At 47.9% G+C, this 71,808-nt stretch overlaps 1 long non-coding RNA gene across 1 annotated transcript; it reads left to right on the plus strand.

Annotated features, from left to right (window-relative positions):
* The first annotated feature begins 8,790 nt into the window (after positions 1 to 8,790).
* On the plus strand, positions 8,791 to 13,492 carry LOC114592651 (uncharacterized). Its single transcript, XR_013391473.1, has 2 exons — positions 8,791 to 9,118; positions 11,451 to 13,492. It is a non-coding gene; the product is annotated as an uncharacterized LOC114592651 (long non-coding RNA).
* The last annotated feature ends 58,316 nt before the right edge of the window (positions 13,493 to 71,808 follow it).

Consider the following 71,808-nt stretch of genomic DNA (forward strand, 5'->3'; position numbering starts at 1 on the left):
GTGCAGTTCACAGGCACAAAACACAATGTTGATATTGTCCAGGAAATGGGTTTTCAGTTGGAGGGCATGGGTTGCGTGAGAGCATGTTGTGCGGAATAACCAGTCTCATATAACCAACATGCTTCCGTCTAATTAGTGCATGAAGGGGTTAACACCATAGAGTAAGCTGTCCTGCCATCTTAGCCATGTCTCTTCCCCTTACCTTGGGAGTGAGTTCTGATCTATTCTGGTATTCACTTCTTCAGCGTTTAATGTACTGTAGGTTTTTCCTGATTTTATGGTTTTATCTTTCTGTAAACGGCTTTGATGTTTCTTACCATCTGGTAGTGTATAATTTTTATGAAATAAATCAATAATTTTGAATAAATAAATAAATAAATAAATAAATAAATAGGAAGATGTAAAACCACAACCTCCGGAATGAAAGCTACTGTGCCTCCAGGCGGATGTTGTTGCCTGGAGGGGGGCCGTATTCTGCAATGTGCTATCGATGCAAGAATAGTGCAGCTTTCTAATGGACTGTCCACGCAAACATCATTCTGCTTTCTCAGTTGCTCTGCAATGCTTCGCCAGGGTTACCACATCATGGCCCCCTGGGGGTGCGCTCCTGTGTTGTAGCTCAGCAAAAGCAGGACAAAATTCCTCTAGTATGGCTCACAGTGAGGGCTGCTGAGACTTGGGAGAGATCTTGGAGGCCAAAGAGTTTGCTTTTCTGCTCAGTACAGGGGATCTTGCCAGCTCTTCACCCCTGACTGGCCAAAGATGCCCATCTCTCATCCATGCAGCTCCACAGCGTGCCTGGATGATGACTCAGATGGAGCTGGACACACCATTCCTGAAGGATGCAATAATCTTGCAATTGTGGTGGACCAACTACATGTCATTTTGTTCTGTGATGCGTCCCCTGTGCTACTATATTATTATCAGCCAGAGGGGCCCTCTTGAGCTATAAAGTGCAACTTAAGTGGGACAAATCCCCCCCCCCATAACATTTAGATGGATTTAGGGGAGTGCAACTGGTTTGGTCACCCTGGCGTGAAGCCTTGTGGGCCCCACAGGGGACACCGCAACTATGATGTTGAATAGACGTTGAGAGGCGTGGGGCACTGAATTTTGGCATGGTACAGGGCTCCCCTGGAATTTGAGATGCCATGGTTCACCACTGAAGAACATTTGTGGTATGAAAAAGGTACCTGGTTTCAGCTGGAAGTTAGGGGGCACTGGTTGAAAGGGTCGGAGTATGTCTGTCCCGAAAGCTTTGCAGGCACGAACAGTACTGAATACAGTCTTGCATATAACTGCCCTCCTACTGTCATGAATAGAAAAATCTGTTTTACAGAGGCTGTTTAGCTTGCTCTTTTTACCCCTTTACTAGACAGGCTGTATTTCTGTGCTGTTTTCAGAGTGGGGAATGCCCATTCCTTCATGGCCAGCATGATTGGAGTCCTATTCCTGCAGTTCCACATCCTTCTCTTTGGCACTTTGGCATTCGGTTCCAGGAGCTGGACCTGAGCGCAGAGGCTTTCTTCTACTTGGACTCGACAAAGGAGCAAGAGTGGCTGACAGCTGTGGAAAAGGCTTTGCGTTCCAAATCCAAGTACAAGAAAGTAAGTCCAACCCCACCCATTTCTTCAGCAGCCAGACAGCTGTCAGGAGCTGGAGTGAGGAGGAGGAGGTCAGCAAGAAAAAACACCTGGTGTCAGTGGTGTTTTATTCAAAAGAAGCCAACATTCTTTATTCAAAGAAACCCAAACCGTGCAGGCCTTGTGATCACAGAAACCTTTCCCAACAGGTCTTGCCCCAGTGAGGTAGTTGTGAAGGCTGAAGGTTGCTACCCTCCCACCACTCTCTGAAGTCTCCTCCTCCCCCTGGTCCTTCCCAAGCAACCTGAGACTCTGACACCTTGCCTGTCTTTGCTCCCTCCTCTTAATTTCTCTGTGTTCTGGGAGACCAGCAGGGAGGGGAGCTGATCGCAGCAGGATGGGGAGACCCCCTGGCTTCTTCAGCAGCCTGCCTGAGCTCTGCCTCTTGACCCCCGCCTCCAGCCTCCACTTCTGCCTGGGATTCTGGGCTGCTGTTTGCCACAGAATCTTCCTGCCCTCCTGCCTCTTCAGTTTCCAACACCTCCTCTTGCTCACAGTCTGCTCCCTCTTCTCCCTCGGACGACCCCCCACCAGTTCCCTGGCTCTGAGCCTTCTTCCCTTGGGGGATCCCCAGTTGGTTCCCCCTGCCACTCCTATCTGCATCCAGCCGGCCCAGGACAGCAAGCAATGAACAGAGCTGGTAGACATCCCAGTACCTTGCATCTTCTAGGTGCAGCTGGTGCGTCTAGTCGGAATGATGTTGCTCATCTTTGTCAGGAAGGACCAGCTCAGCCGCATCAAGGAAGTGATGAGGGAGACAGTGGGCAGAGGCATCATGGGGAAGATGGGGAGTAGACCCTGACAGCGGAATTCCCTACGTCTATCTTTCTGTCTTTCTATCTGTTTTTATAATCTCTGCCAACCAGTTTCCCCCTCTTTCCTGCTTGCTCACTAAGAGCCATCTTTGCTCCCCCCTTGCAGGGTAACAAGGGGTGTGTGGCCGTGAGGTTTGTCTTCAACAATACCAGCTTCTGCATGGTCAATTCCCACCTTGCTGCCCACGTGGAAGACTTTGAGCGCCGAAACCAGGATTACAAAGATGTAACTTGTTGGTCTCTGCTATCTGGATAAGCAAATTGAGTCATGTTTCTGTAACTTTCCTGCCTGTGTGTAGCTCAGGGTAGGCAGCATTTGTTGTTGCTTAGTCGTTTAGTCGTGTCCGCCTCTTCGTGACCCCCTGGACCAGAGCACGCCAGGCACTCCTGTCTTCCACTGCCTCCCGCAGTTTGGTCAAACTCATGCTGGTAGCTTCGAGAACACTGTCCCACCATCTCGTCCTCTGTCGTCCCCTTCTCCTTGTGCCCTCCATCTTTCCCAACATCAGAGTCTTTTCCAGGGAGTCTTCTCTTCTCATGAGGTGGCCAAAGTATTGGAGCCTCAGCTTCACGATCTGTCCTTCCATTGAGCACTCAGGGCTGATTTCCTTCAGAATGGATAGGTTTGATCTTCTTGCAGTCCATGGGACTCTCAAGAGTCTCAAACATCAATTCTTCAGTGATCAGCCTTCTTTATGGCAGGCAGCATAGTGCTCTCCAAATGTTGATAGACCAAAATTCCCATAATCGCTAAGAATTAGCCTTGCTGACTGGGGCTCATGAGAGTTCCACTTCAGCAACACCAGGAGGGTGCAGTGTCGGCGATCCCTGCTGCTGCAGCTGCTCCACTAAGGTTTCTACTAGAGCAGCCAGTAGAGAGCAACATAAACCGAGTGGCAGAGATGTATTAGATTAGATTATAGCAAATGTGGGCAACTTCTCCAGTGATCGGGGTGGGAGTTGCAGTTTGTTAAGGGCAGTAACGCGAAAGCAGAGCGGCCATTTTGCATGGAGAAGGTTCCAGGCTCAGTCACCAGTGTGTGCAGATCGGGCTGGGCATGATCTCTGCCTGAAAGCTGCTGCCAGTCCATGTAGTCCGTCCTGAGCTTGATGGGTCAATGGTCTGCCTCAGTATAAGGTAGCTTCCTATGTTCCTGTGTACTACAGCAGGGTTTGGAGGGCCACAAGCGCCCTGCCCATGAATTAAAGAACCAGGGGAAATTCTAAAAGTCTTTGCTGAAAGGACATCAAAGCAGGGGCCAGGTGAACCTCTTTGGGAGATTATTCTGAAAGGTCGGGTGCCATGACTGAAAAGGCCCTGCCATGCTTGAAAGAGCAGGAGTTCCCTGGGAAAGGGCTGCCCCTGCTAAAGTGGAGAGGCAGTGCAAAAATAAGTGGGCCTTCTTCTGGTACCCTTTTCCCAAACCTTGAAACACTTTAAAGGCCAAATGGGATGCTCTAAATTGGGCCTGGAAGCAGTTCAAGAGCCAGTCTAGTTCACAGAGCACTAGCCTAATATGATCATACTGCCCAATCCTAGTTATCAGTCTTACTACATATTGCAGGAAGTGGCAGCAGGCTGCCCCCCGACCCCCGACCCCGTGAGCTAGCCTGTAGCTGTGGTTTCTTTGCTTTTTTCCAACACTGTCATCTGATCACTAAAAATGAGCTTCAGAGACTTCTGACCTACGACCAGGTGAGAGACATCTTTGTGTTATATGTGGTGGTTTAGGATATTGCCCTGTTTATTTCCTTTGTCTGGGATACCCCAGCCTAGGCTAGAGAAACCACTTTCAGGCAGTTAGGAGCAAAGAACATAGGATGACTGTGACTTCTACAAATGCTTTTTAAGGTTGCAGGTTTGTGCAACCTGAATTAGAAGCAAGTCCCAATTAAGTTGGAGGGTTGCCTTGGAATAAGTAGGACTGCTCTGCAATTTCCCAGTTAGAGGGCTTTCCTAGCTCAGCACACGCTCCAGATGTTGTTGGACTCCCATCAGCCCCAGCATAGCTGCTGTCCAGCAATATCTAAAGGTCTAAGGTTTCCTGCTCTAGGTTTTGCATCTGTCTGGAAAATCTGCGTTGCTCACATGTTCTTAGCAGCAGAGACTTCCATTAAGTCCAATTAAATTGCTGGTGCTTTTTGTTTTACATTTTTCTCTCCAAGCTTTGTGTGTTCATCATGTTGACGACCTTTCTCCCACTTGGCATAAGGATCATCGGTATTTTGTGTTGAAACAGAGGCCTGATTGCTGCACCTTACGGTGGATTTCAACTCTGTGAGCGTAGTCATGCCTTAGCCCTTTGAGAAGGATGCTGCAAGGAAGGCAAGGGGGGGCAGCCTCAGACTTCCAACATATGCAAAACCATCATAAAACATTAAAAACTTCCCTAAAGGCTGTATAGTTACTTATCTCCTTGACATCTGACGGGAGGGTGTCCCACAGGGCAGGTGCCACTACTCAGAAGGCCCTCTGCCTGGTTCCCTGTAACTTCGCTTCTCACAGTGAGGAAACCGCCAGAAGGCCCTCGGTGCTGGACCCTGATGCCTGGGCTGAACAATGGGGCTGGAGACACTCTTTCAGGGCTGAGGCCATTTAGGGCTTTAAAGGTTGGCGCCAACACTGAGAATTGTGCTCGGAAACGTCCTGGGAGCCAATGTAGGATGCAAAAGGATGGTTTTGCAGTTGCTCATAGTGTCGGGGGTGTATTCTGGTGGTTGTTAACAGTTTGTATGGATTATTGGTACATACAACATTGCATATTGTAGGTATGGCTAACCTGTGGTCTGCCAGATGTTACTGAGCTGCAGTTCCTGTTGGCTCCAGCCATCATGGCCAGTAATCAGGGATGAAGGGAATTGTAGTTCTGCAGCATTGTGAGGCCCACGTGTCTGCTGCTCCTGAGTTAGAGGATTTTCTTGCCGTGTGATGCAGCAAAGTAATTTAAGATGACATGGGGCAAAACTGCACAAGCATCCTGTACCTTTAATAAATGTGTATAAGATAGGATTTCAGCAGGTATACCCCTTTTTTTACACCTGGCTAACCTACTAGTAGGTGTGGAGAGAATCAGAACTTACAGGGTTAAGCAGTTCTGAGTGACGTCTCACATTCTGAGGCGTGGCTTTGTTCACAGAAGGGAGTGTTTCTCTGTGTGCTTTGTTCTTCCGTGTTTCTGCGGTGAGGAAGCAAGATGTGTGCTCTCTCACCGGGTGATCTATGATGTTTTTCTACACGATTAAAGACTTTTGGAGATAAGCAAGAACGCTTGCGTGCAGCTTGATTTATTACACACACATCGCAACAGTTTCTCAACCGCTGTGTCGACTCTGCTACAAGTAGCTGACGGAGAGCTATTCGCGAAGAGCAGTGAGGCGCGAGGAAGCCTACTGGACCCGGTCCAATAGCTATCCAAAAGCCAAAGTAGGGAAGCGGGTGGTGCTGTGGGTTAAACCACAGAGCCTAGGGCTTGACGATCAGAAGGTCGGCGGTTCGAATCCCCGCGACGGGGTGAGCTTCCCTTGCTCAGTCCCTGCTCCTGCCAACCTAGCAGTTCGAAAGCACGTCTAAGTGCAAGTAGATCAATAGGTACCGCTCCGGCGGGAAGGTAAACGCCGTTTCTGTGTGCTGCTCTGCTTCACCAGAAGCAGCTTAATCATGCTGGCTACATGACCCGGAAGCTGTACGCCGGCTCCCTTGGCCAATAAAGCAAGATGAGCGCCGCAACCCCAGAGTCGGTCACAACTGGACCTAATGGTCAGGGGTCCCTTTGTTGTTGTTGTTTAGTCGTTTAGTCGTGTCCGCCTCTTCGTGACCCCATGGACCAGAGCACGCCAGGCACTCCTGTCTTCCACTGCCTCCCGCAGTTTGGTCAGACTCATGTTTGTAGCTTCGAGAACACTGTCCAACCAGGGGTCCCTTTACCTTTACCTTTAACCTACTAGTACTTCACCTTGGTCTTCCAGCACAACAGTGGCTGTTAATAGACTCCATTGTCAGGCAACAGGGGGTCTTTTGCTTCTCTGCTTATAAGCGATTTCTTTTTGGCTTTAGCTAAACATTCAGCGTACCCAAAAGACAGCTTTTGCTGATTTCACAGAGGGAGAGATCAAGTTCATCCCGACGTACAAATTCGACTCTAAAACAGATTGCTGGGACTCTAGGTAAGCGCCTGCTTGATAGTTGAGCCTTTGTAAGTAAGTCCTCTCAATCATTCTTCTGCAAGGCTTGTTTGTTTTTCCTAGTCGGCTGAGATGCTAGTAGTGTCCTGCCTTTCCATCCTCCTGAGCAGGCTAGTAAAACATATATTTTAAACATGGCTTTCTGCTAAGCAAGCTGTTGGAGGAGGGCTAGAGTTGAGGGCTGGGCGGACTTCCTTTCCTCTGCAGCCAGAATGGACACCAAGCCACGGAGGAAGAGAGAGATCCAGCTCTCCTTCACCTGCTCACTTTGCTTGCATGGAATTCCGGGTTGCCAAAGGCTGCTAGGCGAGTTGTGAAATGCAAGGCTGTGATATGTTGTCTTCCTCAAGCCATCCCTGCTCAAAGTCTCTGGAAATGTTTTGGCTCCTTTTCCACAAGCAGCCTTTCCCCCACATTTGTCCTGATAACCAGCATCCTCTGTTTCATGGCGTGTATAAGCAGAGAATCCTCTTTGTGTCAAGGAAGTCTGGGAATGAGACTTGGTGCTCTCTCAAGATGAGTCTGCCAGGGCATAAGAGCATGAGAGCAGCCCTGCTGGATCAGGCCATTGGTCCATCTGGCCCAGCATCCTGTTCTCACATTGGCCAATGAGATGCCTCTCGAGGAGCCCACAAACAGGACCTGAGTGCAACAGCACGCTCCCCTCCTCCAAGCCATACTGCTTCTCTTGGTGGAGTATGGTCTGTGGCCATTATGGCTAGTAGCCATTGAGCCTCACCATCCAGGATTTGGCATATTCTTGTGGCTCTTGACAACTGTCAGAAGCCACCTAGGCCTGCTAGTTTCATTGCTCTTGCTGTGGTAATGGGGAAATCAAAAGGACAGGCGGAACATGTAGTGACGAAGCCGGAAAACGGCAGGCTCCTTTGGGCAGCATTTCAGGTGCCAGAAAGGGTCTTTTGGATCACTGAAAAAATAGTGTCTGAACAAGAATAACGGGGCCCCTTGCTTTGGGGAAGGATCATCATTTGGTGGTGTGCCATATGCTTTGTATGCAGAGTCTCAAGTTGAAAGGCACCTCCACCTGAAAAAGGATTGGGCCACAGAGAGCTGCTGCCAGCCAGAGTAGACTTAATTAATGAATTGTGGGGTTGGAAGGGATCACGAGGGTCATCTAGTCCAACCCCCTGCAATGTAGGAATCCAAACTGGGGGAGGTCAGAAATTCATTCTGACCTGGTAGAAGGCAGCTTTTGATTTCCTGACAACTCTCTCCATGAGGCAAAATGCCTGCACACCTGCAAGGTCCGCCCCTTCAGAAGTTGGACTCCCAAACCCCCATCATCTCCAGCTCTTGACCGTGGTCAAGATCACAGGCCGTGTGTGGAGCCAAAGTTTGACTGTGTGAGCCTTGTGTGTTGCCTCAGCCAGTCCAACAGTCCTGGTGTCTCTCCTGTCTCCTTGCAGTGGGAAGTGCCGTGTGCCAGCATGGTGTGAGCCAATCCTCTGGAGAGGAGGCAGCGTGAATCAGCTCAGCTACCGAAGCCACATGGAATTGAAAAGGAGCGACCACAAGCCCGTCAGCTCCCTCTTCCTCACAGGGGTAACACCTGCCCTGGCCAGGGCTATCGTCTATTCAGGGTTTTTAGTTGCCTGCTATGTGGCACCTCCTCGAATCTGGGCAGGCCCTGACCAACAACCAGGCCCCTTTCCACAGAGCTCCTCCTTGGCCAATGACTTCCGGTGCAAGGAGTGGGCAGGTTTTGGCTCTGTTAAATCCCTAGGCTTCCATTCTCCACTCTTCTGAGTAAACGCTGCTCCTGCAGGCATGGCAGACCACATGGGCTGAACTGTATACCTTAACCGTTGGCTCCATTCATCCAATGGAGCTTCTGTGGTACTTGGCTTGGAGCATTTGGCATCAGCCCATTGGCTCCGGAAGTCACAGCCGCTGCCATCCTGGGGAAGCTCTCAGAGTTACAGTACTTGCCTCTTTCAGGGCTGGGAACAGGGGTGTGGGAGTCATAAAGCCAAGGCAGAGGCTTGTAAATACTGCAGGGTGCCCCCTGACATTCCTCTGGGCAATGATTACCTTACAAGGAGAGGGGAGTGTCAAGCTTGACCGGATGAGGTAACAGGAGACTTTGGAATGCAGCCATGCGGCTGGACAGAACAAAGGATAAAAAATGTGATCGGAGAGGAGAAGAGGTCTCAATGAGCTCCTCTCTCTCTTATTATGGAATATTACTCGCTCTCTATGTCTTTATTTTATACTAAAGAAGTGCCACTTGTAAGGCTGGCTCTGACAAGTGGTGCCCCGTGTGAGGCTGAATAAAAGGATACGACTGAGGTTTTTAAAAGAGAGCTAAGAAGCGATTTGAAGCAAACAGTCTGAGGCAGACAAAGAGGATTTTAAAAGAAACTGTGAGAGGATTTTCGATCCAAGCAGTGAATATCATCGGCTCACTACGTCCGGCAAGGATTGCAAAGCGCTTTACATCTTTAAAAAAAGATCCCGGTGAGTCCGATCCCTTTTCTCCTTCTTTTATATTGATTTTAGAAACATGGGCAGCTCTTTGACTTCTCCGCAACAGAAATTTTTAAAAGACTTAAAATTTCTCCTCTCCTCCAACAAATTGGAAGTTCCAGAGGGTGATTTGATACAGCTTATTCTGTGTATTGATGAACATTGTCCTTGGTTTCCTTTGAATGGAACATGTGAATTAAAACATTGGGACAAGATTGGTGAACATTTTCATGGGCTCCCCAGCAGTAGTGCTCGGATTTTAAATGCTTGGTGCAAGGTTCGATATGCTATGGGTTCTTTATCACCAAAAAATATCTCCATGGCTGCATTGCCAACACAACCTCCAGCTTCTTTAATTCAGCCTGCTGTGCTGGCATCTGTTCCAATACTGGCTTTGCCTGCAGCCCCAGATCCCAAACCTCCGGACTACAGTTCCTCACCAGAGGACCCACTCCTGCAAAAATACAGTGGTCTGGCTGGAAATGACCCTGCTCTTTCAGCAGCAGAACCAGCTAGCCCTTTTCAACGTGCAGTCCTTGCCTGTTCCTTATCTCAGGATACCATGGCATTCCCTGTTATTGTGCCCCCTGCTGGTGCTCCAGCAGGAACTCAAGCCCAGCACCAACCTTTTGACTTTAAAATCTTGAAAGAGCTCCAATTGTCAGTGAGGACGAATGGACTTCAAGCACCATTCACACAGGCACTTTTGGAAGCCACATTAGCCCAGCTGTTGGTGCCAGATGACATCAAGCTTTTGGCACGTACAGTTTTGCCCCCATCAGCTGGTGTATTGTTTGCTTATGAATGGGAAATCGCCTGTGGTTCTTATGCTCCTGCATTACAGCAACAAGCAAGAGGGAATAATCCTAATCTTACCCTCGCAGATGTGATGGATGCTATGATGGGGCATGGCCCCTTTGCTCAGGCTTCAGTACAAGCCACACTGCTGCAGATCTTATTGAGGGATACTGCTCTTGCTGCTCAACAAGCAATGAGAAAAATCCCGGAACCCACCAGTATCCAGTCTAGGTGGGGTTCAATCAGACAAGAACCTAGAGAATCATATTCTTCCTTTATGGACAGGCTGATTACAGCAGTGAGTAGACAAATTGAAAATCCTGAAGCCAAACAAATAATTATCAAACAATTGGCCTTTGAGAATGCAAATGAGGATTGTAAAGTTGTATTGAGACCGATCATACACAATCCTGCCACAGACACAGCAGCCATGCTTCGCATTTGTCAGTCTGTACGTACAGCAGCTCATCTGCTGGTGGCAGCGCAAAATAAAAACCAGCCTGTAGCCACCGATACAACGTTTCCAGCGTGGCAAACCAAGATCACCGATACCTCAGTGTGGGTAGAACGGTGGCCTCCACCAAAAGAAAAATCCGTAGCACCAGCTTGTTTCTGAATAGCTTATTTCTGAACAATTGACTTTTGGCCACATTGAACCATCTTCATCCCACTGGCCCCAGCAGACAGGAACGGTTTGCTTTTACATTGCCAGTATATCACAATTCGCAGCCCACACAGCGATATCAGTGGGTTGTCCTGCCTCACAGCATGCGGAACTCCCCTACACTTTGTCAACATCTTGTGGGTGAAGCATTGAAACCTTTCCGCAGGCGCCACCTAGAGGTGCTGAACACCAGCTGCATCTGACAGTATTTGCTACACCATTGTTGCCAACAGGAATTTAATATGCTCAGACAGACAAGAAGAAGACTATCTGCATTATAGAATGGTTACATTTACCTCATACCCCTCCGAAGAACATTTATTCAGTAATTGAATCCACATCAGACATTGTTATCAAAGGACGTTCACGAGCGATAGCTCTGAGCGGTTTTGATGTTGCATCAATTTATTTGCCTTTTTCACAGACTGAACAGCAGCATTTATTGATCACAAATGCTGCCGTGCAAATTGCTTTGGCTGATTTTATAGGTGTCATCATTTTTAACCCCCCAAAGGATGACCGTTTGACATTTTTGACACAGGTCACCTATGTTTTGGCTATCCCCTTGTCTCTCACACCTCTCCCCTCTGCACTAACCCTCTTCACGGATGGAACGAAAAGTAGGGGGGTGGTGACATGGGAGGAGGGAGGAAAATGGAAATGTTATTTACCCCTCCACAGTCTTCTGCCCAGCGAGCTGAGCTAGTGGCTGTGATTCTTGCCTTTCAATCCTTTCCTACTCAACCTTTCAATCTTATTGTGGATACTCAGTATGTATATCCCCTTTTTGCTATTTTACCAATCTCTTATATAACTCCTTCCTTGGATTCTGACTTATTTTCCTTGTTTCTTGCCCTGCAGGCCTTACTTCAGCACAGAGAGTTCCCTTATTATGTTGCACATCTTCGCTCCCACACATCGCACCCAGGGTATTTAGCAGAAGGCAATGCACGAGCAGATGCAGCATTGAGGGACATTTCTGCCTTTTCTCTCTTTTCTGATCCTATACTATGTCATAACACCTTTCATCTCCCTGCGAAAGCATTGGCTAAGCAGTTTTCTATTCCTTTGGCTCAAGCTAGGGATATTGTGTCCCAATGTGCTTCCTGTTCTAAATCTCAGCTGGCCATTCCTTTTGATGCTGTCAATCCTAGGGGCACGTCTGCATTGGCGTGTTGGCAGATGGATGTCACACACACACCTGTGTTGGCTCCACTCTCCAAGGTTCACCTCACGGTGGACACCCACTCTGGATTCATATGGGCTACGCCCATGAGGGGGGAAACAGCTCGGCATGTCATTCAGCACACTATCCGCTGTTTCTCAGTCATGGGTAAACCTGCGCGTATCAAAACTGATAATGGTCCAGCGTATATTTCTAAAACATTTTCGGAATTTTGTATGTTGTGGAATGTGAAATTAACTCATGGCATACCCTTTAACTCCACAGGTCAAGCTATAGTGGAAAGAGCACACCTGACGTTCAAAACACTATTGCTTAAACAGCTTGGCGGCCGAAGCATACCAACAGCGGATATCCCTTCGGCTGTTCACCAAGTTCTTTTTGTGCTTAACCATCTTTTATATCCACATAATAGGACCCATAATCCCGCGGAATTGCATTTTAGGAAGGAGGAGGCACTCCCTCGCCCCTTGGTGGTGTACCGACGCTTGCCTGATCCCGCATGGCATGGACCTGTCCCGCTGATCACGTGGGGACGAGGGTACGCGGCAGTGGACGTCGAGGACAAGCCTTTATGGGTTCCAGCTCGATGCGTGCGGCCATGGCGAGTCCCTTCAACTGCGGAAGTGCCTTCCTAACCATTTGCCTTGCCATCTTTTGCTGCACCGTTATACAAGGAAGAGAAGCAGACGATCCAGTCCAGTTGAAACCACCATATTTCACCTTATCGGCTGGCAAGCATCTGTCGCCTGAATCCTACTCTGGCTGGCAGTATCCACGACTCAGCCACTCTCGAACTAGAAGAACAGTGTTGTTGAATAAGACTTTTAGGGGTGAAAATTATCATAAGATATGGAGGAATAATATTTTTGTACAAGATATGATTAAGTTTACTAGTTTATTGCATGCTTCTAAATGTTGGTTATGTATGCACATGCCGCCCTTTGCCAGTCATTCAGGCATAATGCTTCATGGTGTGCCTGTCAATGGATCTTTTCAATTTACTAATAGCATATCCCCTAAGCAAACCTTTTGGCCTCCAGTACAATTGACCCTCCATGAGCCTGCCCCCATTTGTTTTCAAATTAAAGAGGGGAAAGAATCATGGGGCATATATCCAAACTGTCAATATACTTTGAAATTCATGTTTAATAGCTCTTGTTCTCTTACAGGAACATACAGTGACCAATCTCAGTGCTATAGGGGTGACACCAGTGCATGGCTAAGAAACTAGAAAGGAAGCCTACCATGCAGCTTGGAATCAGAATTCTTACATTCTTGGCTTCCGGATGGAAGTTGGCTTCGACATTTATTGATTATAGTGATTATTATAGTAGTTATTTGCATTATTTTGTGTTGCTATATACAATGTATTCCTTCTTTAATTTCTGTATGTATTGCATGGTTCTCCAGTCTCACAAGAGTCGCTTATCGCGCTCGACATGACCATATATATGGCTCTGATTAAAATATAAAGAAAGAGGGCATGTGGGAGTCATAAAGCCAAGGCAGAGGCTTGTAAATACTGCAGGGTGCCCCCTGACATTCCTCTGGGCAATGATTACCTTACAAGGAGAGGGGAGTGTCAAGCTTGACCGGATGAGGTAACAGGAGACTTTGGAATGCAGCCATGCGGCTGGACAGAACAAAGGATAAAAAATGTGATCGGAGAGGAGAAGAGGTCTCAATGAGCTGCTCTCTCTCTTATTATGGAATATTACTCGCTCTCTATGTCTATGGCATCAGGCCTTTCTGCTCTTAACTCATACCCCCCCTTTAGTCCATAGCCCCAACAAATGTGCTCCCCCCCCCAATAGGTGAAGGTTGTGGCTGACCGACGGTACCGGAAAGTGTTTGAGGATATTGTTCAGTTGATGGACAGGATGGAGAACGAATTCCTTCCCTCCCTGGAGGGAGGTAAAGACGAATAGGATCCTCTCCAACCCCTTAAAGAGGGTTTGCTGCAAAAAGACCAGGGGGGAAAGAAGCCCTTGGCCCATCTAGCTCAGTCTTGATTTCCGGGGGATCTCTCCCAGCCCTACCTGGAGATGCTGGGGATAGAACCTGGGACCTTTGCATGCAAGGCAGATGCCCTTCCACTGAGTGGCAGCCTCTTCCTCTTCCTCGCAGGCAAAGACTCCAGGGGTAGCCAGCGTGGTGCCCTCCAGATGCTGGACTACAACTCCCATCATCCCCAGCCAACATGGCCAGTGGCAAGTGCAGCAAGATCTGGAGAGCCCCACGTGGACCTGTTGCATGTGCAGTCCCCTAAATGAGAGCCCGGGGCCAAGGACAAACTTCCCCCTGGAGCACGTTTCCTTGCCTCTGCTGAAGGCAAGCACTCTCTTTCCTCCCCCCCCCCCTTTTGCTCTGCAGTTTCCGTTTGAGAACGTGAAGTTCCGGCAGCTGCAGAAGGAGAAGTTCCAGATCACAAACAACAGGCAGGTCACCCTCCACTTCTCCTTTATCCCCAAGCTCAGTGACAGCCAGTATTGGAAGCCATGGCTTCGTGCTGAGCCCTGCGAGGGATACTTGGAGCCCAGCGCATCTCTCTCTGGAATCAGAGAACTGTAGAGTTGGAAAGGGACCCCAAGGGTCATCTAGGGAAGGCCTTGGTTTCCTTTTCATCCCCCCTTTTCCCCTCCTCTTCCCAACCCTCCTCCCTCAAACCTTGGGAGTTTGGTAGAGCAGGGGAGGCTTAACATTTGTGGGCTGCATTGCCCCATGCTCAAGCCTCCAAGGGCCACACGTCAAAGCAGCTGAGCCCAAAGTGTAAAAGTGTGTGTGACCAGCTTTAAACACACACACACACACACACACACACACACACACACACACACACACACAAATGAATTGAAGCCAAAAAATGCTGGAGGGTCCCAAAACACCTTTTGGCATCGCAGGGAACCAGTGAGAGCAGTCCGTCCAAAAATTACTTTTTTAAAACAATGCGTATTTTTATGTTGTGGAGGCACAAAAATATCTTGGGGAACATATAGAACTAGCCAAACTTTGAAAAACTCAATGAAATGTAAACTCAAAAAGAAAGTTACATTGGGGGGCGCAAAAATCCTTTAGGAGACAAATAAGTGCTTTCCCTTTTTATATTCTTTTGTTAGGATCACTTTCTCTCACCCCCCAGTATCCTGTCACCATCTTCTGTGCAGCTGCTGCTTTGGAGGACTAGAGAGGAAAGTGGGGTGGGGGTGGGAACTGAGTCGCTTCTTCTCCTAATTCTTGAAGTTAAGGTTTCCCCCATACACCTGTGAGAACAGGATGCTGTACTAGATGGGCCATTGGCCTGATCCAGCAGGCTCGCATTGTGTCCTTCTGTTCAATTCTTCACCGTCTTCACTTTTAATTTACAGACAAGCCAACTTGGCTGTGCCATAGAGTGTATCTACCTGACCTCCTCCCGTTTTAGGTGAGACGGTGGACATTTCCCTGGATGTGTACGTCAGCAAGGAAGAGAAGATTGAGGCTATCTTTGTCCTTCACCTTGACCGTGGCAAGGACTATTTCCTCACCATCAGTGGGAGCTATCTATCAAGCTGCTTCGGGACCTCCTTGGAAGCCTTGTGCTGGATGTCTACCCTTCCCACTCGGCTTGCCTGCTTGAAAAACAGCTGCTCTTCCACTCAGAAATGTGGGGGCTGGGGGTCCTCCGCTGCATTCAGCTTCAGCTTCTGTAGCTGTGCATCCGCTTCCTGTGTGCTGTTCATGCCCTTTGTTTGCCTTGACTGAGTCATCCCAGGTTCTGGTCCTCCCACCTGCCCTTTCGCAGGGCCACTGAACCGTGTGCATTTCCCTGCCATCTGCCCAGATACTGTTCAGCCAACGGGCTGTTTCTTTCTCTTCTCAGGGCCTGGGCCATTAACACCCTTGGTTGTCTTTTGCTCTTGCCTTCCTCCTCTGATCTCAGGGAGAAGGTAACAGCTGGTTTGATATCCTCTAGATGTTCTTGTAGGTACAGACAACGCCCCGTTGACACGGGGGTTGCGTTCCGAGGTACCATGCGTTTAAATGAAATTGCGTATATTGGGGACAGCATTGGAAAAGCCTGCAAACACCCTCTAAACTTCCGGAAACCCTTTTGAAAGGCCTTTTGAAAACCAGCAGCCTCCCTGCAAAACTCCTTGCTCCAACTCTCCGCAGGCCTGAAAGGTCGGTGCCAAAGCTCCTGGGAGGGAGTCGAGATGCTGTTTCCATGCCGCTTTGCCGCTTTTGTGCTCTGGGGGGGACATTTTGGCCCCTTCAAGTGCCCCTTCCAGCTTTGCGGCAGTGTGCATGTGCCTCGAAGGCACGTAAATGGAGTTGCCCTTGTCAACGATCAGCAGCTGCTCCATGCAGTGGCAGCTGGTCCTTTGGGCCAACCAGGCACTACCCCAACAACCTGACTTTCCTCTCAGGCAACCCGCACCTGCCTGCCTTCTGACTCAAATCCAGTCCAGGTGGTGGCTCTAGCTCTCTGCTTTGGTCTCTTCCCTAGTCTCAACGTGGCCCTTGTAGAACTCGGCAGAGGAGAACGGAGACGAAACCAGAATTTGCCATCACTGCTTGTAACTGATTTTGCGCTGCTCGGCTCTGGGTCCGCTTGCGATTGGCAGCACGGGAGGCAGAAAGCCCAGTTTCATGATGCAGGCGCCAGCCCCCTCTGGCCCCAAGAGCCAGTTTTCTCCTTGTCTCTGTGCTCAGCAACTGCTGCACAGGCTATGCCACTCTGGCTTACTCTTACCACCTGAGCACTGGCATTTGGGAAGCGGTAGTGGCTGCTTTGGGGTGGCTCAGGGAAATGTCACTCCTCTCGAAATCAGATATACTTGGGTGTATTATCCTAGCCACAAGGAGACAGTGGTGACTGTCAATTTGGACAGCTGTAGACATTTAGAGTCATGGAGGATATGTTTATCAGTGGCTACCGGTCAGGGCTATTTCTTGCCACTATTATCACAAACCACATGCTTTTGATTGCCAGTTTCTGGGGAACATGATGGACAGAGTGCTCTTGTCCCCGTGTCCCTATGGACTCCCAAGGGCATGTGGTTGGCCATTGTGGGAACAAAATGCTGATCTAACCCAGCAAGGCTCCTGTGTTCTTTAGCATGCACCAGCTACTCTTGCACTAAGACTCTGATACAGTATGTGTCATTCCCCACACCAATGCGCTCTCTCTCTCTCTCTCTCTCTCTCTCTCTCTCTCTCTCTCTCCAGGGGTGGGGAGTATTGGCGGGGGGGGGGGAGGAGGGGGGATGAACTGGTTCCTAATCAACAGCTGCCCTGGGGATGAGGGGATCAAATTCTCCATCCTTGCCAACTCCTTTTAGTGATGGGCTGCTTGCCACTGCTGTGCTCCTAAAGCTCTCTTGCTCCCCCCTCCTCTCTTTCTCTTTCTCTTGAATGTGGTAGCTTGAGATAGAACTAACCACCCTGAACATTTCTGGAGAGGAAGATGGGAAGGAGGCAGGAGGCATGGTTCACCAGCTGCTGTGTGCTGCATTGCCCAGACAAAGTCGTGGGCTGGGGCTCCAGCTGTTGCTCAGTTTCTACCACTGCCTCTGCAACGTGCTCTAGACAAGGGGTGGTGAACATGTGACCCCATCATCTCATCATGCTGGCTGGGGCTGCAGCCCATCAACCTATGAAGGCCCATCCATGATCTGTTGCTGTTTTTCTTACTTATTTCCTGCCCTTCACCCTAAGGTCCCAGGGCAGGTTCCAACAATTTAAATAAAATGTTAGCCAAACCTCATGTCCACAGCTGCATATTCAGTAAGCTTTTGGGTGAACTGCACATCCGGAGTGGGAGGATTACGAGCTGCATATTAATAGGGGGAGGGGGAGCTTGGATTTGGGGTGCGAGCAATTTGTTTTTTCTTTTCCCCCTTGAGATGCTTGCTGTGGCTAGGGCCGGGCGATACGTCAATATAGATATATTTTCAACTCAGCTTGAAGTCTAGATAGTGAGACTGGTTTCATAATTTCTGACCTGGCAATATATTGCGAATCATGATGTGTGTGTGTGTACTATGCAAAAAACACCATGTGGGGGGAAACTGTGAAGCCAGACAATGCTTCTCGAGATTCCTGCAGCCCCTGTGGACTCTGCCGGTTCAGCTTTCCCCTGCCCTCCTGCAGGGGGCAGCAAAAATCACAATGCGGGGGAAACCGTGAAGCCAGCCAATGCCTCTACATAGCTCCATCTTATTTCAGACATCGTGATATATTGGTGTATTGCAATGTTTAGCTAGTGATATATCACCGTGTTGAAAGCCAGCTATCGCCCAGCCCTAGTTGTGGCTTCAGAGGGCAAGACTTGTCCACCCAGCTGGAGCAAGGAAAGAATGCATACAGGCACACATTCTGTCAGGCTCTCATGCCAGTCCCCCTTGTCATTGGACCTCCAGGAGAAGCAGTTTCTGGATATCGTACCCCAGGATGGTGATGACTCCACTGAGCGGCCAAGGAGATCTGGCTTTTGGTGGACCACCTTTTCAAGAATGCCTGCCACCAGGTGAGCTGAGGGGGATGGTACCATTGAAAGGATGGGTGTGGGCTGGAATCCAGTACCAGTTTTGGGGTGTGCAGGTTCCAAACGTCCCAATTGATTTATATCTTAGCTACCGACTCGCTCTTACAAACTCCTGCTGTGAGTATAGTGGCACCTTGGTGGAGCGGCAGCGGGTGGGACATCCAGCATACGGTCTTCCTTAGAGCGGCTCAGAAGAACCCAAGTGTTCCCAACCATTGTCTGTCTCTCCCTAGCAAAGCGGCTCTCTGAGACTCGCCACTAGAAGAAGCGGGGAATGATTTCACTCTCCCATTGCCCCAAATCAGGAGAAGGGTAGTAGGAATGCTACTGTGGAAAGCAGGCGGGATACAATTCTCAGCCCTTGTGCCAGCTCTCTTGGTGATGGGCTTCTCTCCATTGTGGCATTCCTCGACCTCACATTATGCACCCCAGGGCTGGATTGTTCTTCATGCTATCCAGGATGTACCTCATCCCTTCCGAACGCATGGGTGATACTCGGCTTCAGGAGGACCTCTTCCAGACCCTGGGCACGCAGGACGAGCTGCAGGAGAGAATTGAGTGCCTGGACACCAGCATTCCCGAGACGATCCGTATCCTCTTTGGGGGACATTGTTGGAGAGCAGGGCTGCTTGGTGGTTTTCTTTCGCTCTTGGCTGGAGTGGACCTCACTTTTTTCCCCCCATAGATATTTATTGAAATTTTCAAAATATTACAAAATACAAAAAATAATAAAAAAGAAAAATACAAAAAATAAAAAAATAAAAATAGTTAAAAACAATTCCATCTTCCTTTACTTAACTTTCATTTGCTTATTTCCCGGACTTCCTCACCCCTCCCTTTCCTGTATTCCAATTCAATTTGTTAATTCAGCAAATCCTTCCCCACTTTATTTATGCTAATCTTTCATTGCATTACCTTAATCTATTTTCCTCATTATCTTATAAAAAACCTTATAATCCAAAACCTAAATCTTATTTTTACTAACTTCTCATAACCATTATATTCTTTCCTAATCCTTTAAGCATTTATACTAAAGCCAGGCAATTTCATTTCAAACATCCTTCTAACATTCATCAGTTATGTAAGACAGTCCTAGTAACAAAATAAAGAAGAAAAAATAAAACAATCCCATCTTCATCCAGCGTCCCTTCCTCCTGGTCCCGGGTTTGTCAGTCCATTTTATCCCATTAAACTAGCACATTAACCTGGTAATCTTATATCCGAGGCCCTTAAGTCTCTTCCATGTCCCTTCCACGATTTTTCTTCATATTCTCCTTTCACTCGTGTGAACTCCAACTTAATAATGCTTTTGCCCCTTTTCAACCAATCAGTCCCTTTTCCACAGTCCAGACTGAGCTCCATGTAGTACTTAAAAGCATGTTTCAAAATCCCTCCAAAATTTAGAGCCCCCATATCTCCAAACCTCTCACGGCCCATTGCCAGACTCGGAAAGTCCATACATCCCTGCTCAGGGGGGTCAATCCAACCCCCCATTTCCAAACCAGTCCAAACTTTATCTTTCCAAGTCTGATTTTTTCAAAGATCAGTTGCCAGATCCAAAGGCTCATGTTCCTGCAGGGCCGCAACTTCCTCCATCTCTGGCTCCATTTCTGACTCCCAAAATTCAGCAGCATCCTCTTCTTTCATCTGTTCTGTCAGGGCACACTCCTGGTTTGATTCCTGGGTAGGCTCCATACCTTTTCCTACTGCCTGTCCAAAATTTCCCGCTGTCTGCTTAAGATTTCCAACCAAGTCAGTCATCAAATTAATTCTATCATGTAATTCTTCCAATAGAGCATTTGTTTTGTAAAAAACACACAACAACACTTCTGAATGCATTGTCCTTCAAGGTCACCAGTCAATTCCCACGGGTTATACTGTAGCGGCTGGAAACTCCCTAGAATTAGTTACAATTTCACAGTCTCCCTCTAGGGGGGAAACTTCTATTGCAAATCCAACCCCAAAGTTTCTTTCTTTCTTTCTTTCTTTTTTAGATACTTTGTCAATAGTTGCTATTTTAAAATGCGAAAGGAAACAGTGGAATCGCAATGTTCCTCTTCTTTTAGCTATCTGTCAAAAGACTTCTGTCTCTGGTCAATGAGCTTCAAACGTCAGTCCTGACACCCCACTCCAGGGTCAGGACGGTGGAAAATTACTTTACTTTAAACTTACTTCTGCAGGTTTAAACAGTCCAAAGAAAGCTCCCCCTTCTCCTGCTGCTGCCGAAGGGGGGGTTCAACTATTTTAGATGATGAAATCCACTCCTTTAATGGTGATTTTCAAAGCTCTAGTTTACTTTGTCTTTGCTTTGTTCAGTCTACAGGGAAACGGAAGGCTGACTTCCTGTTTAGACCTTCCCGTTTCAGTACCAAATTGTAATAAATTTTAAAGTCCGATTCCTTTCTGTTCCCAAATCCTTATTTAAAGTCCAATTTTTCAAGGTTTAGGTATTCACGGTGATTATTTTTAGAAGCCAAATTGTCCCAAAAAGAAGGCAGCGCTCTCCGGCAACGGCTATGCGGCTTCGCTCCACGGAAAGAGCAGTTGACTCACAGCACCGCGCCGCTTCCCCCTCTTCGCATCAGAGCCCGTTAGTGGGTTCCTTTGCGGATGGGGGGGGGGCGCTAAGGGTGCCCGCCGAGTCCCATGGTCACAGGCTTCATCCGCCTGTGATTTTTTAAGGGGTCCCCACTTCGCCGTAGCAGAAAGGACCCGTTTCACGCGGAGCTTGTCCCTCCAGTTCAGAGGGATTCCGCCATTGCCGATGGCACCATCCCGGAAGTCCCTGGACCTCACTTTTATATACCTGGTGGCTTAGGTTCCTAGGCCACCCCATCCTTAAGGCTCTGGGACACAGCACAATGAAATGCCCACAGTCAAGTCCAGTCATGCATCCAAACAGCTTCACAGCTTTAACCCCCATTTGAAAACATCAGCCTGGCTAGATAGAGCAGAGGTGGGGACTCTTGACAGGCCCGCAGGCCCCACATCTAGCATCATACGTGGTGTCAAGGTAAAGACATGGCTGCAAAGGAGCTTCAAGGGTGCGTTCAATTGTTCTTTGGCAAGCAGGGTTTGTTGACTGCACTTTTGGAGTTGACCACTAGTATTTGCTGTTTGGATTGAAACCATGCCTGCAGAAGGACATTTCCTCGGCAGATCAGCTTTGCAGGCAGCTTCGTCAAGAGGGGAGGTGTGGGATAATTACAGTGGGGTGGCTCAGTTGGTAGAGCGTGACACTCTTAATCTCAGGGCTGCGGGTTCAAAATGTGGGGTAATAAGCAAAGGATTTTAGGTATACTAAAAACAACAAGACCGCCCATAAAATGTATGCTATTGCCACGCAAAAATGAGAGAAAATTAGTTGGAGGGAGGCAAGGGATGGGGCCACGGACCCCTGATTGGGAATAACGGAACTAGATGGTCCTCGGTGTCCCTTCCAACTCCACAATTCTATGATGCTGTGTCTTAAACACAAATCTTGAGGAATAGTGTGTGTGTGTTTCTGTTTGAACTTTCCCAGCCTTTGCTTTATTCTGATTTGCGCTTGCGTCCCTACTCCCCACGTGTAGAATTGCTATACCTTTGGATTTTCCTGGACATTCAAGCGTTTCCCGCATGGACACTTGTTTCCAATGGCCAAATCCCGGCGGATGGCAACCCTACCCACTTCTGCCAGATTGCCTGGCATACATTACAAGCATCTAGTCACATAGATTCTCCAGAATCCCGGGGCTAGCCCACCTGACAGGAAGAGTCCGCGACCAGAAGGAGGAGGAGTACCAGGAAGAATGGACAAAATTCAAAGATTATTTAGCTGAATATGTCAAGATAACCTAACTGGAAAAGCTTGCAAATATGAGATAGGCTTAGGATTTAAATATGTAAGGATTGGAATTAAGATGTTTCAAGCTAGATTAGAAAGAATGAAAGATGTGAAGTGATCAAGTTAATTTTTTTTTTAAGAAGATTGATTTTGGAAAACTGTTAAAATGAAATACAATGAAATTCAACCAGGGGGATTTGAGGAAGTCACTTAACAATGTTATCAAGATTGGTTTAATTACAATTAGGATGTATGTTTGTTTGTTTGTCTTAATTTTTTGGGGGGAAATTAATAAAAAAAATGGAAATTAATAAAAAAAATGGAAAAAAACACACCATAGATTATCCAGAATCCCAAGCAGTGACATTGTGAAACTTTCATAGGAATAAAAGGTAGGGGGAAGGAGGCACAATGTCAAGCAGGCAACAGAATAAACCCGAGCACTGTGGGTCTAAAACCGGCCCCTGAATCTCTTGCTCCCCACTCTGCCCTTCTAACAAGACCATTTTTTTGCTTGCTGGATGGCTGTGTGCAATGAGAGCTCAGTCACTGAGGAAGGGTGCTGGCCTAGTGTTGAGAAGTATGTGCTTGGCATGCAGGCGATCCAAAAATCCATTCAAGAGCAAAATTCCAGTTCTCATGTTTTCTGTATACATGGCTAATTTAAAGGGGAATAGCAGGGTGCCTTCCACAGAGTCAGACCATTGAGCCGCCTAACTCCTTAAGGGAGGACCAGAGCTCACTGGTGACGCAGGTCCCAGAACAGTCTCCAGCCTCTCCAGGTGAAACTGAAAACATTACCTGCCTGGAACCTTGTAGAGCCACTGCCAATCAGTACAGACAGTGCTGAGTTAGGTAGCTATGATCCATCCACCATCACCCTTTGCCCGAAGCAAAGGCACATCGCTGTCCAAATCTTTGAAAGACTTTCCCTGCTCACCAAACCACCTGCCCTCCTTTATGCATTGCCGACGGCTTATCAAAGGGATCCTCACTGCAAGTCTCATCAAGGCAGACAGCTTGGTGAAATCTTGGTGCCCTTTCTTAGGAAATGCTAAGAGGGACAATGGCACCAGTTGCCCTCTGGACTCACAGGGTGCAGCTTACTTTGGAGCCATCAATTGTACACATTTGGAATGGCCCTTGAGAAATGATGGTCTGCCTATAGTCAGCAGCTTACCACCTTGCTGTTTGTTAAAAACTTGAATAAAAAGCATGCTTAAAAGAAAACAGGAAAAATGAAATTTTGCTGGCTTCTGGAGAAAAGAATAATGCCTCATTATTTGTATCTGCTTTTAAATGTTGTTTCTCTTCTCTTTGTAATGAGTTTTACTGGGTCTGTGGTCATTTTAAGTTGCTTACCTTCACTAAAATTCAGTAAAAAACCTTCACTACTCGACTGGAAAGTTTTATTATCCAAATTCAAACCCACTTTTCTTTCTTGGAATGTCCTCCATGGAAATGAGATGAGCAACTGGATAGCAAAATTCCTGGAGTGGGGAGGAGGGTTCAATGTTCTAATAGATTAGATATGGACAGTCCTTCAGTACAGCAAAACTTGACACTTTGAAACCTTTGAGTCCTTTCCAAAAGGACTTCACCCACTATTTAGGGGGGAAGTATGTCAGAACTGACCTTCTGCAGTACTGATTCCACATTCTTGGACTCCTAATCTTACACGTAAATTAGAGCTGGAACCATCTCAGGCCCTATGCCTCTTGAAATGACCATGACCTATTGAGCAAAACCACAGAATCCACCTCTCTGGTGACTAAACCCCACTTGCTTTTACAAAATAAATTAACAACAGAGGAAAATCATGGAAGAAATAAAATGGCTTTTCAAATTAAGGAAGGCGATTCCTTTTATCCACATGTATTACGGGACATGTTCAAAGCGCCCCTAAGGGGAAATTCTGTAAGCAGGTAGCAAATACACAAGGACACATTGCTAAAAGAAACAAAGGGATTTGGAGTGAACAGGTAGTACCAGAATGTACAGAATTGTACCTAGAAAAAGGTTACCACTGGATTACCTTTTTGTAAACAAAAACAACAACAACCCCCAAAATAAAACTCGGAAGCAGCAGGACTCCTTAGGAACTCTTCAAAAAACAAAACACAAAACTGCATATCCCTACCTAGTCACCAAATGTGAGGGGAAACGTAAACCAGCATCTTACACTGCTTTAAATGATAGCCAGATTCTGCAATTTTTTACCACACCAGAAGTAAAAGCACGGGGCATTAATAAGTTTTTGAAAAATCATGCACTTCATTTGTAGGCAAGGGAAAGCTTTCTGAAATGTACAAAATCTTACTAAGACACACCATCTGTTGAAATGACCAAGCAGCGGACGAGATTCGGGGACAGTGGTGTGCCGCCTGGGGAAATGTTCCTTTCCATTCACCTTAAGCAAAGATGTGGTGACCTTGTGCATCCATAAATAACTTTCAGAAATGTATTTCATTACTTCCCAAAGCTTCTCAATGGGCTACCAAATGGCATTTCTTTCTATTTTGGATGAAACTGGGGAAGCAGCTTTAGAAGAAGGGGTTGCTGACATTCACTGGCCTGGAAAACACCTGATGCCAATATGATGGCAAATTGTGGGTGGTGCATTGATGGAGAAACTAAGGCAACAAATGGGGACATGACGCCACCGGTGTTCTAAAGATACATTTCATGTAAAGATTATGATGGGCTTCTTCAAATGCCCATAGCCTCTTACAAGCAGAGGTTTTAGATCAATTTTCTGTAAACCTCTGTCATAAATAGTTGTCACTGGAAATACGACCCAACAATGCAATGCTGGACTCATCCCTCCCGTCAGCGTGCCTGGAAAGCACGGGTCCCAGTAGTTTCCGCCTTACTCTGCTCCTTTCTCTGTGAAGGCCTGCTCTTTAGCTTTCACATCGGAGCAAACCTCAACCCACCCCCTCCCAAAGAAACCTTTTTTATGAGCCCTCCTACTCTGCGTGTGCTTGAAGCTAACTGCTTTCTTTGGCTCCTGTCTCAATGTGCAGAAATTGAGCACATGAATTTTCCAGCATCGGGAGTTTCCCCCAAGACAGTGTCGAGATCAGGCGTGTTTGTGTGGCTCCACGCTTGCAGTTATTGGGGCTTTGGCTAAGAGGAGTGCATGCACTTTCAGCAAGACATAGCTAGCTAGCTAGCTAGCTAGACAGTTTACCTCCCTTTGCTACAGTTTAAATTTCTGCATGCCATCTGCTGTTGTGGAACAAGTCATCCCCATGATCCCTCTAGCCCAGTGTTCTCTAGGGCGGCCCACAGAAGCTCTCAAGGGTTTCAGACAAAACATTTGTTCACTTCAGCATATAGCAGTCCAAAGAAATGTATGCTCTAGAAGGTCACAGGCTCCCCCGTCTTTGGGGTAGAGGTTTGACGTCTGAGACTAGATCTGCAGGACTCATAAACATTTCACTCTGTAGAGATGAGTAGTCGGCACCGTCCGAGTATAGGAGGAGGGGGGTGGGGGTGGAATACAGGGCTGAGAAATAGAAGGATGCGTTCGATCTCCTACACGAAGCCAGAGCCAATTATGAAGATTGACCAGTTGCTTATAGATCAAATGCATGGATCATGCAGCTGCAAAGAGGTCTACCCAGCCGCTCCCACAGGCAACATGGAATTCTTCTGTGCAATTTACTGTGTTGTTGCTGTTGTTGTTAAAGATGTAAGACAAGCCTATATTGCACTTCATTAAAAATGCCAGGTCACTTCACAACAATATACTGATGGACTCAGTAGAATCAGCAATCAGTACTGGGGCAGGGGCCTTGGCTGGCACCCTGAAATGCACGGCCCCTGCGCCAGTCCTGAGGAGGCTCAAGGCCAGGGGTCAGCAACCTTTTTCAGCCGTGGGCTGGTCCACCGTCCCTCACAGCATGTGGGGGGCCGGACTATATTTTGGAGAGAGAGAATGAACAAATTCCTATGCCCCACCAAGAACCCAGAGATGCATTTTAAATGAAAGGACACATTCTGCTCATGGAAAAACACATTGATTCCCGGACTGTCCGTGGGCCGGATTGAGAAGACGATTGGGCCGCATCCGGCCCCCGGGCCTTCGGTTGCCTACCCCTGCTCAAGGCAATCACTTCCTGCACTTCACGTTAACGCAGAAGACGGCCCAGTTGTGCTCAGATGCTCAAAATTCCCTTTTCACCTTTGAATCTTTGGAGGGTCTGTTTCAGTTGGCATCGGGACAGCTCACCTAGCAGTGCAGCTGCCTTTATTGCAGAGGCAGGAAGTTTCCTTCTTTTCATATTCAGGATTTCTGTACTCACATAGAAATAATAAAAGGGTTTCTGCTGTTTGTTAAAAGTCATGAATGAACTCTCACAACTCGTTGATAAGGTAGCTTGCTTGTGTTTCGAGAAATCGTATAAGAGGAGCATTCATAGGAAGTTGCACTTGACAGAGTCAATCTAGCCTAGCACTGCCTACACTGACTGGCAGCAGCGCTGCAGGGTTTTCAAACAGGGGACAGTCCCAGCCCTGTCTGGTGGAGATCCTGGACTGAACCTGGGATCTCCTGCATGCAAAGCAAGGCCTCCCTCAACTCGGGAGGCGTCAGTTCTCTACTGTATTTCAGCAAATGCTTTCACTTTATCATTTCATTTTCATTTGTATATTTTGTGCACATATTTTCCTGTATATTTTAGACAGAGAGGAGTAGCAATAGGGTTAGAGGCAAGGTTCAGAGTTAGTGTTGTGTGAGCATTTTAAAGCAGTTGAGTTTAAACAGGAGGGGATTTCAGATGAAGAGATGGCCAGCATCGTGAATCTGTAAGTAGGATTCCGTCTGCTTCTTTTTTGTAATCTTCTGGGGCGAGGGCTTGGGGTCCCCCACACGGCCAGCATCCCCATGGAATTCAACCCCTTCCTGAACAGCTTAACTTCTCTTCCCACCCGCCTTCCCATTCTCCCTCAAATCTCATTGCAGCTCAGCTGGTTAGAGGGAGCTGCAGATAGCACCAAGGTTGCAGGTCCGATTCCCATAAGGTACAGCTGCATATTCCTGCATTGCAGGGGGCTGGACTAGATGATCCCCAGGGTACCTACCAGGATCATTATTTGGGGATGCTTTTTATTACATTCATAGCCCACTTTTCATCCAAGCAGTTCAAGGTGGCATTGATGGCTTGCCTTTCCCCCCGTTTTCCCCCTCACAACAAACCTGTTAGGCAGGCTAGGATGAGAGAGACTGGACCCAACATCAAACAGTGCACTTCATGACTGAGTGGGGATTTGCACTCGGATCTCCCAGGTCCTCCTAGTCCAGAATTCTAGCCACTATACACCCCCCCTCTCTCTACCCCTTCTCCCTTTCTCAACTCTTCAGCCATCAACTGCAACAGACAGGGCTTCTGTCAGTCTTCCTGTCAGTCACTCTGGCTCTAAGAGAGTTTTCATTGCATTCTTTGGCTCATCTATGCCTTGATGCTTTGACGACCTTCCTAGCAGCCCCCTTCCCTCTCCAGGCAGGGCTGCTGTCCTAAAAGCATTATGCTGAGGGCTCTTTTAAATGCTGGAAATGCTTCCCTTATCTTTGCTTTGCTGGGGGTGGGGGTGGGGGGAGTGTTGGAATCCCCACACACACACACATACATGAGATGCACCACTGTGTTCCTGTGGAGAGCCGTTTGGGGTCTGTGGGTGCATAAAAACACAAAAAGAGCCCTGTTGTGTGGCGAGTTCCCCCCCCCCCCCCGCCCCAAAGTGGAAATAAAGACACATGACACAATTATTTCAGGTTAATGGGCTAAATATGGCCACAACTTTATTGGTTACAGGTGATGAGCGGTATTGGCTTAGGCATTGGTCCTAACCGACTATCCGGCTTCAGCCCGTCCGCTTGAGGTCCGGGAAGGGTTAACCACCAGTAGGGGGAGTCCTGCTGATGCACATCAACTCGCTACCCCCCCCCCCCAGGCGAGAAACCAAGTCCGGCAAAAGAGGGAGATCCCCAGCCACGTCAGCGATAAATAGGGCTGGTCACGCCCCCTGAGCCAGCTGATTGGCTGTCCAGGGGCTGACGCGGCCGGGGATTCCCTCAGTCGCCCGCAACTCCACCTCCTTTGTAGGCGGAAGTGGCTTTGCTGGATCAGAGGAAAAGCCCGTCTAGTCCAAACTCACAAGCCCACTCCTGCTGCTTCTCCTCTAGCTGTGGGCTTCAGAGGTAGAGTGCCTCTGTTCCTGGAAGCTCTATATTGCTATGCTGAGTAATAGTAAGAGATGCTGTTGTTCTCCTCCAACAATTGGTGTAATCTGCTTCCCAGCCCTGCAGGCTACTTGTCCTTGTAGCATCGGCTGCCTGCAAATTTCAGCAACGGAGTAAACATGATGTGAAGAAGTTCCCACCAGCATTCTCAAATGAGTTGATTCAAAGCTCTCCCTCCATCTGCTTTCTCTCCTAGGCCACGATCATCTTGGATAACTCCTTCCTGCTCCTTTCCTTGTTGGTGTTTTAAATAATTAATAAACAAACAAACAAACAAACAAACAAACAAACAAATGATTAAAGATTTCTTAGTTTACAAAAAAACCGTGCCTTGTCTCTTTTGTCAAGTTGTGTTTTCTACAGATCAGTTTCATCTGTTGTGAGACATTAGTGTTGCATGCACTGTTGGGTTAGGAAGATCAGAGGGGGAAAGAGGGGGAGGGTGGGGTCGGGTGGCAATGCTTCTCTTCTACTTAGTGTACAGGGGAAACTCGGGAAATTAGAATATCGTGGAAAAGTTCATTTATTCAAGTAATTCAACTTAAAAGGTGAAACTAATATATGAGATAGACTCATGACATGCAAAGCGAGATATGTCAAGCCTTTATTTGTTATGATTGTGATATTATGGCATACAGCTGATGAAAACCCCAAATTAACAATCTCAGAAAATTAGAATATGAAATGAAATCAGCAAAACAAGGATTGCAAATAGAGCAATATTTGACCTCTGAGAAGTAGAAGCATGCATATGTACTCACTACTTGGTCTGGGCCCTTTTTGCATCAATTACTGCCTCAGTGCGGCGTGGCATGGATGCTATCAGCCTGTGGCACTGCTGAGGTGTTATGGAAGACCAGGATGCTTCAACAGCAGCCTTCAGCTCTTCTGCATTGCTTGGTCTCATGTGTCTCATCTTTCTCTTGGCAATGCCCCATAGATTCTCTATGGGGTTCAAGACAGGTGAGTCTTCTGGCCAATCAAGCACAGTATTCCCATGGGCATTGAACGAGGTTTTGGTACTTTTGGCAGTGTGGGCAGGTGCCAAGTCCTGCTGGAAAATGAAATCAGCATCCCCATAAAGCTTGTCTGCAGAAGGAAGCATGAAGTGCTCCAAAATCTCCTGGTAGACTGCTGCGTTGACCCTGGACTTAATGAAGCACAGTGGACCAACAGCAGCTGATGGCATGGCTCCCCAAATCAACACTTCACACTGAACTTCCAGCATCTGGCATTGTGTGCCTCCCCATTCTTCCTCCAGACTCTGGGTCCTTGGTTTCCAAATGAGATGCAAAAGTTGCTCTCATCAGAAAAGAGGACTTGGGACCACTGAGCAACAGACCAGTTCTTTTTTTTTTTTCTTTAGCCCAGGCAAGATGCTTCTGACGTTGTTTCTTGTTCAGGAGCGGCTTGACAAGAGGAATATGACATTTGAAGCCCAGCTCCAGGATCCTTCTGTGTGTGGTGGCTCTTGATGCACTAACTCCAGCCTCAGTCCACTTCTTGTGAAAGTCCCCAACACGTTTGAATGGTGTTTTCCTGACCATCCTCTCCAGGCTGCGGTCATCCCTGCTGCTTGTGCACCTTTTTCTTCCACACTTTCCCCTTCCGCATAACTTTCCATTAATGTGCTTTGATACAGCACTTTGGGAACATCCAACTTCTTCTGCAATTACCCTTTGAGGCTTTCCCTCCTTATGGAGGGTCTCAATGATGGCTTTCTGCACAACTGTCAGGTCAGCAGCCTTCCCCAGGATTAGTGCTTCCTACTGAACCCATTGCAGGTGTTATGGATTGAATAGCTACTGCACCTTTTCACAATATTCTAATTTTCTGGGATTGTTAATTTGGATTTTTTATCAGCTGTACCCCATATTCATCACCATTATAACAAATAAAGGCTTGACATATCTCACTTTGCATGTCATGAGTCTATCTCATATATTCGTTTCACCTTTTTAAAGTTGAATTACTGAAATAAATGAACTTTTCCACGATATTCTAATTTCCCGAGTTTCCCCTGTATGTGTGGGGTTTTGTGTCAGCATCACTTGTGTGGGTTCACTTACTCTTCCCTTGTTGCATTTCCTTGGTGGTGAGAGAGGTTGGGGGGTGACCTAGGGTGTGGTAGGTGGTCTTTGGTTGGCTGCAGGGAGATTTGTTGTTGTGTGTGAGTGGGCACCTAGGGTACAAATAACCAGAAACCTCCTCAAACTATACCTCCACAACTACAACCCCTCGTGGCGACAAATCAACAAATACCCGAGGAGATGCAACAACACCAAATGCTCCTTTCCTTGTTGATACGATGTCCCGCAGCCGAAGTAGTGTGTGAAATGACACGGCTCTGCCTGCAACTGTTAGGCCACCCGTATTTGTGTTATGGCTATGCTGCAAAGACTCCCTGCCTTCTCTTACACACACACACCCCATTTTGGTTGCGATTTTTATGTTGGAACCAGTGCTTTTTTCTATTAAAAAAGTGTTTGGGGTACTCTCATTTTGACTCAAGAAAATCACCATTTTATAGTTCAAATCGGGGAAAATAAATGCAGTACAGTAAATGGAGAAAAGTGCAAAGATTCACAAAATGTTTCGGGGTGTGCGTAGCCCTGCATCCCCCCAGAAAAAAGCACTGGTTGTAACTGAGACCTGTGGGTATAGGGTGGTATAACAACAACAACAACAAGGTCTGCCCCTCTCCTTCTCTTCTAGGTTCAGGCGACTGAGGGACATGGCAGCCCGCAAGAAGAAGGGGACCCGCAAAGTCCCCAAGAAGTCCAGGGTTGCTGTGGGCCCACGTGAGCAAATGCTTCCTTTTCATTTTGGAGCGTAAGGAGGGGTGGCCTTAATGCTCTAATACTCAACTGTGGAAAATAAGTAGAAATGAACTAACCTGCCCCCATGTCCTTTCCTTCTTCTCTTGTTGCAGATGGTTCAGAGACTGGCAGGGTCTGGGCATCGCCTGTGGTTAGTATTTGAGAAAACAGCACAGTACATACGAAATCCCTCACCCCCCATTTTGGCGGTCTCAGATGCAGAGAAGCCCTCCTGCCATGAACTGACAGCCTGACTCTTGCCATTTCAGCAACTGGAGAAGGATGAGATGTTCCTCTGTTGCGTGCTGGCCACTTGCTCGGAGGCCCGCCAGAGAGAAAAGGACAGGTTGAGGTACTCCAAGAAGATGGCCGTCAAGGCAATTGCGGTGAGGGAGAGGTTGCATGAGGTATCCAGGGGTGAGGGGGGCAGGAGAGCTGGGGATGGGATTGGGGGGATGCTGGGCAGAAGGAAGGCCTGGCGGGGTCTGGCCAAGAGAAGGGTTGTGCAGGCATTTGGCATTACATTGCCAATTCCTGCACTGAGTTTGGGGTTGGAGGAATCCACCTGATGTGATGTTTTCTCCCTCCGCCCTCTGTTCTCTATCAGGATCTCATGGGACGGATTGTGTGCTTTACACAGCCTGAATTGGTCCTTGCTACGGCACTGGAAGCCCTTTACCAACTGAGATATACCGGGTTTTTTGAGCTTGACGAGGAGCTGGCGGGGGGGGGGGGGAGGGGAGCAGAATGTGGAAAGGTGTTACCAGACCTTGCCACTTCAGTGAATTCGATTGGAAGAATTGCTTACAATTTCTTGGGTTTCTTGCGTTCAAAAAGCTTTATTCATGCAGCAACTATTTACAGGATGAGTGGAGATGTGAGAGAGAAAATAGAAGCTATATTGTCTAGAGATGACTGCGAAATGGCTCAGCTTTTAGGGGTGGGATTAACTAAGACCTAGAGGCTTGCAACCAAGTGCCAGGTAGACTGCCACATAAACAGTGCCCTCGTGTGTTTATTTTAATTTTAGTTTTATTCATTTTTACCCTGTAAAATAGATACGCTGCTTGATTGTCAAAAGTGGTTTAAGCTAACACATGCATTCACTAGAACTTCAAGAGAATGACATGTATTTGATGCTCCCCCCCCCCCCCAATATGAGGAAGACTCCAAGGAGACAGAGTCTAAAAAGGTTTCCCTCCTTCTCTCCAGCCTCATGAAGCCCAAATTACCACTGAAGCTCCACAGCCTGATTGTGCATGCCGCCTTTGCGGCGGTCATTGAGGTCAAAACTGAGCCCGACAAGCAGGTAAGTTGTTAGCCTTGAAATTTGACTTCTGTAGTTGTTGTTTCTTCATCACACGCTTTAAGCATTGCTCCCATTGCTCAACATCTGATCTCTCTTTCCCCTGCTTGGCGCATCCTCTCCCTCATTGCCATTGCCTGCAGGAGTTAGAGGAACGCTATACTCTGATGCTGGGAGGCCTCCTCTGGGAGGCCCCAAGCACTAAGACCCTGAACTTGCTGATGAATGTAAGTATCTTGATGGCCTCAGTGGCTGTTTGACCTAGAAAGCTTTCATGGAGAAGCCGCCACCTAGCAGTGCACCTCTTGGGCCCTTCCCCTCTTGTAAGGCAAGCTGGCCACATGGACCAGCCAGCAAAGGCCCACTTGCCCAGACAGCCAAAGGAGGGCCTTGGATGCAGAGCTACAATTTGGGGCTGGAGGACATTGCCATTTTAGAACAGAAACGGATCTCTCTCTGAGAGTGTAAAGGGCTTCACAGTGGTCTGCCTCTTTCCCCCAGACCAGCCTCCTGATTCTGAGGTCCCCTTTCCTCCCACAGGAACTGAGAGGTTACACAACAAGTGCGATTGCAGCGGAGAGGCAACTGGCAGCCAGTGGCATTAGCTGGCTGATGTCCTGTGCAAGAAGGCTCAGTTGCCTGAAGGGAAGTCTCTCACCTTTGGCACCTTCACAGCCCCAAGAGGCTCCCAGAGTGGCTTGTGAAAGGATTCCCACAGGAGGAATCACAGTCTGGTATCAGGCGCACAACACAATGTGTGTCCCTGGGATGCCGGACAAGGCTGGAGACATTTCCTGCCCTCTTCCTTGATCTTACACTTCCACCTTGGGGCCAGGCAATAGAACTCACTCATCCCATGATGGAAGCAAGTCTTCCCTGGCTTGGGTCTGCTTCCATGTTCTCTTGCACCCATTATTTCTTTTGGGGTGGGGGAGGGTTGAGGATCAGGTCAGTCATCTGATCCAGTACGGTCTTTTCTTTTCTCTACAGCATGCTCTCGTCCCTCTGGAGCTGGCTCCCTTCTGCCCCAAAGAAGGTAACACCCACAGCCTGGGGACATGGGACGCACTTTCCAGACTAAGGAGAGCCCACTCAGTAGCTGCAGCAGCCTTGCTTGATGCAGACCTCCTGGGTCATGTGGCTGTGAAATCCTGCCACAGCACAAAGATGGCCAAACTGCAGGCTTGGAAGGAGTCGTTGCCACCAAAGACAGGATCCATAAATAGAACCCCAGCCCTGGAAGCCTCCTTGTAAATAGGGTGGAATGGGGGCCAGGTCAATTTGGTGAATCAGTAAATGTGGCAGAAATTCATCTCTCTTCTCCTTCATTCTCTTCCAGATGACATAAGACCTGATGTCAGTTTCGATTATGGGGAGAAGACACAAGTTTCAAGGCTCAGCGATGATGGAGTGGCAAGTTTTGCTTGCTGTTTCATTGTGTCTTGTTGCTAATTGTGATCATTGCTGTTGTTTTAGAATTCTTTCCTATGCAATATTACTTTTTTATTGCTTTTAAATTGTTGCTTTTTAAGTTGTCCTTGTAAAGGAAAGTGTTCTGCTAATGTTGATTGTATTCTGAATTGCTTCAAGAAGCCTCATAGCAATGAATAATATTAAGAGTAATAATTATTTTACCTGCCTTAATTATAATAAAGCATTGACATGCATATTTTAAATTAGCGGTTAAGGTCTTAAACTACACATTTTAATAGTTTCACATCTGTCAGAGACTGCCTCCAGGTCCCAGCTCACAGAGGACCAACGCTAGCCAGCGGTAATATACAAAAGTCTTTATTAAAGTACATTATCCATTTTCAAACCCTAGCGTGCATCTCTACGTCTAGACCCTAGACCGGCGAAGCTCCGTCTGAGTCTCCGCCCCCTGTACACCAGCTTAAGACTCTAGCCTTACTCCACCTTTTCCGTCTCTCCTTCCGCCTCTGGGTCCTACCACCCCCCCCGGGGTCCCTTCCTTCCTGGACGCTTCGGAGGCGGACCCCTCAGACTCTTCCCCCTCCCTTCGGCGGGCTTTAGGACCTGGCTCCCTATCCGGGCTGCTCATTGCGCCACCCTCTTGTACATTTGAACTTGGCGCGCGCGCGCTGCCTCCGACCTTCCTTTTGACCGTTTCCTCGCTCTCTGATGCAGGCGTGGCTAACCCTGACTCATGTCCTTCCTCTGACGGAAGGCTGCCTGATGCCGATGCCTGGGACTCCTCCCCCCTACTGCTCTCCGGTGGGGAAGCTGGTCCCGATTTCCAGCTGCTGCTCTCTGAGTCCCCTCTGGCCCCTTCTTCCTGAGGTGTTCCCTCTGGCAACCCCCTAGCTCTGACCACGGGAGCCCCTTTCTGTGAATCCTCCGATTCGCTGGAGAGACTTAGAGACCTCGGGCGGCTCTCATCGCTCACTTCCCCCTCGGATTCCTCCCCCTCGGTCTCTAATTCCTCCCTTTCCTGTCCCTCTGCTCCTGAGCCCCTGACATCCATCCCCCCCTCAAAGCCCCCCCTTCCCCCCTCCCCTCCTTCCGGTGTGGGTACTGGGTGCTCCGTCGTAGCGGGGGTGAGTGCCGGATACAGTTCGTCCCCCGTGTCGTACATCAAACCGGCTAGGTCCGGCTCGTTCTCCGTGCACTCGTTGACGTCGATCTCCTCTGCTTCCATGTCTCTGCCTTCGTGTTCGAACCCCACGTCCTCCCCCCACACGTCCATGTCCGTCTCGCCCCCGTTCCCCTCTGAGGGTGATGTCTGCCAAGGACCCCCCAGCCACTTCTTGCGCCACTGCTCCTCTGGTCGATCGTCCCACCAATAAGAGCGGTCTGAGGCAGACCCCGAGGGTGAGCCCTCCGGGGAGCGTGTGTCTGGTGCCGGTTCCTCGTCCGAGGCGAACCCCTGGAACGTGCTGGCTGAAAGTGTGGGTGTGAAGAGCCAGTCGTCGAAATACTCGGCTGGCATGGGCCTGTGTGGGAAGAGGGCATGAAATTCTTCCTTGAGCAGAGGCTCCTCCAAGGCATAGTCCGGCACCCAACTGTTGGCACTGGCCGGGGTACCCTCTCTGGCTAGGAGATATTCTACTCCCTCTTCCCCCCATCTCGAGTCTAAAATCTCTGTGACCTCGTTGATGTGCCCCCCTCTTGGCGACCCTCCCTTTCTGGGCCCTTCTCTTAGCGGGTCTGGCGCTGTGCCTGGCTCCTGAAATCTATGAGGTGCTTTGTAGGGCGTGAGCACCGATCTATGGAACACCGGATGCATTCTGGAACCCTCCGGAAGTGCCAACCGGAAGGCCACTGGATTGACCTGTGCCTGGACTTGGTAAGGCCCTAGCTGCTTATGCCCTAGCTTCTTCTTCGCTAACGATCTGGTCGGCACTGCTTGCGCTGCTAACCAGACCCAGTCTCCCACCTGTATGTCTTCCCCAACTCTTCTGTGTCTGTCAGCCTGCAGTTTGTATGCGTGCTTTGCTAGTTCTAACTGCCTCCTGAGCTGTTCGTGGACTTCCTGCAACTCCGACGCTAAATCTTCCGCTGCCTGTGGCTCCCCCTCCCCCACTCTCTCTAAACCCGGGAAGGTTCTGGGATGCCTCCCGTTGTTGGCGAAGAACGGCGTCACCCCTGTCGACACGTGCTTCGTATTGTTGTACGCGAACTCTGCGAGGGGCAGGTAGTCTACCCATGTCGTAGGCTGCTGATTGGCGTAACATCTCAGGTACTGCTGCATGATGGCGTTGACCCTCTCCGCTTGCCCGTTGGTCTGTGGGTGTCTCGCCGACGCTAGGTTGATCTTGACGTTCAGGATGCCCATCAGCTTCTGCCAGAAGTTCGAGATGAACTGTCGCCCCCGGTCGGAGAGAATAGACCGTGGCAGACCGTGGACTTTAAACACGTGGTCTATGAACAGTCTGGCGGTCTGTTCCGCCGTGGCCACCTTCGCACACGGAATGAAGTGTGCCATTTTGGTGAACATGTCCACCACCACTAGCACTGCTGTCTTTCCCCTCGAACTGGGCAGGTCCGTGACAAAGTCCAGGGCCACCCTCTCCCACGGTTCCGATGGTGTCTGCAGCGGTTCTAGCAGTCCTGCCGGCGGTCTGTGAACTGACTTGGCCCTCTGGCAGGTGTCGCATCTCGAGATGTAATCGGCTACTTCCCCCCGCATCTTGGGCCACCAAAAGTCTCTGGCCACTAATTCCACCGTCTTTTCTTTGCCAAAGTGCCCGGCGGTGGGAGCGTCGTGTAGCTGCTGCAGTATCCTTGCGCGGAGGTCGTCTCCCGGCACGTAGAGCGCTCCCTTGCGGATGAGTAACCCGTCTCTTATCTGGAACTCGTCGTCCTTCGCCGTGCCCTTGTGCACCTCCTCCATCTTGGTTCGTGCGAAGGGGTCCTCCTGCAGCGCTTGACGTACGGCGTCCAGGTCCACGGTTGCCGAAGCGCATGCCCACGCTTCCGGTGCGAAAATGTGCTTGGCCGCCGACGGTGCCGCCTCCTCGAGGTATTGCGGCTTTCTGGACAATGCATCCGCCATTACGTTGTTGTCGCCCGGGATGTACTCTATCTTGAAGTCGAAGTCCGCGAAGAACTCCGCCCATCTAATGTGCCTCTGGTTCAGGAACCTCGCCGTGCGCCAGTACTCTAGATTCTTGTGGTCCGTGCGGACCTGCACTGTGTGTCTGGCTCCGATAAGGAAGTGCCGCCATGCCTTGAACGCTGCATGGATGGCTAGCAACTCCCTGTCCCAGATGGTGTAATTCTGCTCCGACTTGCTGAGCTTCCTCGAGTAGAAGGCGCACGGCCTCCAGTCCCCCTGCTGGTCTTGTTGCAACAGGACGGCTCCCACGGCTCTGTCTGAGGCGTCTGTCTCCACCCTCATCGGTCTGCTGGGATTCACATGCAGCAGCTGCTCTTCGGACGCGAAGAGGCGCTTGAGTTTCTGAAAGGACTGCTCCGCTTGCTCCGTCCAGATGAATTTCTTCTTCTTGGAGCTGAGCGTGTCGGTGATGTCTGCCGTCTGCATAGCGAACCCCTTGATGAACTTGCGGTAAAAGTTGGCAAAGCCGACAAACCGCTGGACTTCCTTCCGATTGCGCGGGCTTTTCCAGTCCAATACTGAGCGAACCTTGGCGCTGTCCATGGCGAGCCCCTTGTCCGACAGTTTGTAGCCTAGGAAATCCACCTCCGTCATGTCGAACTGGCACTTCTCCAGCTTGGCGTACAGCCTGTGCTCCTTCAGTCTCTGCAGAACTTCCCTGACATCCCTCTCGTGCGCTTCTCGCGACTCAGAAAATATCAGGATGTCGTCCAGGAAGCATACGCACTTCTTGTAAAGGAGTCCCGCCAACACGTGATGCATGAAGGCTTGAAAACAGTGAGAGCCATTTTGTAATCCGAAGGGCATAACTCTGTATTCGTAGGTGCCCAGTGGCGTGAACATGGCCGTCTTCCACTCGTCGCCCTCCCGCATGCGAATCAGGTTGTACGCCCCTCGCAGATCCAACTTGGTAAAAACGCGTCCTTTTCTCACCGTCGCGAGCAGGTCGTCTATCTTGGGCTTGGGGAAGGCCGAGGGCTTGGTTTTCGAGTTCAAAATTCTATAGTCCACCACCAGTCTTTTTTGGGGCGTATCCCGCTTCTTCACAAAGAATACTGGGCTGCCTCCCACCGCTTTCGACTCCCGGATGAACCCGCGCTTCAAATTGTGATCTATGAACTCCCTGAGTTCCTGCAGTTCATCCTCAGACATGGAATACAGTTTCCCGGTTGGCAGCGTCGCCCCCGGCAGGAGGTCAATCTTGCAGTCATAGGGTCTGTGCGGAGGTAGCTTGTCCGCCTCCTTCTCACAGAATACCTCCAAAAATTCCGCATACTTGAGAGGCACTGCTTGCAGCGTGCCCAAATGTAGCTGCGGGTCATCCTCTTCCCCTTCTGGGCTGGGTAGGATGCAATGCTCCGCACAGTAGGAGGAGCCAAAAGTCAGTTGGCGTTGGTACCAAGCCAATGCTGGGCTGTGCCTGTGCAGCCAACTCATGCCCAAAACTACGGGCGTGTCCGACAATTGGGTGACATTGAAGCTGATGACTTCCCGGTGATTCCCAATTTGCATCACCATCGGTGGTGTTTGCTGTACCACCTGCCCCCCCAGCAGTTCCCTGCCATCTACTGTGACCACCTTCAGGGGCAGCGTGGCTGGCAGTAGCGCTATGTTGTGTTGCTGAATAAACTCCAGTCCTATAAAGTCCGCATTACTGCCAGAGTCAATCGTAATAGGCACTTCTAAGGTGAGTCCATTGGGCAGCTGGAGCGATGCGGTGAGCTGCACCACTGGTTTGGGCGGGAGGGGGTCTGTGGGCTGCAAAATCTCTGGGGACTTCTTCACTGACTCGTCTGGCTGGGCCCCAGTGCCTCCGTTTCCAGCCAGACTCCGTCGTTTCCCTGCTGTGGTCCTCTCTGCTGATTTGCTTCCATTACTGTCAATGAAGCTGCAGTGTGCTTGTGGAGCCTCTGGGGACACTCTTTCGCCATGTGCTGTCCACTGTCGCAGATATAGCACTTCCTGTTCCCTCTAGGCGGCTTCGTTTTGACTGCTCCCGGTGTTAAGGCTCTGGTTGCTGAGTGAGCCCTAGCACCGCCAATCTCCATCGGCTCTTCGCCCCCTCCCTGTGGAGGCGTGGACTGCGCACGCGCGACATCCCTGGGCAGGAGGGGGGGCCCTCTCGCTGGTGTGCGTCCCCAACGCCCTTCTTCTTTGCTCCATGGGCGTTCTTCCAGCCGCACACCCACCGTTAGCGCTCTTTCAACCACTTGCTGAGTGCTTTTGGGTCTCTCCCCCCTTGCGATCTCATCCTTGACCTGCGGGTTCAATCCCTCCCAAAAGAGGTCTCTAACAGGCGGAGAATCCTTATCCCACCCCAGGACGTTGACCAATGCAAAAAAGCGGGAATGAAACTGCCTTACGCTGGCTTTCTCTTGTCTTAGCCCAAATATGTCCTTCCGGGCAATGTCAATGTCAATGCTTGATAAAAAGCAGGAATCCATTGCTTTAATGAATGCATCTGCGCTTCGGAGCACTGGATCCTTATCTCTCCACAGATTGCGCAGCCTTGCTTTCGCGTCCCCTTGCAAATGGGACAAGATAAACCCCACCTTCTCTTGCTCATCTCTAAAGTCTTTTTCCAGCAGTTTCAGCGCAAACTGCACGTCTGCTCGGAAATTGGGGTAGTGCTGTAAATTCCCATCGAACTGAGATACAAGGCTGCCTCCTCTCTTCCCCAACCCAATCCCCTCGGATCTGGGTCCCGGTTGCCCCTGCTTCGCAAGCACTTCCAACCTGGCTTGGAGATCTCTGCAGGCAGCAGCCGCTTCGTCTTCTCTCTTCCTGGATGCGATTACCTCCGCGTTGAGTTGTGTCACCGCATTTGCAAGGCAGCTATTTGCTGTTCGGTAGTCATTTCGCCTGACTCTTGTGAGCTCGCGAGGCACCAGTCTTCTTCCCGCGCTGCGTATACTCACGCAGCGACTCCTTCGGTGAAGAAAACTGATGAAATTTGAGACGGAGCTTACTGTCAGAGACTGCCTCCAGGTCCCAGCTCACAGAGGACCAACGCTAGCCAGCGGTAATATACAAAAGTCTTTATTAAAGTACATTATCCATTTTCAAACCCTAGCGTGCGTCTCTACGTCTGGACACTAGACCGGCGAAGCTCCGTCTGAGTCTCCGCCCCCTGTACACCAGCTTAAGACTCTAGCCTTACTCCACCTTTTCCGTCTCTCCTTCCGCCTCTGGGTCCTACCACCCCCCGGGGTCCCTTCCTTCCTGGACGCTTCGGAGGCGGACCCCTCGGACTCTTCCCCCTCCCTTCGGCGGGCTTTAGGACCTGGCTCCCTATCCGGGCTGCTCATTGCGCCACCCTCTTGTACATTTGAACTTGGCGCGCGCGCGCTGCCTCCGACCTTCCTTTTGACCGTTTCCTCGCTCTCTGATGCAGGCGTGGCTAACCCTGACTCATGTCCTTCCTCTGACGGAAGGCTGCCTGATGCCGATGCCTGGGACTCCTCCCCCCTACTGCTCTCCGGTGGGGAAGCTGGTCCCGATTTCCAGCTGCTGCTCTCTGAGTCCCCTCTGGCCCCTTCTTCCTGAGGTGTTCCCTCTGGCAACCCCCTAGCTCTGACCACGGGAGCCCCTTTCTGTGAATCCTCCGATTCGCTGGAGAGACTTAGAGACCTCGGGCGGCTCTCATCGTTCACTTCCTCCTCGGATTCCTCCCCCTCGGTCTCTAATTCCTCCCTTTCCTGTCCCTCTGCTCCTGAGCCCCTGACAACATCTGAATTCTTTACTGTGTTCTAGCTTATAGATTTTGATTTTAACCTACATATATATGAGAGCCAGTGTGGTGTAGTGGTTAAGAGCGGTAGTCTCGTAATCTGGGGAACCGGGTTCGCGTCTCCGCTCCTCCACCTGCAGCTGCTGGGTGACCTTGGGCCAGTCACACTTCTCTGAAGTCTCTCAGCCCCACTCACCTCACAGAGTGTTTGTTTTTTGGGGGGGGAGGGAAAGGAGAATGTTAGCCGCTTTGAGACTCCTTAGGGTAGTGATAAAGCGGGATATCAAATCCAAACTCTTCTTCTTCTTCTTCTTCTTCTTCTTCTACATGTTCTTTATCTCTATATAAGTCCATATTCTGGTTTGTGACTGTAATAAATTGATTCGTTCATTCAATAAAGCTTCGGTGGTTTTGAAATTCAGTAAATTGTCTCTGCCTCCATTTTTGGGTATTGAGGGAAACGCTCTATAAAATAATCAGAAAACATCAGGGTTGTAGTCAACATCAGTCCTTTCCACAGCAGACCTATTTAAATTGATGGGCACAAATTACGTGGCTGTGTTCATTTTGACGCATCTCTTCTGAGTAAAACTCAGTTGACTACTCCTCACAGGATATCATGGAATTGTAGAGTTGGAAGGGACCACAAGAGTCATCTAGTCCACTCCCTGGGAAACTGCCAGGGAGATATAGTCCATCATGGCCCCAAGCCGGCTGCCGGACTTCCATCGATCTCCCGTAGCCAGGCAGATCCAGCAGTTAGCGACACGAAGCCTCAGAAATAGATTGCCACATTCCAGGCTTGTGCACACTGTTCTTTATCAGCAGAACCACAGCCAGAAAGCTTGCACCGTAGAAGAGAGCATAATTTACAGACTTTATTTAGCGTTGAACAGAACAAAGAGAAAACATGACCGTTCTGTGTCAGTGACTCCGACCGACTGAAATCGAAAGGAAACAGCAAGCATAAACATCCTGTGACTAGGACATGCGCAGACTCTGTGACTCTCAAAGCCTGCTCCCTCTTAAGGTGGAACGGAAATATCCTAACATCCTCCCCCTTTCCGTGTAACCTGTTGTACCTGTGGTTCACTCAATTGCAACCTTTGTACATAAACCTTATGTTGTTCTCTGTTAACAACCTTAGACAACAGATCAGCAGGAATTTCATTTCCTGGCATGTAGGACACCTGAATCAGTCCTTTCTGAATACACTCTCTTGCACGATGTAGCTTAATCTGCAAGTACTTGGTTCTTTGCTTGCAACTCTCGGAGTTCAGCAAAGCCAAACACGATCTATTGTCTTGATACACTTGTATAGGACATTTCACAGAAACCCCGATGTCCTTAAACAGTTGCATCAACCATTCACAATCCATGAGTGAAAATGACAGAGCATTGAGTTCTGCTTCACAGGAACTTAGGCTCACAGTTGTTTGCTTCTTGCACAACCAGTCAAACAGGCAGTGGTTGTACATGTAGCATACTCCAGAAGTGCTTGTACCATCTGTGGTGTCACTTCCAAAACTTGCATCTGCAAAGATTTCAAGACCTCCAGTCTTCTGACTGGTGAACCTCAGCCTGTAGTGCATAGTCCCTTTCAAATAGCGGGCTATGCGCTTCAGAGCTTTCCAATCCTGAACCGTAGGATTGTTGGCATGTCTGCTAAGCAGATTACAGCTTACAGCTATGTCAGGTCTTGAACATCTGGCAATGAAATTCAGCTTGCCTAGAATGCATCTGTACAGCGTTGTGTCAGAAAACGCTTCAGCAGTACTGTCTACCTGGTAACCTGTCACCATCGGTGTGTCTGCTGGGTTTGCATCAACCAAATTCAACCTGGTTAATACATCAGCAATTTTCTGTGTTTGGTGTACCAGAAAATTACCTGCTTGGTCCTTCTCCACCTGCAGAGAAAGATAGTTGGATACCTCACCAAGATCCTTCATGTCAAAGTGCTCCTTCAGCTGAGCTAGGGTGCTTTGATAGAAAGCCTGATTCTTCCAAAACATCAGAAGATCATCAACAAAACATAAACAATACAGTTTGTTTTGCCCCTCCTCCTTGACAAACACACATGGATCAGCTTTGCCCTGGTGAAAACCTAGAGAAAGCAACGTTTCAGTGAGTTTTGTGTTCCAACACCTGGCACTCTGCTTGAGACCATATAAGGATTTCCGCAGTTTACAGACCATTCCCTTCTGTATCTGCATCCCATCAGGTGGAAGCATAAACAGCTCCTCGTTCAAAATCCCGTACAAAAAAGCTGTATTAATGTCATGATGAGAAACATGCAGTTTCTCCTCCGCAGCGATCTTGAGCATCAGCCGAATGCTCTCATATTTGACAGTGGGAGAGTAGGTCTCGTGGTAATCCTGTCCTGGTACCTGTGAAAAACCTCTGGCAACCAATCTGGCTTTGTGTCTGACAACCTTGCCATTCTGGTCTGTCTTGGCCTTGAAGACCCATTTGCTGCCAACCAGTCTCATACCTGGGACTATCGGTACCAGTTCCCAAGTTTGGTTCCTGTTCAAGGAATCAACTTCAGCCTTCATGGCATTATGCCAAGGCTCAGCATCTTTAGAGGTTAACTCCTGAACCTCTTTGAAGCTTGAAGGTTCCCACACCTTCTCTGAGCTACTAAGAACAGCAGTTGCAGTCTTAGCAAACTCATCAGCAAATCTCTTAGGAGGTCTGCCTTTGGTCGCCCTTTCAGACCTGCGAACCAGACGCAAGTCTTCTGGACTCATCTCCTCTTTCTTAGGAGAAAAATGACCAATGGTGAACAGTGGTTCTTCCAGTTCATTGTCAGACGCATCAGATGGTCTGACTGAGGCCTTTGCACTCTTGTAGTCTGCTGTGTCATCACTCTCACTGACATCAGCAGCAGCGCCGCCCACTGAACTGGAATCCGAACTCTGATCATCATCATCATCATCCTCATCATCATCATCCTCAGCAGCTTCCTCAGCTTTAGCTGCTTGCTTGACATCACCTTCATCCTCCTCTGGGTAACTCTGGAAAATTCCCACATTTTCCCCCCACTTAGGATTGTACTCAACACTCCTTGTGAACTTAATGGATTTGGAGTTAGTCATCCATACCCTGTATGCACCTTTTTCGTACCCCATGAACAAACCATGTGCCCCACGCTTCCCAAGCTTGTTGGTTTGTGGGGTGCGTACCCACATGTCAGAACCAAAAATTCTCATGTGTTTGGTGTTGGGTTTCTTGCCAAACATCTTCTCATAGGGGGTACAACCAATGGGTGATGACAATCTGCGATTAACGGAGTAAACCAGATTCCCCAAAGCCTCCCCCCAAAACTTATCAGGGAGATTGGCATCATGCAACAAGATTTTCATTCCTTGCAGCAATGTTTGATTTGCTCTCTCCGCAAGCCCATTCATCCATGGCGATCTGGGGGTTGACATGTCATGCTGGATTCCCTTCTCAGTCAGGAAAGCTTCAAACTGCTGAGAAGTGAATTCCCCGCCCCGATCGGTAAAAAGACAGGAAATACGTTTACCGTGAGCATTCTCTAACCAAGCACAGAATGCCTTAAACTTCGGAAACGCTTGCGATTTCTGTTCGAGCAAAAACACATGAATGTACCTAGAAAAAGAATCAATTAGAACCATGAAGAACCTTGCTCCTCCTAAAGAGGGCGTAAGTGGCCCAACCAGGTCTGCGTGCACTAGCTGGTAGGGCTTGGAAGCCTGCCTGCTAGACTCTTTGCCTTTTGGAGCAACCTTCACCTTGTTCTCAGCACAAGATACACATTTCATGTGATATTTACAGGGTTTGATGTTCAAACCCTCAACCATCTCTGGCATCTTGGCCAGTGCCTTCCAAGAGAGGTGACCAAACCTTCGATGCGCTTCATGAATGCAACCTGCATGAAGAACTTTGTTAGTTTGTGCAACACAACAAGAATCAGCATTAGATACAACAGCAGTGTCCTCATAAGTTATATGGAACAAACCATCCATAAACTTTGCATGCAAATAGTCCTCTTTGCCTTTACTGATGACACAGACGCTCCTCTTGAAGGAAATCTGAAAACCACGTCCAGTAAGCTGCGGGACGCTCAACAAATTGCTTGCAGCTCCAGGAACATACAGTACATTACTGATGGTTGTATGCAAACTTGCAAGTTTCACAGTCCCTTCTCCTGCAATTTGCAACGTCCTTCCATCAGCCAGGTGGATCTCACCTTCCTGAGGCTTGAAGGAGATAAACAGGTGGCGATCCTTAGAAATATGGCGGCTGGCACCTGAATCGATAATAAACCTGCCTTTGGCTGTTGGAGCAGTCTTTACAGCAAGCAAACCCTTGTTTTCCACTGACTTGGGCTTTTGCAGCTTGCCCCCCTGCTGCTCCTGGCCAGCAGACGTGCCTTTAGCCTTTGGTGAAGCTGTGCCAGCAGACATAGCCTTGTCTTCCACTGGCGTGGGCTTTTGCAGCTTGCCCCCCTGCTTCTGGTCAGCAGACGTGCCTTTAGCCTTTGGTGAAGCTGTGCCAGCAGACATAGCCTTGTCTTCCACTGGCGTGGGCTTTTGCAGCTTGCCCCCCTGCTCCTGGCCATGAGACTTGCCTTTAGACTTTGGTGAAGCTGTGCCAGCAAACATAGCCTTGTCTTCCACTGGCGTGGGCTCTTCACCCCCCTTCTGCTTCGGGCCATCTGCAGACGCCTGTTTACCTTTGCCTTTCCGGCCTCTGCAAAGGCGATGACCTTGGTTCTCACGAGAAACAGAGCTCTCAGCTGCCGACTCCTTGGCTCCCCCTGGAGGCTGGAATGCTGCCTGGGATGACATCACAGTCTGCTCCCCCTGCAGCTTGCAACCGGTGCCCTCAGCATCCCTGCATACACTCGCATTCTGGGGAACAGCTTGGACCTCCGATGCAGTCAAACTCTGGGCTGGGACAACTGAGTTGTGAGCTTTCATCAAAGCATACCACATTCCACGTGCAGTGGTGTTGCCAGCCAGTGTCTTAATTTCCTCAAGAGATACGGATAAGACTATTACGTCAATCGCCCTCGAATTATCGGCTTTCCATCTCTCTGTCAGAGGAACTGGGGGGGCCTCACTCACGGTATGCCACACCCTAAACTGACGCAGCAAACTCTCACACCATTTTGCCCAGGTCTGATAGTTGTGGCCATTTAGCTTCGGTGGACACGGAGCTACTTCTGAGGATTGTAAAAGATCCATCTCAGGTCTTTACGTGAGCCCAAGTCTTTATGCCTTCAAAGACTTATTATCTCGGCAGCCCATTAATCACGAACTCCCTGGCTTGGCTCCCAGGCCAATTAAGCCTTGCCGGAGTTCAAAGGCTCCTTGTTGAGGTAAACAGAAAAGCCTCCGCTCTCGCTGCTTTCGCTTTTCACATACCTCTCAAACGCAGTCTGTTGCAGCTTTACTCTCCTGTAGGTGCTGTGAATCTGGGCCCGAAACCTTGTTGTTGGGAAACTGCCAGGGAGATATAGTCCATCATGGCCCCAAGCCGGCTGCCGGACTTCCATCGATCTCCCGTAGCCAGGCAGATCCAGCAGTTAGCGACACGAAGCCTCAGAAATAGATTGCCACATTCCAGGCTTGTGCACACTGTTCTTTATCAGCAGAACCACAGCCAGAAAGCTTGCACCGTAGAAGAGAGCATAATTTACAGACTTTATTTAGCGTTGAACAGAACAAAGAGAAAACATGACCGTTCTGTGTCAGTGACTCCGACCGACTGAAATCGAAAGGAAACAGCAAGCATAAACATCCTGTGACTAGGACATGCGCAGACTCTGTGACTCTCAAAGCCTGCTCCCTCTTAAGGTGGAACGGAAATATCCTAACATATTTCCCCCAACGTGGGGCTCAAACCCACGACCCTGAGATGCAGAGTCTCACACTCTACTGACTGAGCTATGGGCAGATATCTTGTTTGATAAATGTGTCCCTTGGAAACATGTTGGTTTTATCCTCTCTGCAGGAGTTGCTATGCCTGATCATTCCACCTAGTTCTGTCGAAAGAGAGGTGGGGGTTGTTTTCTGATTTCTTAATTGTGAATATTTGGGGGGGAGGGGAGGCATAGGTGGAAAGGAGATACTCAGATGGACCAGAGTGAAATGGGGCCGAGTGAAATGGGGGCTTCGGGATGGCTTGGGGAAGTCTAAAAGTGTCACATCCAAACCAAAACTCTTGGTTGTTGGATGCCCCTGCCTTCTGTCATCATTTGAGCTTTCCTCTGCTTCCCTTTCAAGCTGCTGTCTGGAAGGAGGCCAAAGCCCACTTAAACATAAGAATGATTATAAGAAAGCATTCATTCAGCAGCCAGAGTTGTATGAAGACAATGTGCTAGGAGGAGAATGAGCTAATTAAACCATTCTGCAACACACACACACACACACACACACACACACACACACACTGCAATCCGAACCCCAGTGCTGTTATGAGGACAATGGTCACAACCACACATTTCAAGAAGCATTGCACTAAGAGTCACAGATTCACCCAACACATCCTGGGAACCTCTGTTTGCTACAGATCTAACATCTCTCAGCACCCTTGGCAAACTACAGTTCCCAGGATTCTTGAGGGAAAGCCTGGACTCTTTCAAGTGGTGTAAGAGCTTTAAATGTGTGGTGTGGAATTCCTCCAAAAGAATCGGGGAACTGTGCAACCCTCTCTCTCTCAGGCTACGGTCCTGCCCCAGGCTCAGGAGGAGGAGGAGGGCTCTTTATTAGATTAGGTTTGTATCCTGCCTTTCTATTTTCATGCTCAAGGCAGCTAAACCGTCAGAACTACATAAATCAATTATAACAATCAATACAATAAGAATAGCAATAAGAATTATTTACCAAATCTAAATAATCTGATAGAAAATTGAGGGAGGGGTGATCTCTCCATCGGCTGCAGTCTTTAGACACAACATTTCAATGAACATTGTTGTTGTTGTTGTTGTTGTTGTTGTTATTTATTTCATTTCTATACCACTTTATATTTTCAAGAAAAATCTCAAAGCAGTTTACAACATATTAAAACATAAATAAAACAATCTGAAGAATGTCAAATATAGAGTATACAGTTAAAGCAACATAGTTAACCAAAAACTGAAATATTAAAGATTTCAGAATAAAACATTACAAAGGAAGTCAACTACAGAATACATATTTAACACAAAGTTAACAGAAACAAAACAAAAAACTTAAGCACCCCCCCAAAAAACCCCCAACATTGCTAAGTAAAGTCAAATATAAAATGCACATTTAAAACAGCAGAATTCCCAAGAGAATAAAATATGATCATAAGCATGACACGGCTGTTTAGCAGGCACAAAAAGATGGGGCAAAAGAATCCAATAGTTTGGGTTTCTTGTCAGGCCGAGCGATGTCCCTCTGGTCTCACCAGGAGCCTCTTTAGTAGAGCTGGTGTCTGGGCCCTGCCCCCCAGGCCAGGTGGAAAGGGCCTTGCAGGAAGCGGCCTTCACAACTCACAACCGGCCAAGGCCATCATGATGACACACAGTTCAATAGGGCAAGGTTTCTGGCAGGTGGGCATCTAAAGCCTACCAGATTGTCCACGCAGACCTTGTTGGTCCACTTGCAACCTCTCTAGGTGGAGCAAAGTACTTCATGGTATTGATTGATGCTTTTTCCAGGTACATTCATGTGTTCATGCTCAAGCAGAAATCAGAAGCATTTCCGAGGTTCAAGGAATTCTGTGCTTGGTTGCAAAATGTCCATGGAAAGCAACTGCAAAACCATTGGTTGGCTTTGTGGGAATGTTCAGGGATGCAGGAGAGGATATATTGTGAGATTATATCCTAGTCCAACTTGTGCTAACAAGTTCCCAAAATATCAGCAGAGTTTATAACATTCCCCCTTTTAAGTTCGCAACGGTAACGTTTGCACAGGTTCGCTAGAACCTCTATAATAATTACTCTGGTAATTTCCCCCTTTTGATCCCTCTTAAATACAAGACACGACACAGTCTTTATAAAAGTATAAAAGAGTTTACTCACGTTCTGTCCACAATAGGATCCCAGAAGGCAGACAGGCTTAAAAAGGTAAAATACATTTAGAATCTATCTTATAGGAAGATAGTCCTATCCTCCTCTCTTGGCTGAGAGCCAAGAGGGCATCCTGCTTCTTCGAAAGATGAAGATGAGAGAGGCAAGAGGCAAGAGAGAGATGGCTGCCTGCCGTGTGCTTTTATCATTTACCTGCACAGGTGAGGCCACACCCACCTCTGGTCACTTGCGGAGGAAGTCCGTCCCCAGGAAGTTTACCTGCTTGCTGGACAGACATCCCTCCCCATGTTCTAACATGTACACTCTAGGAATGTTGTCATTGACTGCTCCTGTGTTTACATCCCACAGGCTTTCATTGAGTTCTGTGGATACAGTAAAAAAAAAGCTGCCATCTGGTTTCTCTCGGGATGTTCGGATTGTGGAACACAGATTTGCTCTCCACCGTAACCATGTCTCTCAGCATACCACTTTATTTCCCCCCAGATAGGTGGCTACTATTCACTTGTAGGAAGATGTGCTTATTTAGATTACAACATTGCAGTGGGAGCAAAAGCCACCTTTCTTCTCTCAAGAGGGTTAGTCGAGTTTCTGTTGTTACGGAAAAATCCAGGTGGGAGGCTGCTCAGAGCCCGTGGGTCCCTGCGGAACAAAGAAGGAGTCCAGCCACCAACCAGAGCAAATAGCGGAGACCAAGGTTTATCGCGCAACAGGTTCAGAGAGGAATTGAACCCCGAGAATGGGGTGACAAGGACTTTTAAAAGTTCCTATCTTATCCCAGCAGACAGTTCGCTAAACATCACCACTCCATCAGAAAAGAGGAGGGTTATACATGATTAACATAGGAGGAATGTGTTGGGGTAACATGCAAATACAGGATATGTCTTGGGAAATCCGCTCCACTTCCCGGTGGGGAGGAGTTGCGGTGGACCACGTGGCCACCCACTCCCCACCAGGGGCGGGGGACTCTGTCCCCCGTTGCCTATGGGATCCCGGCCATGTCAGAGCCCGGCCAGCCAACCCCCAGAGTGTCGGAATTCAAGCCTATATCAGTAGTAACTGGCAACTCTCCAGGCACCCGGCTTGATCTCCTGTTGACCTCCCTGTCTGCATTCCCCAGCAAGATCCAGGTTAAGGTCGCGATAGGCTGAGAAGAACACCCCCCCTCTTTTTTGCCCCCCCCCCCGGCAGGGGAAAGAGATAGACAGAAACATATTTACATGCCTTTATTTCTGTCTTTGCAGCGTTACAAAAAACATGACTGCTCTCTTCAAGCTCCAGCAGTCGAGAGACCAACACTTCCTGTACTTCCTGTACAGGAACAATAGGAAGAGCTCATATTACACTCTGAGCTAATTCCGGTGCTTCGCACTGTGAATTGACTGTCCCTCTGTTTCCCACGGACAGTCCCAATATTCCCATCATGTTTTGTTTTCAAGCTAGCAGTTGGCAGCTGCATTGCATCCATATCGTAATGTACTCCCCCATATGAATCAATGTGAGCTGCGAACAAAGCTTGATCCAGAGAAGAAAACAAACAGTTGTTATACATATAACCATCCCCTGTTGTTTCAGTTCCACCCTTGGAACTACCCGCCACTGGTTTCCCCAGTGTACCTCTCTGGTTGTCTGACTTCCAAGGAATGAGTGCATCTGCATTACCTTGGCTAGGGAATGTAGTGTTACGCTTAGCAACTCCCTGTTGTGTCTTTGTCTCTGACTTGGACACACCGTTAACCTGTCTTGAGTTCTCAACAATAGTAACACATGCAACAGCTGAGTTAGCAAACCCTTTTGAATATTTCTTGGGTGGTACACCCTTTGTAACTCTCTCAGACCTGCGTATGAGGTGCTGATCCTCTCTGCTCACTGGTTCAGTCTCAGGACTCTTTGGAGAACCAGTTCCAATAGTAAACAGTGGTTCATCCTCCACTTGTGAAGGTCTATCTATTATGTGAGATTTCCTCTCAATGACAGTGTCAACTGAGCTCTTTGAGCTATCACTGTCACTCTCAGTACCACTGTAATCAGTAAAATCATCATCATCATCTGAATTGTTCTCAGTGGGAAATGTGTGAACAATTACTTTCTCCTGTTCAGGAGCACGCTCTATAAATTTTGTGAGAATCACCTGACCAGATTCAGACAAAATTACTGTGTAGAGACCCTTTTCATAACCCACAAAAATGCCTTTTGCATTCTTTACTCCACCTGGAGCTTCAGTCAAGACATGAGACCCAAAAACCTTAAAATGGGCTACAGAAGGTTTTCTGTGGAATAGCTTTTCAAAAGGAGAACTTCCTAAACCTTTTGAAACCTTTCTTAACCAAGAGTAACAATAACACAATAAAGATTCAGCCCAATACTCATGTGGCAAATGTGAACTCAGCAATTGTGCCTTCATGCCCTTTTGTAATTCTTTGTTTACTTGCACACAGACACTTTTGTTCCATGCACCTGCTGAAACAGCAGTCTTGTGCCTTATCCCTTTCTTATCCAGGAAATCCTGAAAACCCTGCAAAAGAAAAACTGGCTTTTCATCTGTGAAAAGACAATCAATGTTAGCATCATGAACATTCTTAACCTTGTCACAAAACTCTTTAAACCTTTCTAAGGCTTCTTGTGGTTTGTGCAATATGTATATCCACACATAATGAGAGGAATAATCCACACACACAAGATAATATCTTGCATTGCCTCTAGATGGTGCTAGAGGACCAATCACATCAGCATACACTCGCTGAAAAGCTTTGGTTACTTTTGTCGTCTTCTGGACGTCCTTCGCCACACCTGCAAGAGAAATCATGTTAGACTCAGATGCATTACAATTTATGCAATCACTTTGATCAAAAGTCAACAAATACAGTCCATCTTTCTCTCTGGCAGAAAGATACAGCTCTCCATCTTTGAAGATTTTTGCAGCTTTCTCTATCATAGGACAATGTCAGTCCTTTCTTTGCGATCTGCGAAACACTCAGCAGATTGAACTTTAAATCAGGAACCAAATATACATTGTTAATAGTCAAGTTCAGACTCTCAAGATACACAGTTCCAAACCCGGTCGCTTCCAGCTCCTGGCCATTGGCCTGTTTCACAGCGAAGCTTTGCTTCTTAAACGTAGAAAACAGTTCTCGGCGCGACGTCATGTGTTGCGTGCAGCCCGTGTCCAATACAAAAGCGTTTTCCACTTCTGGTGTGGCTTTTAGTGACATCAAAGCCATAGCTGGTTCCACCTGGGACTTAGTACGACTTTTGCCTGACGCCTCAGGCTTTGCTGAGCTCCCCTTAGCTCCTTTCTGTTGACATGGCGTCTTACAGTTCCGCTGAAGATGCCCAGTCTCTCCACAATTGCAACAACAAACAACGTTCAGAGCTTCAGCTTGCTCTTCTCTTGCAATAGCAGTGGGGGCGCTACAACTCCGAGCCTCACTCCCCCTGTCAGCAACATCCGTTGCAGCAAGAACAGGAACAGCAACAGTTCCTTCACTCCCCCTTTTGGGGTCAAAGCTCTTCTCAGCTTTCGATGAGCTTTCAAGAATCTGGCTATCGCTTTCTTGGCTCTCTCTCTCTGGTGGTGCAGTTAACTCTTGTCCCTTGCTTCCCATCCCAGCTCCACAAGCTTTTCGGAGGGATTGCCAAGCGACCTGTGGCTCCACAGCATCCAACAGAATAGGCTCAAGATCAGCTTCCACATTCTCAGCCAGAATTCTGATCAAACGCTGCTTAAGCTCATTTTGAACTTCAGCCTTCCTCCCCTGTGCATGTCCAGCATCAGGCAGTGGGGATTGCACTAAGTGCCAAAGTTGCTCTCCCACCAGTAAATATTCCATTGCAAAACTCCACTGTTCCCAGTTTTGCCCACTCAGCTTCTGACTGAATAAGGCCATCTTGAATCCAAGCCTCAGCTCTCAGTCACGCGCTGGTAATATCCAATAGCTGGTTGTTTACTGCCTTGCACCTGGCAGCTAAATGCAGGCTGTCTTGAAAGTCCCTCCAAGAGCAGTGAGATAACAGACAAAACACCAGTGTTTTTCCAGCCTCTCACAGTCCCAGCCTCACTTCCGGTTTGTAATTTTCCACTTTCTTTTCAAGCTTACTAGCTCTGAAGTAGCTGAAAAGACTGATGTCTCGTTGCTTAGCAACTGGACTTGGCTGACCGGCTATAGCAAAGCTTATCAGTCCTAAGGAATTCGAAGAATGTGGCTCTCTCTCAGTGCTGTTTCTTTATCCAAAAAACAGCTTCTGTGAACCAAAGAAAAAATCAATCTGTGTTCACTCTTTTAGCCCATAAATCAGCATACCTTAGGGGTTCCGTTGCTCGCAGCTTATCAGCAAAAACGCCTCCTCCGGTGCTCAGCCGTCCTTTGTAGCTTCCATCCGCCCGCTACCACAACTTCCTTTATCTCCTTGCAGAGGATGAATTACGATCCATCAACCTCTTTTGCTGCTTTCATGGATCGATGCCATCGGCTCCGTGCTACCAGATGTCGGAATTCAAGCCTATATCAGTAGTAACTGGCAACTCTCCAGGCACCCGGCTTGATCTCCTGTTGACCTCCCTGTCTGCATTCCCCAGCAAGATCCAGGTTAAGGTCGCGATAGGCTGAGAAGAACACCCCCCCTCTTTCTTGCCCCCCCCCCGGCAGGGGAAAGAGATAGACAGAAACATATTTACATGCCTTTATTTCTGTCTTTGCAGCGTTACAAAAAACATGACTGCTCTCTTCAAGCTCCAGCAGTCGAGAGACCAACACTTCCTGTACTTCCTGTACAGGAACAATAGGAAGAGCTCATATTACACTCTGAGCTAATTCCGGTGCTTCGCACTGTGAATTGACTGTCCCTCTGTTTCCCACGGACAGTCCCAACATTCCCATCATGTTTTGTTTTCAAGCTAGCAGTTGGCAGCTGCATTGCATCCATATCGTAACACAGAGAACTTCCTCTTTGGCTCACTTCCTCAATCACACGCCCTCCCTCCCTATTTTGCAGATTAGGCAATGGCCTTGCTATGGACTTCGGTTGGTCGCCTTGGTTGTCCGAGGGGCCTGGTAGGAATTTTTCCACTTGGCAAATTGGCACTGGACACTTGGTTTTCGCCTACCTCGTAGCAATCGTCACAACTTTGTTAGGGTTGCGGTTAGGCATTGTTTCACCTTGTGTGGAGGAGGGGAGGTGTGGTCGCCACCTGCCCCCTCCATGCTTAAGGGTATTCCATTAAAGGAATCCGGGGTGTTGATCTAGTCTGAAGCCCGGCTGGGGGGCTAAGGCCTTGACAGGACCCCGACGGGAGCACCAGGGGGAGCTTGAGATGGTTCGCATCGACAGGGCTCCCCCTACCGGTGGCTTACCCTTACTGGGACTTCCTGCTCAATGGGCAGGAGTCAGATATAGTCAGGTCCAATCAATGCCTAAGCCAATACCACTCACATTCTTTAATTTCAATAAAGTTGTGGCCAAAATTTGCCCAGTAACATAAACCTAATATCCGTGTCCTTGTGTGAGTCATTTCCAACGAGGGGGTGGCTGCGGGGTCTCGACACCCAAGTACATTCTAAGCACCTACTGCAAGAGGACAATAGAACTTTGGTTTGCATAGTCTGCCGCCTGGGTAAGTCCGGAGGAGAGCTTTTGCCCAGCGATTGTCACCTACGGGAAAAGTACCTTCCTATGAGTAGGTGACCTCCCGCTTGGGGAATTCTGGCAGGGACCAAGGGGTTCCCAAGTCCTTGGCCAACGACGCAGACTGGTGGTGGATTGAAGAAAATCGGTGAAACCAGTGGTTTTCTATGAATTTCCAAGTGTTTTTAGGCTTTTTTTAATACAGACGGTTCTTTTCGGAAGTGGCCTGGCCTGACATTCCTACACTGTATCTAGCTGGACCATAAAGAAGGCTGATCGCCGAAGAATTGATGCTTTTGAATTCTGGTGCTGGAGGAGACTCTTGAGAGTCCCATGGACTGGAAGAAGATCAAACCTCTCCATTCTGAAGGAAATCAGCCCTGAGTGCTCACTGGAAGGACAGATCCTGAAGCTGAGGCTCCAAGACTTTGGCCACCTCATGAGAAGAGAAGACTCCCTGGAAAAGACCCTGAGAAGGGGAGACCCTGAGAAGGGGACGACAGAGGACGAGATGGTGGGACAGTGTTCTCGAAGCTACCAGCATGAGTTTGGCCAAACTGCGGGAGGCAGCGGAAGACAGGAGGGCCTGGCGTGCTCTGGTCCAGGGGGTCACACAGAGTCGGACATGACTAAACGACTAAACAACATCTAGTTTTGATTGGATTAACAGGGTAACAAAGTTTCGATTGACTCAGTCCGTTGTTCTCGCAGCGGGAGCTGTCATCACCTTGTCAGCGCTCAGTGTAGCGTGCAAAACAGCTGGAGCTGAGCTGCCTCTGCAGAGCCATGGCATTGCTGCGATTGGCTGAAGGGCTACATTCAACGCCATCTGATTGGCTAGAGCGCATCCTCATGCAAATACATTGCTCATTCATAAAATACATCGATCGTGCATAGCATACGGGGTCAGAAATGTCGCTTTCTTCTCGGGGTTTTGGACTTTTGTGCGGTGCTTGGTGCAACGTTGTGACGGGGCGAGGGGAGTCCTAGTGTGGCAGGGTTCCCTTGAGGTCATCGCCTCGGGCTCTACGTCTCTTACTCGGGAGTAAGACTTCGTTCATATGCCCCCCCTCCATTCCGTAACACTCTTCATATGGACTTCATGGAGTGTGCACTCTCGCAGGGTCTGCTTCCAGAAGCTACTATTGCAGATGTAGATATTTTGGCAGAAATGGTTTACAAATATGCACGATGGCAAGCAGGCAGACAGGAACAGTTACAAAGCAACCTTGGTCCTGCCTAGCCTGGAAGCTGTTTCCAACTAGTGAACTAGAAACCTTTCAGCAACCTTTACAACCATCTACAAAGCCCGAAGTTTGTAGGATTCTCTTCTTTCAGCTGTGTCTTGGCTCTGTGCTCGCAAGTGTTGTAGTGACTTTCAGGTAACTTGGAAAGCATGGGAATGATGTCTTGGTTCTGAAGAATGATATTTCCCCCAGTCTGACTTAGTTATCCTGGTGATGATTCAGCTAGATGTTCTACACGCTGACCATATTCCAGAAGGGCTTGGTTGTCTTGGCCTTGCTTTGGCTTACTGAGATCTGTCTTCTCCCTATAGGTGCTCATTCTAAAATGGATAATTGTAACATTTGACTTCATTGATCAGAAGGAAAATATGAATGCTCTCTATGGTTTCTTCTTCCTCTTCTTACAATATGAGAAATTGGTAAGATAAAAAGGAATGTGTTATTTTGAAGGAACTCGCTTTTATTCTGACATTAACCCAAATCAAACAATAAAGAGTACTTTCCGACCACACAACAGGACAACATGTGAAAAGTGGGGCCTTAAATACATTTGAAGTATTTAAGTGCCTTGAACTAATAATTTCTTGTTTGCATGTTCTACCCCAGCTGCTGCTCCCTGTTCAGTTCAGCTGGGGGATTAATTATGCCTTGTCAGTTGATTTGTCAGGGTCTGTTCCATACATGCCGGGTGGATAAAACGACTAATTCATGTCATGTCTAACTGGTTTGAGCAAAAGGCTTCTCAAAAGCTAGGGCATGTCATAAAATACGGCAATGTACAAAAGTGGGTGGAGGGTGGACATTAAAATCAGTCCAAAGAATTCAAATGTCTGGGTGCTCAAGAAATGTTTAAATGATAGCACAGAGCTGTTGGCATAAAAAAGGTCTTCAAGAGATACCTGAAAGTCAGCATTTCATTACAGATCAGCCTTCTCACGGATTCAGTCACTTGTGCAGACAGCTCAACTTCTTCAACCAATGACCTCCTGCAGAGTGTAGCCACCAAAGAGAGTTTTGGGAGGACTGGAGGACAGGCTTGCAGTTCATTCAGGGCAGAAGCAATGGGAGAAGGGCCATAGCTTAGTGGTAAAGCAGCTGCTTACATGCAGAAGCTCTCCAGTTCAATCTGTTGTATCTCCAGCTAGAATGTCCTCTGTCTGAAACCCTGGAGAGTTTTTGCCATCCATTGTGGACAAGACTGAGCTAGATAGAGCCATAGTGGGACTCAGTATAAGGCAGCCTCCTATTGTCCCAGCAACAAGCCTTTGTGTTGGTGCTGACCTTTAAAGCCCTAAACGGCCTCGGTCCAGTATACCTGAAGGAGCGTCTCCACCCCCATCGTTCAGCCCGGACACTGAGATCCAGCGCCGAGGGCCTTCTGGCGGTTCCCTCATTGCGAGAAGTAAGGTTACAGGGAACCAGGCAGAGGGCCTTCTCAGTAGTGGCGCCTGCCCTGTGGAACGCCCTCCCAGCAGATGTCAAAGCAATAAACAACTATTTTACTTTTAAAAGTCATCTGAAGGCAGCCCTCTTTAGGGAAGTTTTTAATGTTTGATGCTGTACTGTTTTTAATATTCAGTTGGAAGCCGCCCAGAGTGGCTGGGGAAACCCAGCCAGATAGGCGGGGTATAAATAATAAATTATTATTATTATTATTATTTGCCACGCACAGAGGAGTCCTTTCAGACATGAAATAAATAAAGCTGCCCTGGAAAGGGATGCTGAAAATTAGAAAGCCCTGGGACAACAAAACACTCGGACACAGTGCCTTTATTTTTTTTTTTATTTTTTTTCAAGCAAATTTATTTTTAATCAGAGTAAACAATAGTATAAAATGATAATAACTCAGGGCATTTTCAAAGTCCTGCTCATGACAACACTTTGCTGCCTTTCATCTCCCCTGAAGTACCATTTAGTAAAAGGGAGGGAGGGACTCAAAGCCCTTGTGTGGCAACCTCTTTATCCCACAGACATCTCACCAAAAGACTCTGAAGCAGGTACAGGTGGCATGCTTGCTTCTCTTCTGAAAGTAGAAGCGTCTATGGAAAAGTCGGCAGCAGAACCAGATCATCCATGCCTATTATCCTAGTACACAAATTTATCCACCTCTTCCTTGTAATTCCTATGTGACTCAAAACCCATAGCATTCGTAGGAAAAACAGGTGATTTTAGGAAGTCAAAATGAAGACTCTGGAGACACTACTCCACTCCGGGGGGGGGGGGGAGAGCAATGAACGCCAGCCTTGTCTTCCCACCCACCCAAACAAGCAGACGTAAAACTTTATTAGCAAATGGGATCCCAACAACATATAAGCAGATTGCTCAGTCGGCCTGTCTCTACCACCACCAGGTTGCTATGCCTAGCTGTGGCACATCCCAGACTCCCTAGGACACAGCTTTAGTCCTTGCTGCTAGGAGCATGGAATATCAGCTTAGACCAGGCCACAGTGTTTAAAAAACAACAACCCTGGAATGCAATTAAAAAGTGAGAGGCAGAACCTGTTTGAGATCCGAACCTTCAGAGTTGTTGCAAGAATACTTTCTCTCAAAGTTTCAGTTGATCTTTAAAATAAAACAGCCTCCCCCACCTCTCACTCACTCACTCACTCACTCTCTCTCTCTCTCTCTCACTCACACGCTTCAGCAAACATAGGATACCATTAAATGCAAAATGGCTTAATTTCTTTAAAATGTGAAACTGGAAATAGCTTTTGCACTAGCAATCAACTAGATTCCTTCGGTACAAAACTGTGATGTGCCTGTTTCAGAACTGCTGGAGGATTTGGGGGGCAAAGCGCTGGCATGAGTAAAAGCACGGACCTGGGCCTAGGAAGCATGGGGCACCAGGTACCTGTGGCTGAGCCTTGAGCGACTGCTGTCCAAGGTGCTGAACGGATTGAATACAAAGATGCAACTGTTAGCATGTCAAGGGGCATGATGGTGCTTTGAATGTATAAAGCAGATGCGGCCTAACTTGCACAGTTGCAGAATGAACTGAATTGAGCCAGAAGAGACTTCCGGGTTGGTGCCTCCGGCAGTGGCGGAGTTCCTCTGACCGGGGGTCTGTACCGCCGCGGCGAAGGCGGAGACCCGTAAAAATCACAGGCGGGAGAAGCCTGTGAACGTGGGATTCGGCAGGCACCTTTTGCGTCTCCCCTACTCGCGGGGGAACCCGGTTTCAGGGAGCGACATGGGGTGAGCGGCGCGGTGCTTCGAATCGTCTGCTTCTTCCTCTGAGCGAAGCCGCATAGCTGTTGCCGGAGAGCGCTGACTTTTTCCTGTGGACAATTTGACTTCAAAGTAATTACCCGTGAGTAGAGCTGAAATGGGAGAATCGGACTTTAAACGTTAAATTTGGCATCGAAACGGGGAGGTTCAAAACAGGAAGTCCGCCTTCCCTATTTGTAAATAGACTGAGGCAAGGAGGCTGCAAGCTAAAGCCTTGGAAAGCCTTTCGTAAAAGATTAAACTTCCATCGGCAAAGAGCATAAAAACCCCCCTTGGAGGCAGGAGAAGAGGGGGGGTAGTTGTGGACTGAGTATGCCTGCAGGAGAGAGTGAAAAAAGTTAAAATACCACCGCTCTCACCCTGGAAACAGGCTGCTAGTAGGACTGACGTTTTGGAATGTTCATTGACAGCATTTAGAACGTTCATTGACAGCTAGCGAAATGAGAGAATACATTGTTTCCACTGTCTCCAGTTGCTTTTAAAGAGGAGTTAAAGTAAGTGAAAACTCAAACTAACTTTGGATTATTGGAACATTGTCTAAAAGAGGACAGTACTGACTAATACAAATGGAAACTGTTTCCCCTAGTGGAAGCTTTTGAAATTGGTTGCTCCATAGGGGCAGGACTAGGGGAATTTCCAGCTGCAGATAAAGAAGTGTGAGACTCTGGGATTGACCTTGAGTCTCTTAAGTGTTATGGCAAAAGGAAAGGAAAAAATAGACGGAATGTCGACAGAAGAGGCATTAGTGGCCGTATTGGTGAAAATAAATAATTTGCTGGAACAGCTTCACAAGAAAACAGATGTGATGAATGTGACAGTAAATGCTGAAAATATTAAAATAGACTTAATGGCAGAAAGTTTAAATAATCTGGGACAAAAGGTGAATACCAATACAGAAACCATCCAGAAATTGATACAGGAATCTACTTTGATACGGCAAACTGCGGATGAAGCCAAGGAGAAAACCCTTGCTGCTGAATTTGAAGCAACTCAATTGGAGAGAGAGAGAATCCCTTCCATTACAAGGACAACTTGAGGAACATAAGCTAACATTTGTTATGATTGAACTTAAAGAGAAACAGATGAATTTGAGGATCAGAGCCTTACCTGAGGAAAAGGAAAGCTTGACAGAGGTTCAGGAGGAGACAGGACTAATATCGGTTGAGAAAGAGAGGTTTTTTGGGGTTAGTATGACCGCCAGAAATGTGAATTTATTCAAGGACAATTGTGAAGGACGTTGGATTGAAGGGAAGGAGGATTTGGAAATATGGTTAAATCTGAAGTTGTCATTGTTGGGCCGAGTTGCTGTGGGGGGAATGAGGCTTGCTGTGTTGTCGGGGATGTTGCTTTTGTTTCAAACATTGCAAGTTTTGGATGGGATGGATTGTATCAGGAGGTGGCAGAGGGACGTCTCTAGATTTGCCTGGCAGGGCAGGAAGCCAAGAGTAAAATTTAACATATTGACGGATGCTAAAAAAGGAGGTGGACTTGCCCTGCCAGACCCCTAAACTTTGTTGTGAATCATCTGTTTTTTGCTGGCTGAGAGAATGGTTGCTTCTTGAAAGCACTGAAGTGCTAGATAAATGGCAGATGAAGTTGATGGACTATATGGAATTGGCGGAAATGACTGGCAAGATCCGAGACCAGGGAGAAGAGTCGGGGGAAGAAGACTGGAAAAAGTTTAAAGACTATTTACAGAAATATGGTAAAATTAATGAATGTTAGAAGAATGTTGGAATGAAGTTATATGGCTTTAGCAGAAATGTTATAAGGAATTAAGTATAAATAGATTAATAGAAAATTAAAGGAAAAAATAAGGTAAGAATGTGTTAAGATAATTATAGGATAGAAAACAGAGGAAGATGGAAAGGAATTGCTGAAATAATAAATAGAAGTGGAATACAAAAAGGGAGGTGTAAGGAGGTCGATGGAAATAAGCGACTGAAAGATGGGATGTTGAAAATGTTTGAGGTGATTTTAAATTGTTTTTGTTTTGCTTTGTATGTGGTGTTTTTGTATTGTATTTGTATTGTTCTTTCCCCCCCTCTTTTTTCTTCTTTCTTTTTTTGTGTAATGTTGTGTTGAAATTGTTTGAAAAGTAATAAATATCATTTTAAAAAAATAAAAATGAATTGAGCTGGAAGAAGCAGGACTACATGGGATGTAGAACGCTATACTGCAAATGTCTGGGGGTGGCCCACTGGGAGAGGCACATGATGCAAAAAGCGGCAGTTCCAACCCATTCATGGGAAACTGAGCTCTGAAATCCTGGAGAGCAGCTGCTGGCTGTGGCAGACCATACAGAACTAGATGGCCCAGTGGTCTCACTGGGGTTTCAAGCCAGAACACAGCTTCAGCGCCCCCAGGACAAACCAATTTTTAATTCCCCAAACTCTTACTAATCAGAGTTTCCTTTTTAAAGCGACAGTAGTTCAAAGCATTGACTAGGGGCTTTTCAATGTTCAAAGACACTTTGGATGCCTTGACTTGCAATCCTTACAACAACCCTGCAGAGCAGTTCAGTGTTATCTCGAGTTGCAGAATAGCGAGGCGCGATGCCGAGGCGGACGCAGGGTGGCCCACCGAAGGAGTTCATGGTAGGGGGACCGAATGAGGCCAAACTCCGTCTTTTGCTCTTATTGCAGCTGTGTCTTGGCTCTGTGCTCGCAAGTGTTCTAGTGACTTTCAGGTAACTTGGAAAGCATGGTAATGATGTCTTGGTTCTGAAGAATGATATTTCCCCCAGTCTGACTTAGTTATCCTGGTGATGATTCAGCTAGATGTTCTACACGCTGACCATATTCCAGAAGGGGTTGGTTGTCTTGGCCTTGCTTTGGCTTACTGAGATCTGTCTTCTCCCTATAGGTGCTCATTCTAAAATGGATAATTGTAACATTTGACTTCATTGATCAGAAGGAATATATGAATGCTCTCTATGGTTTCTTCTTCCGCTTCTTACAATACGAGAAATTGGTAAGATAAAAAGGAATGTTGAAGGAACTCGCTTTTATTCTGACATTGACCCAAATCAAACAATAAAGAGTACTTTCCGAACACACAACAGGACACCAGGTGAAAAGTGGGGCCTTAAAAATACCTCTCCCATTTCCTTCCTTTTCCTGTCTTGTTCCTTCCCAATGGGCGCCGGTCGCAGCGCCCCCCGGGTGCACAGCATGTTCAGGCAGGCAGGCAGGCAGGCAGGCAGGCAGCTATCCGATATCGATCCCGCCCGTTCCTCCCTCCACCCCCCTATCCGATGGAGGGAGGGGGGGGGGATCCTGTTCTGCATAGCTATCAATTTGGGTGTGATAGTCTTATGTTTGCATACTTATGGGAAAATAAAACTAATTTATTTTAGAGCTTGTATTTGTGTGTATTCATGGTATTATTTGTAGACCCAGTAGATGGCAGTGTGGTGTGGAGAGTGTTTTTGGCAGCTCCTGAAAGGATAGAGGGTGGAACATTGATGGCAGTGTGGTGTGGAGAGTGTTTTTGGCAGCTCCTGAAAGGATAGAGGGTGGAACGTTGACCGTTCAAAGGCACTATAAGCAATATATATCTCCACATTTTCCTAGCTACGTTTCCCCATAAAAGTATACACTCGAATACATTTGAATCAAATACATTTGTACTATCAAGAATGTATAATTTGCTGTTAAAATGGAACACCCAGGATGAAACGGTTAAATCTGCTATGATTAAATGGGCACAGGATGTTGGACATAACATTATGTTTGCTGACTGGGAACAGTTGTGGACCACTGGTTTGAGATTCACGGCATGTAATGCCTTAAGAGAGAATATTATGAAAATGAAATACAGGTGGTACATGACACCAGTCAAGCTTGCAAAAATCTATCATTTGCCTGATAATAAATGTTGGAAATGTAAAGAGACTGATGGTACATTCTTTCACCTTTGGTGGACATGCCCAAAGATTAAGGCTTTCTGGGAGATGATCTATAATGAAATAAAAAAGGTATTTAAATAAACCTTCCTGAAGAAACCAGAGGCCTTTCTCTTGGGCATGGTCGGCCAATTGGTGCCAAAGAAGGATAGAAACTTTTTTATGTATGCGACAACAGCAGCAAGGATACTGATTGCAAAGTATTGGAAGACACAAGAACTACCCACACTGGAAGAGTGGCAGACCAAGGTGATAGACTACATGGAATTGGCAGAAATGACCGGCAGAATCCGAGACCTGGGAGAAGAGTTGGTGGAAGAAGATTGGAAGAAATTTAAAGACTATCTGCAGAAATACTGTAAAATTAATGAATGTTAAAATGATGTTGGATTGGAAATAAGTGGCGTTGGCAAATAAGAAAATGTAAATATGGATTGATAATGGATGAAAATATATTGTTATAATAGGTTATGATAAAAAGTTAAGATAAGAAGAAGAAGAAGAGTTTGGATTTGATATCCCGCCTTTCACTCCCTTTAAGGAGTCTCAAAGCGGCTCACATTCTCCTTTGCCTTCCTCCCCCACAACCAACACTCTGTGAGGTGAGTGGGGCTGAGAGACTTCAAAGAAGTGTGACTGGCCCAAGGTCACCCAGCAGCTGCATGTGGAGGAGCGGAGACGCGAACCCGGTTCCCCAGATTACGAGACTACCGCTCTTAACCACTACACCACACTGGCTGAATGAAAGAAGGCTAGGATTTGCTGAACCAACTATTTAAAAGGGAATACAAAAAGGGGAGGTGTGAGGAAGTCAAGAAAAAAAAGTAAATGAACCTACAAGCTCTGAAAACTGGATTGGTTTTTTAAATTTTTCTTTTTTTTGTTTTTCTGGGTTTGTGTATGTATTTTCTATCTGTATTTTTTCTTAGTTTTTCTGTAATTTCTATCTTCTTTTTTCAACACTGTAATTTTTTGTTTGTAATTTTTTTTAGTTCATAAATCTAGGTGTATTCTTTGAAAAAACTTAATAAATATCTTATAAAAAAACAAACAAATACATTTGGAACAAGTGATTGTTACATTTAAGGAACATTCTCTAGGCGATGAGATTGGGGGGAAATACAAAAACCCATTCGGATACATTTGGATACATTTAGAAAAGTACAGCATTTTGAGGGAAAATACATTCGAGTCGAAAACTACATTCAGATCCATTCTTAAAGTCAATGAGAAAGATACAGCAAAAAGGATACAATTCGATACAGCGAAAAAGGATCCATTCCCCAAGGCACCGTTGACCTTCTTGTAGGGTGTGAAGGCAGAATATGATCTATTTGATATTGGTAGGGTCCTTCTCCTTCATTCCCCTCTCTGACCCTGACTCTCTTACGACACAGGGACCATCCCAGAGTGTGGGCACAACTTCTGCCGGTCCGGCCTGATCCAGTGGAGCGGGGCAAAAAGGAGGCTGGCTTCCTGTCCTCAAGGCCGAGTTGGAGTCCAGAGAAGGAGCCTCGTCCGCAATCGGCAATTGGCTACCTTTGTCGAAGTAGCCAAGACTCTCAGTCTTCCAGAGGGAAAGGAGGAGTCTGTGAGAAGCACCAGGAGCCCCTGAAACTCTTTTGCAAGGAGGATGAAGCCCCCATCTGTGTGGTTTGGGGCAGATCCAAGAAGCACCAACACCACGAGGTGATTCCTCTGGAAGAGGCTGTCGAGGAATACAAGGTACCTTGAGGGGGAGAAATAGCTGTGTATTCTTCTTGGCAGGTGATCTTCTTAATTCTCAGATCCAAAGTAGGCATGGTATTCATTGGTGGTTGTTTATTACCTTAGAAGCAGCCAAGGGGAAGCCTGAGGGCTGCTGGGATGGCTGGGAGGAGGGAGTCAAAGTCTTTCTCTCTGCCAGGGGGGCCAAGGGATCTTCCCTGGAAATACAGCAGCTTCATGGGACCATGGCAGGGAGAGAAAGGGTTAACCTCATCCACATCCCCCAGCAAGGTTGCTTTGTACATATTTAGAGCACTACAAATGTGAATTGCACATGTCTCCTTTGGACGCGGGTGGCGCTGTGGGTTAAACCACAGAGGCTAGGACTTGCCGATCAGAAGGTCGGTGGTTCGAATCCCCACAACGGGGTGAGCTCCCGTTGCTCAGTCCCAGCTCCTGCCAACCTAGCAGTTCGAAAGCACGTCAAAGTGCAAGTAGATAAATAGGTACCGCTCCGGCGGGAAGGTAAACGGCGTTTCCGTGTGCTGCTCTGGTTTCACCAGAAGCGGCTTAGTCATGCTGGCCACATGACCCGGAAGCTGTACGCCGGCTCCCTCGGCCAATAAAGCGAGATGAGCGCTGCAACCCCAGAGTCGGCCACGACTGGACCTAATGGTCAGGGGTCCCTTTACCTTTACCTTTGGCTAGCAGGATGCTTCCTCAATACCCTGCCAAGCAGAGAGCAGCAAGGGGTCAGCTGCAAGGGGGTGGGGACTGGGGGCCAGTGTTATAAGGAAAAAACGGCTCCTTTTCCCTTCTGGGGTACCTCAGAGCCCATATAGAGTCCTTTGGTAGCTTCTCTATCGGTAGGAGAAAATAACAGAGGCCAACCAGAGAATATTGAGAAGCAAAGTAGCTAGTAAGCCAGATCTTTATTACCTGTTGCAACAGGGTGCTCACCCCCCCCCCCACGCAGGAGGGAGGAGGAGACCCCGAACCAAGTCCTTATATAGACATTTGAAATTGCCCACCCTGGAGCCCAAGACCACCCCTCCATACATCATACATACACCACAGAAGGGGCGGCCTACAACAGACTCCTTTCTGGCAGGAAACCTGTTGATGGGTTTACCTGGCTGTTCATGGGTTTACCTGCATATTCTTTTGTGATGAGAACTACTTACAGTATTTATGTATGTGTTTATATCTTAGACCTTCTAATTCTCCTAACACCAGGAATTGACCAGATGGTGCAGGATGCCCCCCCCCCCCAAGTATCTGTTGGAAGCAGATTTAGGAGTGGGGGGTGGAAGCACCTGCTGGTGGGGAGCACACTTCTTCTGGGGATGCTTCCTCCTCCTCCTCCTCCTCCTCCTCCTCCTCTTCCCACTTCTCCCTGGGGCCTCAAGATGAGAAGTCAGGCTGGAAGTCTCCTCGGAGAAGACAAAGGAGCAAGCATGGCTGCCTTTCCTCTTCTCCAGACCAGTTAGTTGGACTAGAAACCTTTCCCTTCCCAGTTCTGCAGTGGTTTTCAAGCAGTGTGCTGTGGCAGCTGGGGTGCCTTGAATGATGGTCAGGGGTGCCGTGGGAGAGACTGGCCTCTGTCCCTCTTTCCTTCCCTCCCTCCTCGGATGCCATCTCTGCCTTCCCAAGGCTTGCCCAGCTGTCCTAAGGAGAGGGGAGAGGAGAGGAGGCTGAGAGAGCACTCCAGAAGGGAGGCTGTTGGAGAAAGGTGGAGGGGAGGTAAGCAAGGGGGGACCTAACTGGTCTCCTGAGCCCCACAGGGGTGTTGCAGAAAGAAGGGAGTTGGTCCAGGGAGCCGTGGACCCCAAAAGGTTGAAAACCTCTGTACTTTTCTTTCCTCCAGTCAATTACTTTCCTATTATAGCAAGGCCACTGGACCCAAGAAGCCAGTAGAATATTCATCTCCTCTCTTTCTGGCCTATCAAGCAGACCTGGACAAGGAAAGCCAAGACCTCCTTGGAAGTGTCACTCTTGTTACTAGTGAGGGAACAAGCACTTCAAGAAGCAAGTTCGGACTGAGGAGGGATGGGGAAATCTGCCCATTTCAACTTCTCCCCATTTCTCCTTTTTCCATATCGGTTTGTTATTTATTTATTATTCTGAAAATGAATCAAATGCTAGGGTGGCTACCTTCTCGTATAAATATGTTGATACGTGCTTTACCCTCATAAATACATTTTTTGTGAACATTACCTGGCTGGGTCAACCTTGAGAAATTCAGAGGTGTGAATTTCAAAAGACTGCTGTTTTGGTCTCCATATTTTTCCAAGAATTGCGAATTAGGTAAGTTCGCCTTTGAATGCAGCTAAATGGAGTTTATTTCCCATTGTTGTTTATCATGTGAAAAGCAGTCAAGGAGAAGCCTGAGGACTTGTGAGCTGAGAGGGTGGAAGCAGTTCAATTCAAATCCTAATTCTCTTGTTGATATTTTGAAGGCTGACCCTCTTCCTCACTCAGACGTCCTCAGAACCGGAGAGGCTGAAGACTGTGGAGAAGTTGAGACAACTGCGCCAGTTCCTGGAAGAAGAAGAAGAAAAGCATCTGCTGAATCATGTGGAAGAGGTGGAGAAGGAGATTGCAGGGAGAAGGGATGAGCAGCTGGCCAGACTCTGCAGGAAACTCTCCTCTCTTGAGAGGATCATCCAGGTGATGGAGGAAAAGGGTCAGCAGCCAGCGACTGAACTGCTGCAGGTAAGACGGCTCCAGGAAAAGGCTGCCTCCCATCCTTTCTGTGCCCCTTTCATGTACGCAAGGAGTGTAGGGGCTCAGTTGACGGAGCCTCGAGTCAGCTTGGTAATGGACAGGAACACCCCAGAGACCTGGGATGCTGAACTCACCTGAAGGCCGACTAGAGATTCTTCAGTCTTCTTGAGGGAAGGGGAGGGGATTTTCTGCTCCTTGCTGATGATTTGCCTCCGAATGCCTTCCCGCTGGGCAATGCTGCCTTCCTGCCCTGCCCTGGGCTTCGCCAAGGATGCAGTCAGGCCTCCTTCTGACATGAGCCAGTCTCTTGACCAAGCTTCGCTTCCCATTCCCTCCACAACTTCTGGGTGGATCCCCTTCCCCATAGATCCTGATCGGCCCAAAATGGTGTTCGGTCACAGTGACCAAAGAGCAAGACAGAGGGACTCATCCAGACTGCGCCACCTTCTCCACTCACAATCCCATATGGCCAGACGTACAAGTGCTTCTGAAGGCTGAGAAGGCTGACATACTGGACTTCCGGTCGGCACCAGCGTTTAATGGCGGTCCTCTCTTCGAGCTCCGGAGGAGGACTGCTCCGCGAGTTCGGGTCTGACCCGCTACGGCGAGCGGGGGACCCCTAAAATCACAGACGCTGAAGCCTGTGAGCAAGGAGACTCGGTGGGCACCTTTTGCGCCCCCCCCGGTACTGTGAAAGAGCCTTTTTAAAGGCTCCGGAGCGAGCGGCACCGGGAGTGAGCGCGGTGCTGAGAGTCGCTACCCAGCCCGTGGAGTGAAGCCGCGTCGCCATGAACGGAGAGCGCCGATTCCTTCCTGAAACTGAAATTCGACTGTAATACCCGTGAGTAGGATTGAAAGATTGAACGGGACTCTTAAATTTAAATCTTGAAATTTGGCCGAAAACGGGAAAGGCATAAATCAAGGAAGTCTGCCTCCCCGGACTGCATGACAATTAAAGCAACGAAAGCGCAAAGCTGTACTTGAAAGAAAAATAAGTTTAAAACTGTCAAAGCCTGACATCTGATCTGAATTTCCCCAAAGTAGGCAGGAGAAGGGGGGAAGAAAAGCGGACACTGTTAATCTGCCTGAAATTAATTAGGAAAAAAAGTTTTTCTGCTGTCTCAATCTCCTGGGACAGACTGCCTGAACAAGGCACCGGGAAAGTGAACTGTCAGTTGAAATTGGATACAAAGTTGGAGTTTTATCTGAGACAAAGTTTCGGGACTTTATTGAAACTATCTTGCTGAATTTTTGATTATATTGAAAAAGTGCTATAGTAACTTTTACTGTGGACTTTTGGATTCTTTGTTTATTGCTCTATGCTTCTTTGTTTTCTTCACTTGGCTACTATTGATTGCTCCCTCTAGAGGGTTCAGAGGGAAACAGTTGCAGACTGAGAAAGGAAAACAGTGGGATTTTCCATTTGCAAGCCTTTCCTGTGAGAACGTCCTTGGGGATATGAGTGGTTCAGCAGAAGAGATAACAACCAGATCTAAAGCAAAACTAACACAAAAGAAAAGGGGCTCAATATCAGGTTCAACACCAGCTGCACAGGAAAAGGTGGCAACAGCATCTATGGAATCAATGACACAGGCACTGCTTAAAATAAACCAATCCTTAGAAGCTTTGACAAAGCAGTCTACAGAAAATTCCAAAAAATTGACAGAACTGACAACAAGATTGGACTTGAACACTGCAAGTGTAGCATCTAACACAGAATCTATTAACAAATTAATTCAAGAAAGTTCTGAAATGCGAAAGATTGCTGAAAGTGCGAAAAGCACTGCGGAGGAGACACAGGAGAAGCTTGTGCCAATCTCAAAAAAAGTGAATGAACATGATGCAGCCTTATCTTTGTTGGATCTACAGAGAAAGGAGAAAAATCTGAAACTGAGATTGGTCCCTGAGAGTGAAGGGGACAACCTTGTGGACTTCCTTACGTAGGAGTTTTCGGAATTTTGGCAAGAAGTCCTACAGGAAGAAGAATTTAAGATAACAACAGCTTTTCGATTGGGCAGGAGGCAAAGCAAAAAGCCAAGGGATTGCCTGATTACCCTAAGATCCAAAGAGGAAAGAGATAAAATATTGAACCTACATTATCAAAAGGCTTTGGAAATTGAAAATAATCAAGTACAAATCTTCAAGGACATCCCTAAATACATCCTGGAGGTGAGAGCCTTCTACAAAGATTTGGTCTACCTGCTGAAGAAGAATTTTATACCCTTTAGGTGGGAGTTTCCACAAGGATTATCCTTTAACTACAAAGGAAAGAAGGTTAAAATAAGAACAGTTCAAGACAAAGAACAGTTTCTGGAGAGAAACCAGGAGGACTTGCAGAAAGGAACGGTAGAACCAACATTTGAAGAAAAAGGATCGACAGATATCTCAAACTTATCATTCGGACTTAAATTACCGACTGAAGAGGAACAACAGCTTGGAGCAGCTGGAGGAATAGACACTCAATAATAAAATGTCTCTTAGTTGGAACTGCAATTGTTTGAACCTTCCCAGAAAAAGACGCCAAGTTTTTCATATTTTGAAAAGAGAACAACTGGACTTGATATGTCTACAAGAAACCCATGTGACCAGGATGTTGGGATATTTCCGTTCCACCTTAAAAGGGAGCAGGCTTTGAGAGTCACAGAGTCTGCGCATGTCCTAGTCACAGGATGTTTATGTTTGCTGTTTCCTTTCGATTTCAGTCGGTCAGAGGCACTGACACAGAACGGTCATGTTTTTCCTTTGTTCTGTTCAACGCTAAATAAAGTCTGTAAATTATGCTCTTCTGCGGTGCAAGCTTTCTGGCTGTGTTTTCTGCTGATAAAGAACAGTGTGCACAAGCCTAGAATGTGGCAATCCATTTCTAAGGCTTCGTGTCGCTAACTGCTGGATCTGCCTGGCTACGGGAGATCGATGGACGTCCGGCAGCCGGCTTGGGGCCATGATGGACAATATCTCCCTGGCAGTTTCCCAACAACAAGGTTTCGGGCCCAGATTCACAGCACCTACAGGAGAGTAAAGCTGCAACAGACTGCGTTTGAGAGGTACGTGGGAAAAGCGAAAGAAAGGGAGGCTTTTCTGTTTTACCTCGGACGGAGCCTTTGAACTCCGGAAGGCTTAGTTGGCCTGGGAGCCGAGCCAAAAGGCATCGTGATTAATGAGCTGCCACGATAAGGAGTCTTTGAAGGCATAAAGGCTCACGGCTCAAGTAAAAAGCTGGAATGGAGTTTTTCCACGCTTTTGAAGCTTCAGAGGCCAATGAGTGCCCAAAGTTAAATCGGCACAATTATCAGACCTGGGCAAAATGGTGTGAGAGTTTGCTGCGTCAGTATGGAGTCTGGCATACTGTGTCTCAAGCCCCCCCAGATCCTCTGACAGAGAAATGGGAGGCCCAGAATTCGAGGGCCATAGACATAATAGTCTTATCCGTCTCTCTGGAGGAAATTGCTGGCAACGTGACGGCACGTAAGATGTGGAATGCTTTGAAGATAGCCCACATGCCAGTCATCCCAGCTCAGAGTTTGAATGCCCAGAGTTTGACTGCATCGGAGGTCCTGGCTGTTTCCCAGACTGCGAGTGAATGCAGGGATGCTGAGGGCACCGGTTGCAAGCTGCAGGGGGAGCAGACTGTGATGTCATCCCAGGCAGCATTCCAGCCTCCAGGGGGAGCCAAGGAGACGGCAGCTGAGAGCTCTGTTTCTCATGGGAACCAAGGTCATCGTCTTTGCAGAGGCCGGAAGGCCAGAGGTAAACAAAGACAGATGCCTGCAGATGGCCCGAAGCAGAAGGGGGGTGAAGAGCCCACGCCAGTGGAAAACAAGGCTTTGTTAGCTGGCACTGCTTCACCAAAGGCTAAAGGCAAGTCTGCTGGCCAGGAGCAGGGGGGCAAGCTGCAAAAGCCCACGCCAGTGGAAAACAAGGTTTTGCTTGCTGCAAAGACTGCTCCAAAGGCTAAGGCCAGATTTATTGTGGACTCTGGTGCGAGCCGCCATCTTTCAAAGGATAAGCACCTGTTTATCTCCTTCTCGCCTCAAGAAGGAGAGATCCACCTGGCTGATGGAAGGACGTTGCAAATTGCAGGAGAAGGGACTGTGAAACTTGCAAGTTTGCATACAACCATCAGTAATGTACTGTATGTTCCTGGAGCTGCGGACAATTTGCTTAGCGTCCCACAGCTGACTGGGCGTGGCTTTGAGATATCCTTCAAGAGGAGCGTCTGTGTCATCAGAAAAGGCAAAGAGGACATTTTGCATGCAAAGTTTATAGATGGTTTATTCTGTATAACTTATGATGACAATGCTGTTGTGTCTAATGCTGATTCTTGTTGTGTTGCACAAACTAACAAGGTTCTTCATGCAGGATGCATTCATGATGCACATCGAAGATTTTGTCACATGTCTTGGCAGGCGCTGGCCAAGATGCCTGGATTGGTTGAAGGTTTGAACATCAAACCTTGTAAGTATCACGTGAAATGTGTATCTTGTGCAGAGAACAAGGTGAAGGTTGCTCCAAAAGGCAAAGAGTCTAGCAGGCAGG

This window comes from Podarcis muralis, chromosome W (assembly GCF_964188315.1).
Source record: "Podarcis muralis chromosome W, rPodMur119.hap1.1, whole genome shotgun sequence".
In the NCBI taxonomy this organism is placed as follows: Eukaryota; Metazoa; Chordata; class Lepidosauria; order Squamata; family Lacertidae; genus Podarcis; species Podarcis muralis.